Here is a 71709-nt window from a genome sequence, read left to right as displayed (position 1 = left end):
GAATGTGAGGGTGTAAGTCAAGAACAGAGTTGTTATAATAAGTCTTTTTGTTGTTCTTCTAAATCAGTCATTCTCAACGAGTGCTCCCAGACCAGCAGCATCACATCACCTAGGAACTTGTTAGAAATGTAAATTCTCAGGCCCCAACCCGACCTACTGAATAGAAACTCTGGGGGTAGTCTGTGTTTTAATAAGTCCTCCACGTGTTGCTTATTCTCTATTCTAATTCAATCCTAACGCATTTTTACATTAGGTACAAAAGTTGAGTACAAACTCAGCGCAGCCAGTTACACTCACTTCTAACTTTTAATTAATTGATAGTAGAAACCATCTGCCTTTGCTAGTCAATTCTCTTGAAGCCCAGCAATATTCAATATTCAATATTCAATATTCAATCTTGAAGCCCAGAGCATCATTTCTTCAGGTTATCAAAATGTCTAACTACAATGTCCCCTCCACCTTCCCCCCTTTATTGGTACAGCCAATTATATGCCCAAGCCTTCACTTTGTGGTTTTGCTTGTAACTATCCTCCACTCAACACCCCCATCACTACTTTATACTTTTTAAGGTTGCATGAAGCTGTTCTCTCAGCTACCCTCCTGGGTTATTAGCTTTGAGATACTATGTGTATTTTTATCTTTGCTCATGGAGAATTTCTCAGCTGTGCTTTCTGATTATTTCCTGCTCTGCTGGGTCCATGCCTAGTGGCTTTACTGCTGATCTTCTTCCTTCTCCCAAGGTCAGTTTTCAAGCACCCTTCAATAATAAATATAAGATTGGCAAAAGATAACATTCTTAAAATATTGTTCTAAGATGTCAAAGGCAATTTCAGAATTTTTCAGGAAGAAAATAGGAAATATCAACGTTGCTAACCAGGAATGCCATTAGGTGCACAGGAGGACTTCCAAAGGACAGGATGTTGATGGTGTCATAAGAAGTAATTCAGGTATGGTCCTAGTACTAGATATTCACAAAATACATTTAATCAATTTATCTGGAGTTGATCAGGCTCCCAAGAAGCTGGCCAATAAGAGTGTCCAACCACCAACACTATTTGAGACGTTCTCTAGGACCCTCCTTTTCCTGATGTATTTCATTGCTAATTATCCCCATCTATGAAGGCTTGTCTTAATTAGTCAACCATTCCTGCTATACTTAGCCTAAGCAGATGCCACTCTTCATAACTCAACTGACCTCTAGTCTGAGATGGATTCAGTGGAACAGGAACTGTATTCCTACCAGAGCCAGCACCAGCTCCATCACCTGATGCAGTGGAGAGGGCTTTAACCAAAGAGTGATACTGGGAACCAGCAAGTGCCTTCAGAATACCTCACAGTGCATCACAAGCATTGACTGGGAGAGCCTGGGGATGTTTCAAAACCTTGCCAGGCGGAGGGTGTTGAGAACGTTTAACCAGACTTGGATCCATAAGTGGGACAAGCACATCCATATTCCATGCCTCAGGCAACCAATGAAGTTAAGTTGTGAACATCTCAGTGCTTTTCAAAGCAATGGTCCAGGCTTCTCATCACTTTTCCCAACTTGCTGCTATTGTAATCCCCTCAAAGACAATGGCTCAGACTCTACCCCAGACTTTCCCATTCTACACCTCCGCAGGCGGAATTTCACGCTCATGTGGTCCCTTGGGATGCAGTGCACACAGGAAGAAGCCTTGGGTGTCTTCGCAGCAGAGTTCTGGGAGGTTGCAGATATTTATCACACATATCCATTCCAGAGCCACTCCTACATGGAAGCAGTAAAAGATTTAGGTGTGCTGCAGTCCCAGTACCTGATAAACAGGGTGCAGCAGAGAAAGCCAGCTCTGTGGGCAGACGCCACCATAACTAGATAATTAGTGGAAGTGAGGACCTGGCCTCTGCACTCACAGGTTCTGCTCGTCACATCATTTGTGGAAACTTCAGGGTAATCGTTACTCCCAAACCACTTTAAGATAGTTTAGAACAATTTCCTATCTTCCTCATACAGCTACAGATCATAATATGTGTAGCCAGGGTCTATGATTTTGGAGGGAAGTGAAGAAATGGGTTATTTCATGCTTGAGATACAGCAATGCCCTGTCTATGGGTTACTTAGGACTTCTGGACTTCATCTGGCCTGAGGGCCCCACATAGGAGAACTGTCACCCAGAAGCTCACTCAGGGATGGGACCAGGTAACCGGAGCCACCAATCTGAGGATGCTGCCTTAGAAGCTGTCCTGGAAATCTCACCTGCACAGTATAGTTCTGAGACAGACACAAGAGGATTCTGAGAGGTGAACAAGCTCAGAACCCTGTGCATGATAGCTCCCTTCCCCTTCTTAACTGGCACCTCAGGAAGGACTTTTCTGGCCCTCCCCGGAAAATGAGAGATTTAGGCATTCATACAATCTTTCTTATCTACCACGGAATACTGATTTATTAACTTACAGTGGTGGCTATACTTTTCTAGTGACTGAAAGTGACTAAATTCCAAGGAACCCATTCACAGTACTGAATACCTGGACACCCATATCAATGGTCAAAAGACTGCTCCGTGGGCAAATTAATCAGAGTTTACAGCTTGCATGGTCTTGAGGGATTTCATTCAGGCCACGAAGGCCTACTGAAGCCATTCCCACTCTGCAGGAAGAAGAGTGGTAGGCAAATTTGTGCCCACCAGGTATGGTCATTCTCCTTTGAAATGTACTACGTGAACACTAACACATTCTTACTATTCAGCTGCCTTTCTTATAAAAACTAACTACATTATTCTAATAATGATAGAACAATTCCAATAATGATGAAATATTAATTGATTGGATTAATCGTGCTTATATTATTAACAATTGCATTCCACTTATATTCATGCATCCATCCATTTAGCAAGTATTTATTGAGCCGCTTCTTTGTATCAGATACTATTCTAGGCACTGCTGATATGGTTTTGGAAAAGATAAGAAAGATTCCTGTACTCAAGGAGCTTATATTTTGTGTTCTATATTATTCAGGAAACATACTGTTGGCTCTCCTTGGATCTGGGTTTTTGTCAGGACATCTCAGAATGATGTTAGAGATCACTTTTTGAGGGTGATTTTCACCAGTTTGAGGCCACCTATACATGTGCCACATTTGTTGAAAAGAAATACAGTTTCCTTTGGTAATATCTGACAAGAGCATTTTCTAGTTAAACATTTTTTTCTTTGGCAGCAAACAGCAATCAATAAATGAGATTATCAACAACATATAAACAAATATGGCAGAATTCATGAGTAGGCTAGGGTTTTGTTTTGTTTTTTTGGTGACATGTAGGAAGCATAGTACTTAATTTCAAGAGAATATTTTGAGTTTTTAAATGCAATTTGACAGGGTTTGGAGAGTCTTCCTTGAAAATGCTTATTCTTGAAATAGCCATACATCTCACATGGTATATGTATTTTATGAACACACAGAAAGAAAGGAAGGAAGGAAGGAAGGAAAGAAAAAATAAAGAAAAGAATGATTCCATGATTTCATGGAAGATACAGCAAGAGTCTCCCTTCAATACCTGAGTGCTATTCACCTTTGTTAACACGTGCATTCCCTTTGTAATAATATCATATTTGCATCATTGTGGCAGCCATTGTTGGTTCCCTACTCAACAGCATCCCTTTCTTTCTTGATACCAGAATCGTTATTTCCTTTGGGCGGTTTCTTCTGAACCCAGAAGGTGAATCGTGATTAGTCTATGATCTCATCCTCCTTGCCGGAGATTGGCTTAGGCGTGAATATTTGATGTAATCTGGCCAATGAGAGTTGAGGAGAAATCTGCGTAGGGGCTTCTGGGTAGGGTTTTCTCATTCATAAATGAGGTAGACAAGGAGAAACCCGTTTTCTTCCTGCCTTTGAATATTATGGGATGAGGATGGGATGCTTCGAGTTTCTATACTGCAGACGTGAGAGGACAGATTAAGGACAAAAAATAAAACCATACAGAGGATGGCAGAGCCTTAAAATGAAAAGAACTTGAGTCTTTGTGATGTCCTTTGGCCATTGAATTAACCGTCTTGGAATCTCTCTAAACTTACTGGAGTTAATAAATCCCCTATAATTTGAGCTAGTCATCTCCAAAATGGAAGGAAAAAAATAATAGGACATCTATTTCTATTTACATTTTGGCACACACATTTTTAAAAACTTATTTAAAATAGAGTTTGAAATCAGTCGCTTTATTCAGTCCATCATTTGTCAGATGCTGTGTCTGCAGACCGACCCTGGAGACAGGAGTGGGAGTTAGACAAAACAGAACGGTGATTTCCCCATTTTTTCTTTGTTTGCTTGTTTACTTCCAGCATATTGTGACATACTATAATTTATACATGCCCTGTTAAGTGGATTCAAGGATTGTATTATTCTAAATAATAGAACTTTTACAAAATCTTGGGAGAGAATTTTCTAAAATTGATGTTTGGAAGTGTTTAAATTATTATGTATTTTGTTGATAAAAATTATGTCAGTGTGTTATCACCAATAAGAACATAGTTAACCATCTTTAAAAAAAAAAAAAAACTTCTTTAATGGAGCATTTCAATCGGTTTTGAACCCATTTGTTAAAAATTAAAACTAAAATTCCAGTTGGTGTAGAAGAACAATAGCTTTCATTAGGGAAGTTGGTAATGTATTGCCCAGTTCCACAGTTTGGGTCTGGGACTGGAATAGGGTATCATGCTTTAGAAAGCACAGCCAGTTATGAACGTCTATGACCATTTGTGAGGGATCTTTTTCTATACTGATAGCCACCAAAATCTAGTATAAAAACAAACAACTTGGGCTTCCCTGGTGGCTCAGTGGTTAAGAATCCTCCTGCTATTGCTGGGAACATGGGTTCGAGCTCTGGTCTGGGAAGATCCCACATGCCGCAGAGCAACTAAGCCCGTGCGCCACAACTACTGAGCCTGCGCTCTAGAGCCTGCGAGCCACAACTACTGTAGCCCTCGTGCCTAGAGCCTGTGCTCTGCAACAAAGAGAAGCCACCGCAATGAGAAGCCCGCACACCGCAACGAAAAGTAGCCCCCGCTCGCTGCAACTAGAGAAAGCCCACGCACAGCAACGAAGACCCAATGCAGCCAAAAAATAAATAAATTAAAAAAAAAAAGAATCCGCCTGCCAATGCAGGGGATATGGGTTCGAGCCCTGGTCTGGGAAGATCCCATGTGCCGTGGAGCAACTAAACTCGTGTGCCACAACTACTGAGCCCGCACTCCCTAGAGCCTGTGGTCCGCAGCAAGAGAAGCCACCGCAATGAGAAGCCCGCGCACCGCAACTAGAGAAAGTCTGCACGCAGCAACAAAGACCCAACGCAGCCAAAAATGAATAAATTAAATAAATAAATTTTTTAAAAATTATAAAAAAAAAACAACTTAAAATGAGACATCCAAATTGAGTTTTCACAAATTTCAAAATAATATTTTCAAGTTTCAAAAATAATAAAGCACAGTGTTCCTGCTAAAAATACTAGTAATAAAATATAATTATTTTTAAAAATTATTTATTATATCTTTTACTTATATTGTTAAAATTTCCACCTTTGCATACATTTATAAAATGTGTAGAATACGTTGGTATGGGTAATGTATATACTTCATATACAAATAAATACATATTCATTGTATAAATTGAGTGCATTCTCATACTTTTTTTACCGTTAGGAATGAACAATCAAAAGATATATAAACCACCACTGATTTAAGCTACTTTTAATTATGTCTTCTGTTACTTGCAGCCAAAATATCCTCATATAGTGCTTTACTTCAAAATGGCTTTCACATACACTTTTTAAAAATTAATAGACTTTACTTTTGACAGCAGTTCTACAATTACAAAAGATTGAACAGAAAGTACAGAGAGTTCCCATACAGCACCCTATGTCCCCCATTCCACACAGTTTTCCTTATTATTACATCTTGCATTATTGTGATATATTTGTTACAAGTGATGAGCCAATATTGATACACTATTGTTAACTAAAGTCCAAAGTTTACATTAAGGATCACTTTTTGTGTTGTACAGTCTATGGATTTTGACAAATGTATGGCATGTGTTCATTATAGTATCATACAGAATAGTTTCACTGCCCTAAAATTCTCCTGTGTTCTACCTATTCATCCCTCCCTCCTAATCACTGGCAACCACTGACCTTTGTACTGTCTCCATAGTTTTGCCTTAACCAGAATATCATGTAGTTGGAATCTCAAAGTATGTAGCCTTTTCAGACTGTCTTCTTTCACTTAGCAATACGCATTTAAGTCTCTCCCTGTCTTTTTGTGGCTTGATATCTCATTTCTTTTCATCACTGAATAATATTCTATTGTCTATATATAATATTCTATTGCCTAATAATATTAATAATAATATTCTATTATCTAATATTCTATTGTCTATTGATGTACAAATTTGTCTATCTATACACCTGTTGGAAGACATCTTGGTTGCCTCTAAGTTTTGGCAAGTATCAATAAAGTTGCTATAAACATTTGTGTGCTGGTTTTTATGTGGACGTATGTTTTCGACTCCTTTAGGTAAATACCAAGGAGCATGACTGTGGGATAATATGGTAAGAGTATGTTTAGTTTTGTAGAAAACTGCCAAACTGTCTTCCAAAGTGGCTGTACCATTTTGTACTCCCACCAGCAATGAATGAGAGTTCCTGTTGCTCCACTTCCGCTCCAGCATTTGTTGTCAGTGTTTTGGATTTCTGCCATTTTAATAAGTGTGTAGTGATATCTCATTGTTCTTTTTAATTTGCCATTTCCTAATAACATATGATGTTTAGCATCTTTTCATATGCCATTTGCCACTTGTATGTATTCTTTGGTGACATGTCTATTCAGATCTTTTGCACATTTTTAATTGAGTTGTTTTCTTATTGCTGTATTTTAAGAATTATTTGTATAATTTGGATAACAGTCTTTTATCAGATATGCATTTTGCAAATACTTTATCCTAGTTCGAGGCTTTCATTTTCTTAACAGTGTCTTTCACAGAGCAGAAGTTTTAGTTTTAATGAAGTCCAAATTATCCATTTTTTTTGTTTCATGGATCCTGCTTCTGTTGTTGTACCTAAAAAGTTGTTGCCAAACTCAAAGTCACTAAAGTTTTCTCCTATGTTGTTTTCTTTATTTTTTTCTTTTTGGCTAGGCCACACAGCATATGGGATCTTAGGTCCCTGACCAGGGATCGAACCCATGCCCCCTGCAGTGGAAGCGTGGAGCCTTAACCACTGGACCGCCAGGGAAATCCATCTCCTATGTTGTTTTCTAGTAGTTTCATAACTTTTCATTTTACTAAATGTAAAATGAAAAGTGGTCTATGGTCAAAATGGTCTATAATCCATTTTGAGTTAATTTTTGTGTAGGGTGTGAGGTCTGTGTTAGGATTCTTTTTTTTTTTTTTTTGACACCCATTTTGTCCCAGAGCCGTTTGTTGAAAAGGTATCCATTCTCCATGGCATTTACTTTGTTCCTTTGTCAAAGATCAGTTGCCTTTATTTGTGCGGGTCTATTTCTGGGCTGTCTATTCTGTTTCATTGACCTACTTGTCTATTCTTTCTCCAATACACGCTGTGTTAATTACTAACGTTTATAGTAAGCTGTGAAATTACATAGTGTCAGTCCTCTGTGCTCTTCTTCAGTGTTGTGTTGGCTATTCTGGGTTTTTTGCTTTTCCATATAAAATTTAGAATCTGTTTGTCAATATCACACATAGACTTCTTGAAATTCACAACAATTCTGCCACTGAGGTATGGAAAAGATCATTTAATTTACTCACTCCTAGATGAGCTGAGTGAGGCCCTGGGCAGTTAGGAATTTGCCCATTGTCATGCAGATGCTCAAATCCAGGTCTTCCACTGCCGAGCCCCCAGTGTTTTTCTCACCCCTGTATAGATACTGTTTATAGATACTGTCTAGATAGCAGGATCAAACATGTGTATGTACTGGCTTCAAAATGAGCTGATTGTCTAGAGTACACCTGGCCTGTGTGCAAAACAGTATCCAGTATTTATCAGGGGCACAGGTCTCATGCACAGCTTCCTGCTTACAAAGCTACCAACAGTGCAGAGCTACTGGGGAACTGTGTAGTGTTCAGAGGCCTGGGAGTGGGGAAGTTGGCAGCCCTACATGCCAGCAATGAGAGTGGTCAAGCTGTTAGGATGTGGCTACTTGAACCTTCCTTCAAAAACCAAACTTAGTTCATGGGAACTATCACCGAAATACTAAGAGACCAAGTAAGTTGTCTGTACTGAAACACAGCTATCCCTCGATCTTACATCCTTGGCTGTTTCACAAGTATATCTCGAAAGCCGAGTGGAAAATTATTCTCTTGTAGTATATATGACATGTGACACATGTCTCAAACCAAGTCTAAAAAAATCTATTTTAAAATATTTTCTCTTATTAGAAAAATAATATAGGTTTTAAAAAGGAATTTAAAAGTACAGAAAACTCTAAGAAGAAAAACAAATCACATATATTCTTCTTACTACACGGAGATAACCTCCATAACCAGTTTAGTAATTCCCTTCCAGCATTTATTCTACGCATATATCTGGTATCTGAGGGTTGTTCATTCGACTACTTTTAATTAATTATTTTTCATTGAGCCACCATATTTGAATGTATGTGTATCTGGATTATTTGGTTACATTTTGTTATGGGTGCTTCCTATAACATTGCATATACTTCAGGAATATGACTTTCAGTGGTTGCATTATATCCTATCATATGGCTCTACAATTATTTATTTAACAATTCTGCTACTGTTAGAAAATTTGCTATCACAACTGTATTCTCAAAGCCCAGCCTTGTACATATGTCTCTGTCCATATTTCTGATTTCAAAATTGCTCCTTTTAAGTAAGGACGAGGTTGCTTTTTGTCTTAGGAGGCAGACCTCTTCAAAGATTTTGTGTCAGTTTTGTCAAAATATATGTGTTTTTAACACATTAGTGCCATATTCTGCCCACTGCCTTCACATCTGAAAACAATGTGAGACACTTATCTTGTCTCTTTTCCATCAATTTGTTTTTATCCTTCTGATAGTTCTTAGTCAGATGTAAGTATCTTTTTTCCTCCCAGTTAAGACAGTGATGTGGGATAGTGGCCTTTAAAAGGAGGTCCTCAAATGAAAACTAAACCAAGAACTGTCAAAAAAACCCATCGAGAATTGTCACTAATAAGGACCTGCCAGCCAGAATTTGCCAATGGTTTAGATACTTCTCTGCATAAGGATTACTGAGATGACCCAAAAACTTTCTCTTCCCATCCCAATAAGTTGAATTTCCTCATTTTGACATTTAGAAATCTAAATGAAAGAAAATGATAATAAAATGGGGGGGTGGGTCATTTATCTATCTATCTATCTATCTATCTATCTATCCATCCATCTATCCATCTGTCTGAATCTTCTGTTTTGCCAATTTAGTGACATTTGTATGCCTGATTTATCAAACTGCTGTGCAGTCATTTGGGTTGAGTCACTGAAATCACCTAAGACACTTCACCAGCTATATTTTTATAGCAATGTTTAAGCAAATAAAATGTGTCTCAGAGTAGAGGGGCTGATTAATTGTCTACTGGTATAATTTGAGAATCACCAAAAAGTACACCAACCTCAATATATCTCCCCACAGACCCAGGCACTTCTGTATTACTTATTCACAAAAATGTTGCCCTTATTACAAGAAAAGAAAACTAAAGACTAAAATTCCTCATACAAAAATCCTCAAAAATATTAACAAATCAGATCTGGCAATGAACGTAAAAGATAATACATAATGACAAAGTGGGGTTCAGTCTAGGAATATTGATGTTAGTTTAACATTTGAAATCAATCAGTGTAATCCAATGTAATCTGTTAATATGATAACAGAATAAAGTAGACACACACTACGATCATCTCAGTAGATGGAGAAAAAGCAATTAGCAAAATTCAACATTCATTTATGATAAAAAAAAATTCCTAGAAAACTGGGAATGAAAGAAAATTCATCAATCTGATGAAAGGCATCTATGAAAAACTTACAGCTAACATCAAATTAGCTGAATTCTGAACTTTCCCACTAAGACTGGGAACAAGGCAAGGATGGCTGCTCTCACCACTTCCATTTGACGTTGTACCAGAGGTTCTAACCAGTGCAAAAAATCAAGAAGAAGAAAGAAATGACACAAACATTGGAAAAGAAGAAGTGAAACATTCTCTATTTGCAGACAACATGATTGTTTATGTAGGAAGTCCTAAGGATTCAAAATTTAAAAATTGCTAGACCTAAAACATTAAGTTGAACAAGGTCTCAAGATAACAAGGTCAACACATAAAATCAATTATATTTCTATGTACTAGCAGCGAATAATTGAGAAAATTTTTAATTCATTTACAATAGTGTCAAAAAGAAATAAAATATTCAGGGATAAATGTAGTAAAAGGCACACAAAATATCTCTGTTGAAAACTATATAACATGACTGAGAAATAAAAGAAGACACAAACAAATGGAGAGATATAGCATGTTCATGGAGCAGAAACTCAATAGTTTGAAGTCTTAATCCAGGTGCCCTAAGGTCTAACCATCTGTCTCAAAGTCCTCTTGATAATTTCTCCCAGTATAATGTAGATTTATAAGTTCCTACATTAGGTCCTTATGCAAACAGGCCTCTAAATTGTCTATCCTAGAATGTCAGAATTTCTTAACTGAGTATGTAGATAAGGCTTCCCAGATGACAGGATTATAGATCTGTAAGAAACCAAGTGGACTTCTCCTCAGCCAATAGTCTTTGGCAGAGAGGTTGGGTGACTTGCAATGATCTGCAACTGGAAGGAGAACTAGAATTAAGAGTGTCTTAACTCCCAGCCCAGAATTGAGGCTTATCTATAAAGATGTGTTGTTATTCAGGATTTTTTATTTGAAAGAAAGAAAAGAAACCCAATGAAAACTAGCTTAAGCCCAAAACGGATTATATTGGAAGGATACTGAGGTAGTTCACAGAATCAAGGAACAATCTTTGGATTCAAGGATATGCTAGACACCATAGGAACTAGAAATGTGGATTCAAATACTGTTGATAGGCTATGTCTTTCCTCTCATTTTTGTTCTTTTCTTTCAGTGAGAGTTCCCCAGAAATTTGACACTAATGGTAAAGTCTTTGAGACTGCAGATGTGTTTTAAAACTAAATTAGAGAGGATTACAGCCAGGGTGCTCTGAGGGGCTGGAGGGCAAGACTTGGCTCCCAAAGAGGGTGGTGATCAGGGGGCTCCCAGACAACGTGGCCCCTCCCCACTCAGCCCCGCTTCCTGCACATAGTTTCTCCTCTGGATCAAACACGTAATAAAGAGAATGTCTGGAATGTGAAAAAATAAATAAATACAAAAAATAAGAGAGGATTCATGGTTACTCTTTTAAACTCATCAAAATTACGTATATTTGTATTATAGTGCACAGATTTTTTCTCTTTTCTTTTCCCTGATGGGTATTATTGTTGGAAAATTTACTATTAAAAATCATTGTAAAAGGCATTCTTGATACTTAATTGTATATTTTTCCTGAGGCAGAATTTTCCTGCCCTGATATCAGTCTGTCTTCCATTGGTTTATTTATTAGATTCCTCCTCTAGATAGTATCTCTTCCAGCTTTGGATAAAACACTCCCCGCGAGTATCACTGCCTCTGTCCTCACCAGCTAGGAAGCCTACATTGAACTTCACTTTCTGTTGTTTATATTACGAAAAAAAATTAATATCTTTTTTACATATATCCTGCCCACCAACTTACCACTCATTGGTGTGGGGGAATGATGGGAAAGGCAGTCATGTTTAATTTGCTACACCCTCGCATGGCTGCATAAGAGTGTGCCTTTGGCCTGGAACATTTCCTTATGTGGAGATAAGGAGCCCTCATGGCCTCGCTTGGGAGAATCTTTCCCTGTTCTGGGCTTGATGTGTACTCCTTTGTTCTGCCTACGCATGTGTGTTATATGGCACCGGGCTAATCCCACTGCTATATCTTTTGCTAGTGGGAGGCAACGGGGTCCTTTGACTGCAGACAAGAGGGGTGCATGCAGACCATCTCCCTGCTATGGGATGAGATCTACCAGCCATGGGAGACTGACCCACACTCTTGAACCTGATCTTGCTCTGTCTGTTCTGTAGGTGAATAAAGCATCATTCCATCCAGTGCCTGTGTGAGTCATGTCTTTCTTGGTGACCCTGACACCTGCAAACCATGCAGTGGGTTGGCATCCGGGACTTAACGCTCCTAGTAGCAGGGATCATTATGCTTTTTACTAGCCTCCACTCAGTGGGACACCTCCCCTGGAGGCAGTAACAAGTGTCACTTGCTTAACAGGGGAGAATATTGAGTGACACTTGAGAAACACTATCTTAAAAACATGTTTATTGTTCTAATCTCTCCCCATTCCTAGCCCATAACAGATGCTCAATACGTGTGTTGAACTGAGTTGGCCGGTAACAAACATCACCCCAATGATCCCTCTGTGCAACCCTGGAGAGCAGCAGCTGCACCCCTAGAGCGGTTCCTGTGGCACCTTCTCTAGGGACAGAGGAGGTTGCTCCCTCACCAGGGCCCTGTGTCCCCAGGGACAAAGGGGGCTCGCCCGAGGCAGCCAGCCCACACTGACCACCGCCGCTGTTCCTGGAAACGGAGCCATTGACCTAAAGAGGACAAGAGTGAGGTGTGTAAGCCCCTCACCACCACTGCATTTTCTGTGACAAACAGGACTGGATTTTTGTTTGATTCTAGCCAAGTTCTGATCCAGTAGCACATCCAGAAACTTGGCCCAGGCGAAGCATCTGTACTGAGGATGATAATGAAATCAATCAGTGATCCGCTTTTCAGCACAATCCTTACTTGCTTTTCCAGTAGATTAGAATGAAGAGGGCTGAAACACCAACACTTGACAATTCTAGATCATCTTGTACGTGGAGTGCAAACAGAGAGAGGAGGTGCATGCCTCCCCCTTCTTAACTCTTTAGATTTTGTTACGTGGATACGGCTCTGTTTATGCCTGTATAGCCCTCATTTTCTAACTCAAAACTATCTTTCTTCTTCCTACCACAGATGCATGACTTACTTGCTAGAACAAATCATGGAGCCCATATACAAATGCCTTGCTAGAAGTTTGCACAGGAAGACAAAAAAAGCTCTTTCCCTGCTCAACGCAGATGTCAGCCAGCGCAGCACCCGAGCATTCAGAGAATGTGATGGAAATTGCATATACAGAAAAGTACGCTCTTAGTGTATTAGCTAGGGTGACCTGTCCTTTTAGGTTATTCAGAGAAATAACGGTCATTTGCAGTGGTTTTTGTCAACTGCTCTCTCTATCATTTTGTGTAATTAGGGACAGCCTTTTTTTTGAGAGTGGCAAAACATGCAGAGATTCAGGTTTTCCTTTTTTTTCTCCCTAACCCCCAGCCCCGGCCCCATAGAACAGCTCCATTTCTGGAGCCCGCAGAACTGTAATGGTCTTTGGGCAGAATAAGTCACTGAGGCAGCAGCATCAACATGGAACATGCGGGTAGCTAAGCAGAGAGACAGGCACAGATGACGTATACAGTCAGCTCCACGGAAGGAGGAAAGATGAATGACAGAGCTGTTTCCTGAATGTCCTACCTCTCCATCACTTGGTACCAAAATGCCCTCTTGGCTATCCAGCTTCTTATTTTTTTCCACCGGAGAACAGAGGCCCTAAGGACGCAAAAGCTTATATATTTTGACATGTCAGAGGAGAAAGCGATAAAATAAAATTTTCCTGCCACACAGGGTGAAGGGAATTTAAATATGTAATTGTTTTCAGCTGCTTTGCTCTAGCCCTGCCCTTTTATCTACTGCTCTTAGAAATGACTTCATTTAGCCAAACTCTCCCTCTCCCCCCTCCACCACAGGCATTTTCAAAGCACGAGCCACATGCCTCCGCTTCATTAGCGCCTTTGTGTCCCAGCATCCTTGATGATATCAGTTATAGCTCTGGGAGTTTGGTTTGTTCATACATTAACCATCCTTAGGAACAAACAGCAAACAGTTTCTCTCAGGAGCAAAGCCCATTCCCTGCGCTGACACTTAGAGCCTAAGAAACAGTGCCCTTCTAGAATACTGTTTATGCCTGATATGTAAGTTTTCTCTTACACTAGCTCTGGTGTATTCTCCTGAGTTTACACAACGAGTCCCCTAGACCAGTGCAAAAAGAGTTGTTGATTTTTTGTAAGATGCACAAACAGTATCCTTGTCATGGCCAGTACCCAGGAAGTCCCAGAGTTTTTACTTTTCATGCTTTTAGCTGAATTGGGTTGTCATTATGTCATGGACAATCTTTTCTGTGACATCCTGAGACTAAGTGAAGTCTTGGTTCTCAATATTTCAATTTATACAGCTAAATTTAAAATAAAGAACATATACATTAAAAAAAACTGATCTCTTGTTGTAGATCTGTGATCTAATAAATGACGGATTTTGACAATATAAATGAAACCACTCTATTACTAACATTTGAGAGATGTGATTAAGAACAATTCCAATGGTGGTTACTTTTCAAGTGAATTTCCTTTGGTTTTATCTACCTGAGTGCTGAAGGACCAACTTCTCAGGAGTCCCAGACTATGGATATGGCACCACTGAATTAAGTCCTTCAGCTGGTTCACTTTCCCAATCACCCAAAAGTCACACCGCCTGGCAATCCATCAGTTACTGAATCATCAATCCTTTTTGGCAATGAACTCATATTTGCTTTCTGTTTGATTGATTTCTTAGGCCAAGGCCATTGAGGGAAAAAAAAGACTCTAAAACAGTAGATTCCCTGAAACACGCACAGGTGTGGCCAAAAGCCTCACTTCCTCTCTTTCCAGTTTATCTTTGATCATCTGTAAACAGTGGTGGAACACTTTATCTGTGATCTGAACTGTCCTATTAATAAATGACCCAGAGAAAGGCTGAGGCATGTTTTTTCTAGTCTGATACCTCAGGTACCATAATAATGACAGGAGCAAACCTTCCTTCTGCCAAAAGTCCATTTCTGCTCCAACTCTTCCTTACATGTGGTCCAAGCAGAAGATCACTGTCCTGTGACTGATAGCCTGCAGGCTGAATATGAAAGAGGTCCTTAGGGAGAACCTTCCCAGACTCAGGGAAAAACCTGGGTTGGTGCAGAACTCTCTCTGCAATTTATCAGTTGCTGGAGTAGCTCTCCTCCCAAGGAGAAGCCAGTGGCTGGGGACAACCGATGTTTGTGTTCCCTGCCACACTGTCACAGCCTTAACCTTTGGTGGTGTGCTGTCTGCCTCAAGTTTGCAGGTTTGTCCTCACAAGGCTTGATTTTCTGAGGTTACCTGATTCATCCTAGATTTGATGTCTACAATTCAGCCAAGTTATTGGCAGGCAAGGAGCGGTCTAGACCAGGAGTTAGCAAACTTTTTCTGTAAAAGACCTAATAGTAAATATTTTCAGCTTTGTGGAGCATTTAGCTTCCGTCACAACTATTCAGTTCTGCCGTTGTAGTGTGTAAGTAGATACACACATCGAATGAGTGTAGCTGTGTTGCAATTAATTTTATTTACAAAAATAGGCAGTGGGCTGGATTGGGCCCATGGGAGATGGTTTGCCAACCCCTGCTCTATAGGAGTTGTCTCTAATGTTCTTGATTATGTACGCTATCAGTTCAAACAAAGCAAAACACACATTAAAACCCGAAACACTTTAAAATATATACCCACAGTAAATGTTTATTTATGTATAAATTATATACAAAGACAAATGTGCTAATCTATTTTATATATTATAAAACATATACAGGGGGTTTCCCTGGTGGCGCAGTGGTTAAGAATCCGCCTGCCAATGCAGGGGACACGGGTTCGAGCCCTGGTCTGGGAAGATCCCACATGCCGTGGGGCAACTAAGCCCGTGTGCCACAACTACTGAGCCTGTACTCTAGAGCTCACGAGCCACAACTACTGAAGCCTGCGTGCCTAGAGCCTGGGCTCCACAACAAGAGAAGCCACCACAATGAGAAGCCCCCGCACTGCAACAAAGAGTAGACCCCTCTCGCCACAACTAGAGAAAGCCTGCACGCAGCAACGAAGACCCAACACAGCCAAAAACAAATAAATAAAATAAATAAATTTATAAAACAAAACAAACAAACAAAAACATACACAGGGACTTCCCTGGTGGTCTAGTGGGTAAGACTCTGTGCTCCCAATGTAGGGGGCCCGGGTTCAATCCCTGGTTGGGGAACTAGATCCCGCATGCATGCCGCAACTGAGAGTCCGCATGCTGCAGCTATAGAGCCTGCATGCCAGCACAGTGATCCCAGGTACCGCAACTAAGACCTGGCACGGCCAAAATAAATAAATAAATGAATAATAAGTAAATAAATAAATATATTTTTTAAATAAATAAAAATAAAATAAAACATATACAAAAATAGAACTTTAAAAAATGAGATTAGATACAACAGTGATTTCAAGTATAATTTTAATTGTGAGGACTTCATACTACCATTAGCTAAGATCTAAAAGTACACTATATACTGAGGGCTAGGTTCACAGTTAATGACAGTGGATTTAAATCCATAATTTAAATGGTCTTCCTGGTAATTTCAAGATTGTTTGGCTAACTTTTTATTAGACCCAAATAGATCTTTATTTCTGTCTTGTAATGTTACTGGCAAAGAATTCAAACTATTTTTCATTTTAACAAGCTCATATTGTTTGCACTGTGCTGAGCACTCTCCTAAGTGTTCCAAAAATGTTCTTTAATTCTCATAAAAGCCCTGTGGGGTGAGTACTATCATTACCCATTTTTACACAGAGAGTTTAGGTAAATTGCCTAAAGTCACACTTTTGCTAGGTGGCTGGCTCCAGAATCCTTGTTCTTACCCACTGAACTAGGCTGCCTCTCCCACTTTTTTGCTCTTCCCTTAAACTTTCACTATTATAATTAAACTTCAGTCCACACTTTCTTTTTAGGAATATTTGAAAGATACTTGTCTATTTAGGGTATGGTGACCTTAGGTAAAACTAAGTAATATGGTCCAAAAATCCACTTAACCAGACACATGCAATATACTAGAGTATATTGCCGTCTAATGAATGGGACAGAGTGAATGAGGGCTCCACTGTTAAACCCCTCACCTTATGGAATTCCCACTTTCCTTCTAGGAAACCAGAGAAATGTGTCCATTGACAGATGGACTAACCAAAGATGCCAGGGTCCATTTGCATATTAAGGATTAATTCTTTTTTTTTTTTTTTAGATATGTAAGTCCTAACATATTCTTTCAGTCCCCGAATGGAAGAGCTTGTACACCTCCAGGAATATGCCACCTCTGCTTGTCTAAAAGAATGACTTTATGTCCTAATTACATTATACTATGTCCCTAATAAATTGACCTTGTTTATACTAATAAACGTGATAAAGGCTAATTTATAATAACTATGATTGCCATTATATTACAATAAGTTGATATACAAAGATACAGTTAGATGCGATTGCACTAATCTTCAGCTGTTATTAATCATTCTGTTAACTTAAAACTCTGCTTCTTTGTTCTGACTTTAAGAGAAAATAATCTTCAAAGCTCTGAACTTCACTTCTGGTCAAAAGTTTGTTGTGAAATGCCCCACTCAGCAATATTCCTCTTGCCTTTAATTTCTCAGTTTGTGAACTGATGCTTAGCCCTCTCTACATCAGTGGTTCCCAAACTTTCATGCACATCAGGATCACCTGGAGGGCTTATTATAGCACAGATTGCTGGGCTTTGGCCTCAAATTTCTCATTCAGTTGGTCTGGGGTGAGGCCTGAGAATTTGCATTTCTAATACCTGGGACCAGCTGTTGCTGGTCCAGGAAACGACTGCTCTGGATAACTATTGGTCTTGCTCTTTCCAGGAAGCAGAAATTGGCTTTCTGTTGTGCATGTGGTTTCCTATGCCATGTGACTTTGCTATTACCCAGAAATCTTGATGCTGCCATCCAACCCCATATCCCTAGCTAGACCACTTAGGGCTTATCCCTGCTGTCAGCTTTTATCCCACGCCAGTTCTGCTTCAGTCCTTACTAACAACTACGTACCACCAAACCCACCCTCAATAATTCTTGGCCTGTCCTGGAACAGAGGCTGGCATTAATTATGAGAAGAATTATACAAGGTTGTATCCTTTTCCTTCTTTTTACTCTATGTTCTTTCTCTGACCAATTTCATATGGTCACTCCCATGTTTCAACTGTCACCTTAAGATGATGATTTTTCAACCATACGTCTATAGCTCTGACCTCTCCTGAGCTGCAGACCAGCACACCTCGACTGCCCGTTGGACATCTCTACCTTGATGGGACATAGGTATCTGAAACTCACTGTTATAAGTTGAACTGAGTTCCCTAAAAAGATATGTTGAAGTCCTAACCTCCAGTATGTGTAAACGTGACCTTATTTGGAAATAGGGTCCTTATAGATATAATTAGTTCAGATGAGGTCATACTGGAGTAGGTTGGGGCCTCAATCCAATTGTCTGGTGTCCTTATAAGAGGAGAAGAGACATAGACACACAGGAAGAAGACAACTTTGTGATAATGGAAGTGAATATTGGAGTGATGAGGTTACAAGACCAGGTATGCCAAGGATTGCCAGCAAATGCCAAAAGCTAGAAGAATCAAGGAAGGGTTATCCCCAACATGTGTCAGAGGGAGCACAGATCTGCTGACATTTGACTTCAAACTTCTAGTCTCCAGAACTATGAGATAATAAATTTCTGTTGTTTTTAAGCCACCTAATTTGTGGTAGTTTGTTTCAGCAGCCCTAGGAAACGGATACACTCATCATGTCCAAAACTGAACTGAATGCCCCCTTTCCTCCCCAGTAACCCAAACTTGCTTCTTCTCCTAACTTCTTTTTTCAAATAATAGCATTACAGTCTACAGTCTTGCTCATCCAAACTAGAAAGTTGGATTCATTTTATACTCTTCTTCACCCTTAACATCCTATAAGCCACCATGTTTTGTTAACTCTAGCCCTTATCCAACCTTTCCTTTAACATCTTGGCCATTGCAACAACTTCCAAAAAAATTCTTTTTGTTTCCTTTACCTTTCTTGTATTTCCAATTAATATCTGCTATAATGATCTATCATATTAAAGTACTTATAATAATAATAGCTACCCTTTATTGAGAGCTTATATTATGTCTAGAAATGTACTGAGTTCTTTCACATGCATTGATCTTCACAACTTTAGCTAGTAACTACTGTTATTATCTTCATTTTATGGATCAAAAAACTGTTGCTCAAGTGCACGAAGCTATCAAATATCAGAGTTGGGGTTTGAAGTCTTACCCACTCTGCTAGTCTCCTTGTAGCCCGCCATGGCACCTCCTTAAAATAGAAAGTACTGGAATGGCACTCAGGCCCCAAAGCTATGTCTCCAGTCTTGTTTCCCTATGCATTCCTCTACAACCCTCTGCTCCAGGCTACTCATCATTCCCTGGCTTTACTTTCCTGCCCTTATGGCTTTGATCATGCAGTTCCCTCAATCTAAAAATCCAACAAATTTTCACCACCAAAAACCTTTCACATCGGACTGTCCTGGTGGTGCAGTGGTTAAGAATCTGCCTGCCAATGAAGGGAACATGGGTTCTAGCCCCAGTCTGGGAAGATCCCACATGCCACGGAGCAACTAAGCCCGTGAGCCACAACTACTGAGCCTGCACTCTAGAGCTCGGGAGCAAAAACTACTGAGCCCGTGCGCCACAACTACTGAAGCCCGTGCGCCTAGAGCCTGTGCTCCACAGCAAGAGAAGCCGTCTCAATGAGAAGCCCGCGCACTGCAACGAAGAGTAGCCCCCGCTCGCCCCAACTAGAGAAAGCCTGCGCGTAGCAACGAAGACCCAACACAGCCAAAAATAAAAATAAATAAAATATAAATTTAAAAAAAACCTTTCACATACCTCAGTGCCAAGCTTAAGTATGGCCTCTTTCACCAGTACCCCAAGTTGGAATGACCTGTTCCTTCCTCTATGTGGCCTACTTAGAACTTAGGCCATTCCACCCTGCTTTCTTGCTAGCCATTTATATGTTTATTTCCACATGGTCATGCTGGACTCCTAATTCAAGGGCCGGCCATGCCATTTAATTTTTCCTTTATTTTCCTCCCATCTTTTCTAACAGTGCTTCAATGATTTGAATTGCTAATAGTAGCAATAGTAATCATGGTAGGAATGTCAGCAAACCTTTGCTATCATTAACACTCAACAGTTTCAGTACTATTTGAAAACTAAAGTCATATTTAAAAACATCGTATCAATTTTTCTTTTCCACAACTGAAATTTCTTAATCTATTGACCTATTTTGATATAATATGAGAACTTCCTTTGAAATACCTACTTCTATTCACTTTGATGTTTCATGTGATAGACTCGTTTATTGTGTGGTAACATCAAAATCTGTCCATTATCCTTTAGAAATAAAATGCTTCCAAAGGAGGCCAGGGGTGGGGTCGGAGGGCGACCACTTTGTTTTCTACTGTCCAGAAGATATTCTCTTTGCTCCTTGATCTTGAAGCAGGTCTGCTTTGTTAGTGATTTTAGGTTATGTCCCGGCCAGTTCAGAGCTAACCTAGCACTCAATTACATTTCATGAGAGGGAATCAGTATGTGCGTCTCACTGCCCTCACCATTTATGCAGCTTAAACCCAGCCCTCATTTATTCTGGAGTCTCAGCGAACTGGCATAAGATCAAATTCCACACTTCTGGGCAAGCAGAAGGAACCCCAAAGAAGAAAACAGAGAAGAAACTAACTGAGCTCCATGGGAAATCAAGCCAGGGTGGACATTCAGTCCAAGTGGCAGAATAACTTTCTGCTTAAATGAAAAACTATTTAGAAGTCAGTCACGTGTGAATGATGAACCAAAGTGGTTATAAATGGAGGTGCTTTGATAAGGAACTGAAGAAAATTTAATAAGGACTTAAGAACACAATGAGGATGGAAGAAAATGATTAGGAAATGATTAAAAGGAAAACAATATATTCTACAAAGCAGAGAAATGTGATGAAAAATAAAGTGATCACGCTTCCCCCTTGGGCTTTTTTATTTTTTTCCAAGCTGGAAAAATATTCCTGTTTCTGCCCATATTTTGAAATATCTAGAACATTGAATTTATTGATGGAAAGTGTACTTACCATCTAATCAGAGAAATTCTGAAGGGAAAAGAGTACTCTACACATCAGAGGTACCCTAGAGACTCAACTGTTCATAACTCTGCATGAACAGGGGGGAAAGTGCTATATTCCCATTAAAGAGCCACACAGTTGGTTAAAGAATGAACAAAAAGCAACATTTCTTCATTAGTGTCATTGCAGGAAGCTGTTGCTCTGAAAGCTGGAGGCCATCAAATGGGATATTGCAACAATAAAACAGAATGAAAAAATGAAATGCTCCATTCTCTTGTCAACCTCATATGTTTGTCTCTTTCTTTTTAATATACTTGGCACTACCCTGGTAAGCTAATGCATATTTGCAGTTTCGTTTTGTGCTTGGTAATTGTGCTATGGGCACTTATTCGTTGGACAGACTTTGCTTTAAATGAAGGAAACTGGCAGGTTGGAAGAAAAAACCCAATGTTGCCAAATCACCAATTAAGGAAACTGCCGGAGGGAAAACTGGTCCTGAGACTGGTATCTGTAAAAATGATACAGTGATGCTGCACTTCAAAAGACATTTTGAAGAGACACTTAATGAAGGACATAACAGAGGGGATTATAGGCTGGCTAACGTATATGACTGCCAAATTTAGACCATGAAGATCGATACAATGGGGTACAATCATTTTTACAAACATCTGGACATCGAAACAACAAATATATCAAATTGTGATGCAGTTGACAGGTAGGCTGATTCTCCCTCCGTAACTGGAGGAAGTCAGCCTCATGATCAATTCTGTTCAAAACCCCCTGTGAAGAGATGTCACCTTGGGAGGCAGTAGACATGAGAATGAAGAGGCCATAGTCCTGGCCCTCCTTCTTGGATCTCATAATCTAGCAAAGGAATAGGCAGACACACGGGCTAGCTGGCTGTAGCTCCAAAGGCTGAAGCAGAACATTCCTTTGCTTTTACCACTGAGTCACCTGCCAGGATCAGGATGACCGTTCTTCCTCCAGTCTCCCTCACTGTTCTTCCCTCCAGCATCCTCAATTTTGTTCGATTTCTCCAATTTCCCCCAATACTCAGCTCCACCTGGAGAGGCAGCATCAAATCCCGCATGTCTTGGAATTGCTGAAGAGGCTTTTATTCATTCCTTCCTTCACATTCTTAAATAAATACACCTTTCCTCTCTTGCTAATATGATTGCTTCTTATGGATGAATTTCAATGAACTATTACGACCCACATCCTTGTCTCTGCACTCTATTTTACCAAAGACCCTCTCCCAAGAAAGTGTGAAGGAGAAAAAGATGTGGGAAGAAAGCCCCATCTTGCCCCAGATAACAGGCACCAAAATCATGGTATGAACACAGTCCTGTGAAATGACTGAGAACCTGGAGGTGGCATCATGGGAGACTTCATGGAAGAGGTGATGCTTGTTGAGTGGGATACTTGTGCTCAACATTGTGCTATATACAGTCAAGTTACCTAATGTAAGCTATGGCTGCTGTCCTGAAAACGTTCTGAATCTAGCCAAGGAGATAAGATAAACATGCATGAAATAAAAAAGACAAGACAACCTATAATTACGTGTGTGATACAAATGCATTGACATTTTTGGAACAGAAATTTATTTTCCTGTTTCTGTGCTACATAGGCCTGGGACTAGACAAAAGAAACTTAGCTATTTGTTCCAGGAGAGACTTGTTTCTGGAAGTTAGCACTGAACAACTAAAATAGCTCACTTGGTGGATGGACTTAGAGACTGTCATACAGAGTGAAGTCAGTCAGAAAGAGAAAAACAAATACCATATGCTAACACATATATATGGAATCTAAAAAAAAAAAAAAAAAAAAGGTTCTGAAGAACCTAGGGGCAGGACAGGAATAAAGACACAGACATAGAGAATGGACTTGAAGACACGGGGAGGGGGAAGGGTAAGCTGGGACGAAGTGAGAGAGTGACATGGGCATATATATACACTACCAAATGTAAAATAGATGGCTAGTGGGAAGCAGCCACATAGCACAGGGAGATCAGCTCGGTGCTTTGTGACCACCCAGAGGGGTGGGATAGGGAGGGTGGGAGGGAGACGCCAGAGGGAGGGGATATGGGGATATATGTATATGTATAGCTGATTCACTTTGTTATACAGCAGAACTAACACACCACTGTAAAGCAATTATACTCCAATAAAGATGTTTAAAAATAAATTAACTAACTAACTAAATAAATAAAATAGCTCACTTGTCAAGATTAACAGCTTGCCTGTTGATACTCTAAGACCCTTGACTTGTGGGGTCATCAGTCCAAAGCTCTCACGTCATTAACTCTGCTCAATCCGAACTAGTTCTCTGCCTTGCAAGACCTGCCTCAAATCATCCAGCCCTGGCCCTGAAACACTAAAAATATCCTTCCCCTATTTCCCCCCTCTGAGATACGACTAAGACACTCAAGGTGGTACTCTCCTTTATTGCAGTGAGTTCAATAAACTTAGTTTTGCTTGATGGGAAGTTTTTTCCAGTCGTTTTTTTGGGGGATTGACAGAACAATTTAACAATTTTCCATAAAGACAGGTGTCTGGGCTACCTGGTAATTTCTGTGGCCACACAAATTTGTGTATAAATACTTCCTTTATCTCAGTGTGTCTGAGGATGAGACCTAGAAATAAAGCAATAGCCGTGACTAAAACACTAATAAAGCATTGGATTGCAGGAAAGCATTCATCTCAGCGGTGGCCAGAGACTGGTGGGGGTGGTACTTTTGCTTCCTGGTGGCACTGAAGATGTGATGACCTGGACCTGAGATTTGGATTACAGTTTTGGGTGAGGTTTAATTTGCTTATTTATTTATATTTTTAAATTTATGGTTGAGGTTTCCTCATTCCCTAGGCTCTAGTAGCCAAGGTTCCTCCTGGAAAAAAAAGAGCTTAAGTCATGTCAATGCCTGGGAATCAGATACACACTGAATTGTCTGACAAACTAGGGATGGAAGGACTCTCTAAGGGATCCAACTCCCAGATAAAGGTAGGGCACAGAATTCATTGTGAAGGCTTGCACACATACATAGCCCTTGGTTCTTGGACTTACCCAGGCCCTGTCATCCTAGGAGTGCTCGTACACTCTTGGAAGTGCTTGTAACTACAAGCCATCTTACTGGACTCAGCAACACCTTGGGGCCCAAGCAACTCTGCTGTGGTGAAACAGATGGAGGGGATGTTTCTCCAGCCCAGCTCTAGGTGGATCAGGGGGCTTGATGCTCAGAGGACTGGGAGCAATGGGGGCTGAGCATCTTTACCTCAGCAGGGCAGAGGCCCACAGAGAGGGCGCATGTCAGAGCAAGAGAGGCTAGAGAGGCTGGCCCTAAAACATGAACACATGTAATACACCCCCTCGCCAACCCCAAGTCTTTCAGGAGGGCTTTGGGACTGGGATCTGACAAAGAACCAGAATTACAGAGCTTCCCAGGTGGCGCAGTGGTTAAGAATCTGCCTGCCAGTGCAGGGGACACAGGTTCGAGCCCTGGTCCGGGAAGATCCCACATGCCGCGGAGCAACTAAGCCCGTGTGCTACAACTACTGAGCCTGTGCTCTAGAGCCCATGAGCTACAACTACTGAGCCCTCACACCACAACTACTGAAGCCCGCACGCCTAGAACCCATGCTCCACAACAAGAGAAGCCACCACAATGAGAAGCCCGTGCATCGCAATGAAGAGTAGCCCCCGCTCGCCACAACTAGAGAAAGCCTGCGCACAGCAACAAAGACCCAACACAGCCAAAAACAAATAAATAAATAAATTTATAAAAAAACCCACCAGAATTACTTTTATGAGTCATCAAAGCCAAGAATTACAAGATTTATGTAGCTTTTGGGGGCAGCGCTAATTTCAAACGATCTGTCCCACTGTCCTGGGAGGGCGGTAGGGATAAAGAAAAGAACTGAGGAGCCCAAAACTACCAATGCTATTGCTCCAGTGCTGCCCTTAACCAGTTGTGTGCCTTTGAGGAAGTTCATCTCTCTCAATCTGTTTCCTCGTCTGTAGAAAAAGGAACTAATACCGATCCTATGGAAGGATGACAGAGCCTTCTGTCTTTCATTTCTCCCTTTTTCCAGAGTAATGGAAGTGTAGCAAGGCACAAGGTTGAGCGGATAGTTGACCTTTCACCACCTTCTGTGCAGATGTGACTACGTTCTCTCCAGTAACGTGTGACAGGAGTGACGTGTCTCATTCCCAGGCACCATGGTGCCTTGAGACCAGACCAGGCGAGGTCGTATGCTTTCCCCTTTCCATTGGCTGCACCCCAAATAAGGCGCCCACTCAAACCTGGACAAAGAAACAAGATGGAGAGGACCCAGGGTCCAGAATAATTGCAGGGAGGCAAGCAGCCTGCTGAGCTAGTCTGTTTACGTGAGGAAGAAACAGGTGTCTTGCTTGAGCTCTTGCATTTTGGGGATCCCTAAAGTTTAACCTTATCCAAGTTGTGTAGATCTCACAGAACTGTCAAAAGCCAAAGAAAATAGAGGATGTGACATCCCCTTGTGAACTCAAGTGATTAACAAACAGATTACGATGGCCACATAATTGAATGAGCCATCAAAAGAAGTTCTGAAAAACTGAAAGTACTCCAAACTCAGAAAAACTGCCAAATTGGATTATCCAGTCCAATCGTCCTACACCGAGCAAATTAAACAAGGGTAACAGACACAATGTTGCTGCCGGGGTGCTGCATATCGATCCTGTCTTCCTGTTAACACCAGATCTCTCTTTGGGGAGTCTTGGAGGCAGTGGCCGCAAAGCCTGAGGGGCCACATCCCCTCTTTCTGCTTCTGTGCATACTCAGCCTCGTATGAGGACGGCCGGAGTTCACGTCCATCACTCTGCAAAGTGGCCGCAGCAAACCAGACCTCACCTGGGCCTGCCCTTTACTGCCAAGAACCTGGGCTGATGCCCCGGGCAGTTGTCAGCTCTCCACACCTGAGCTTACTCACAGACACAATTTAAGCAATTTAACAATATCTATCTTGAGACTCTACCAGTTCCCTTCATTACAGCCCTTCACGAACCCTCCCAACATCCCTGAGAAAGTGGAAAGCAGGTGCAGCTTTCCTAACATGACAGCAAGCAGATGTTTGAGGACGGAATGAGCCAACCCACAGGGGGACCTACGGGAACAAAACAGAACTTGCACAGCTGCCCCGGGCAACTGCATCTGACCAAGGCTGCGGGGCCCACTGTCTACTTAAAAAGAGTGTCTTTTCTGCCCCATCTTGGGCCAAGGTACTTGGCATTTCAACTGTCAGAGATTAAAGACTCATTTCTTTGTATTTTCTAGGAATTACCTTTTTGGAATATGCAACAAGCCCTGGGGGAGGGGCCCCACGTGTTTCATTATCACCTGAGCTGATGAATCACAATGGAGGCTTTGAGCCCTTGGGGGAGGGGCACACAGAACTCCCAGCTACAAATGACGGAAATGGGAGTGGAACCCACTTCTCTCCCACCCTAAAGCCCAGGCAGGCTCTTGCCATCTTACCACACTTGGTCCCCAGAGCTGAGGAGGACACAAGTCAAGAACATTAATTGGGTCCAATTTCTGAAACCCCCTTTGCTAACTGCAATTTAACCTCCCGAGAAACAGAGTTTTGCTTCAGGGGCTTCTCTGTCTTATTTTCCCTGTTTCATTGTCTCTTCGTCAGGTCTTCCTGTTTGTCACTGAGCTGTACAGATGACAGACTCTTTTCCAGTAGCCCCAGCAATGTGAAAGAGCTAAAGAGAAAAAAGAATGCAGACCTCTGAATGCAGTAAAAGACCAGCATGTTTCTGATCTGGGCACTGCGCCATTGTGCTCCCTCTAAAAAACTTCACCTTTGATTCACATGCCATCTACCTACTGACGAATTTATACCAAACAAGGCACAGTCTGAATGCTTTAGACTGGTTTTGGAAGCAGAAATCTTTTTCTTTCCCTCCAACTTTCAATTTGACACACTCATGTTGGCTTCTGATCTTTCTTTAAATTCTCCCCCTGCTGTAGGCCTTGATTCTCCTAAAGACCAGTTTCTCCTCCTAGCCTATGATCACTCGACCTTTCTTTGAGGCAAATGTTATTTACTTCTTTAGAGGGGAAAGGAAGATCTAAAAGCCTATTTCTAACTCATACTTTCACCTTATTCTGTATCAAGATAGAAACTTCCTTATCAAAAGACCACACTAATCAGACAGGATCCTGCCTTGACTTTAGGTAGGTGCCTTGAAGGAGAAATTCTGGGAAAGCAGAACTTGAAACAAGATCCACAGTAGATAGACCTGGATCCAGAGCCCAGCTTGGCTACTCACTAGCTGTGACAGCATGGGCTAATTACTTCATGATTCAGTTTCCTGCTCTGTAAAATGGAGATAAAACCCCTTTTCTCAGGGGCTTGGTGTCATAATTAAAAGATATAACACATGTTAAGTGTCCAGCACTCAATAATTATTAATTTCCCTCATTTTCCAACATCCTGTAGGTAAAGAATTTGGAGGGAGTAGTACCATTCAGACAAACAACACTGTGGTTTCTTGAATTATGGTCCAGGACTGCTTCCATTATAAAATATAAAGCGGCATTACAGACAATTCCCTGGCGGTCCAGTGGTTAGGACTCCACGCTTTCACTGCTGAGGGCCTGCGTTCGATCCCTATTGGGGAACTAAGATCCCACAAGCAGTGTGGCGTGGGAAAAAAAAAAAAGGTGGCATTACAGAAGAGATCACACTCTCTCCCACTTTCCCCTTCAGCACTTGGCTTCATGCAGTGAAATGTTGCAGTCTCAGTGGGATCTGATCACATGAAAACAACATAGTGATAACAGGAGAATAGATTCAAAGCATAGATGAGGTAGACTTGGTATTGACTGAAGGTGGTAGAGAGAGGAGGTATCAAAGATGACTCTCAGGTTTCTGATATGAGCAGTGGATTAGACTGTGGTGGTAACCTGCCTCGAAGATGGCCCTATTGATCCTTGTCTCCTGGTATTCACACCCTTGTGTAGTACCCTTCCACACTGAATCGTGGCTAGCATGGGTGACCAGTAGAATACTGAGAACCTGATGGTGTTTGCCTTATGAGGCTAAGTCATGATGGATATAACAGCTTTCTCCTTGCTCTCTTTTGGATCACCTTGCTCTGGAGGAAGCCAGCCTCTCTATGGAGCCCAGAGAAAGGCCTGTGTGGGGAGGAACTGATGTCTCCCACCAACAGACAGCATCAACTTGCCAGTCATATGAGTGAGCCATCTTGGAAGGGGATCTTCCATCCCCATTCAAGCCCTCAGATGACTGCTTCCCTGGCCAACATCTTGACTGCAAATTCATGAGAGACTTTGAGCCAGGATCACCCAGCTAAGCTAACCCCAAATCCTTGACCCATTGCAACTGTGAGATCATCAGTGTTTATTGTTGTTTTAAGCCATTAGATTTTGCGGTAATCTTTTTCACAGCAGTAGATAACTAATTCAACATTAGTGCCCAGCTGGGGTTTTTTGAAGGAAGGGTGATAAGTTTGGTTTGGGCATGTTTTGTTTAAGATGCCATCTAAGTGGAGATATTGAGTAAACAATTATACATAAATGTCTGAAACTCAGAAGAGAGCTGGGCTGGAGATTTAAATTTGGGAGTCCTTAGCATAGGGATGGTATTTGAAACCAAGAAAGAGTGTGAAGAAGACAAGAGAACAAGAAAGGCTTCTGGGAGGAAGTGATAGCTGAACTAAATGTTGCTATGGGACTAGGAGTTAGTCTGGAAAAGGAGCTGGGGATGTGAACTGAACTGGGCAGGGGGAGGAGGGAGGAATTCCAGGGACTTCAGGAATTTAGGGTGTAAATAAACTACTTGTGGAAACTGGTATCTGTTTGAATTGAGGCCATGTGTATTTCTAACTATCTCCTGAGTGAATGATAAAGTTCTCCGTCCATACAGGCACCCCCTCCAAAGGCCATTCCTGGTATAGTATTAAAGGATAAATGAAATTGAAACATAAATATAAATAAAATATGTGCGGTTAATAAAAGACACACATGCAACAAAGGAGTCTGCTTTACAGAGGGAAAAATTAGAATTATCAATAACAGAGGAATTGGTAATGTATTCTGTACCTCCTCAAGCCCTTTTTCACAAGCCAAGTGGTTTGAGAAATAGGTAGTCTACCCAGCTAACTCATTCATTTCTATGTGTTCTGGTTGCTACACTGAGTCTATATTAAAATAAAGTTTTGACATTTATATATGGAATGATATATAAAAAGTGGCATAGAAAATATCTAGAAAGATTTTAGATATGGGTTAGATTATAAGACTCAAGTAAGAAGTACAGAAGTAATAATCAGAAAAAAATGTATAGATATTTACAGGTACTCTATACTATTAGATTAGCCCCAATGACAAGGGTCTATGTACACAATCCCTGTGTTCAGTAGAGAAGAGGGACATGTTTTCTTCTCTGGCCATAAACATGTGAGAAAGTATTAACTCAGCTACCTGACTTTTGAAATTTAATGGATGTATTTATGGAAGAATATTAGAGGTGACTGGTCTTGGTTCAAAAACGCTAAATTTCCTGAACCTGGACTATGTTTTCTAAAATTCAAGATGCATTTAGCAAAGCAAGGAAAAATAAATTCAGGCTGCTAGCTTGGCAGCTGGTCTGGATACAGTATTTTGCTCTGTTTACTCTGTCAGGAAGCCAGTTACATTTGATTAAATTCTGAAATTAGAATGCATGCATTCTGGAAGATACCAAGCAGTTTCATGCTTTTATCCGTATGGAAAATGTGATTAAGGAAATGAACTCAACGGCTGTAGCATCCGAAGAGATCAATGCAACAGCTGTATTCAACTAGGCTCAATGGGCTAGACCTTTACTTTATTAAAATGGATGGCGTTAGCATAGAAACTGTGTCCACATCACATAACTGCTGTATTGCTCTGAACTCAGGCTGAGAAAGGAGCCAAGTGGAACTGCTATCCAATATTATGGCAGCAGTGCAAAATGCAGAGCCACTCTCACACCACGAAGCTAAAATTAAGCCAAAAGGAGAGATAATTAAAGAATTTATATGCACAGTCTTCCCACATCAACATATTGGATTATTTTCAAAATTGCTGGTATGCCCTAATTTGGCAAGTTTTACAGAATTCCCCCACAACAATCTGAAAATTCTTTGTGCTATGGCAACATCTTTTGCTTTGCCCGAAAGGAAGTAGGCTATGAATAATAATTTATATGTGAAATACTGTCAGAGGTCAGATATAACCAGATAACCCAGGCAAAAAAATACCTCGTTGTGTTCATTTACTCAGTTAATAAGAGGTAAATGGTAGGATTTTATTGGAATATACTTAAATTGGCACCTGTGATTGCCAAGTCTTCACTTTGGCCATATAGGCTTGTTAATAATTTGAAAAATGGAGATAGAATTGAGTATTATCATCAAATTGAACCTGTGAAACACAGAAGGGAGTGTGAAGGGACTGTCATCTAAGAGATGCTGACCCAGAGGACTGTCTAGATAAGACTTCCTAGAAACAGCAGTACATTGATATGGGCCTCACGTTCTAGGATCTAATCTTCAGGTTCATAATCAAGGAAATCTGTGTAAGGGCCCTCCAAATGTAATCAGATTCTCTGGGCTGTTTCATGCTAACCAAACCCACAAAAAGTAAACGCGTAAAGCAGAGTGCCAATAATCACAGGACCTTGTAAAGCTCAGGTGAGCTGATGAATACATTCTCTTCCTAAAGACATGCTACATAGATGTTTGCTTGGTCAGCTTGGAGCCAGAGCAAGAAGAGCTGATAGATCTCACTTGTCAGTTTTATCTGGCTCCGTATTCTTGTCTACAGATCAGATATTCATGTTCTTACATTGGGGGACACTCTTCCTTTCACAGGAGAAAGCGAGGCAAGTTCTTACCTATTGAACTGCTTTTTTAGAAATACCATGTAGGCTATCCTTTCTGTTAATGCAATCTTTGTTTGATATGGTTTAAGACAAATGATTCAGCAGAGCTAATACTGTTGTTCATTACCCTAGACTATCCCTTGTACCTCGTTATCATCCATGATTATTTTGAAATGATCTACCAGGAGAAAAATGCAGCAATTGATTGATTGATGTCTTGTAGTTAAAAATATGAACATAACCTAATTGAAGTTAACATGATTAAAGAATAAAGAGACTAATAATGTCTTTATTAAACTACTTTACAGAGTATTTAAATTTAAACAATTTTTTGATAAAAATTAACAATTATTTTGTAAATTCAGAAAAACATAATCAGCATATATTATACAAAATGCCATCACCCAAAAATCACATTTTGGCAAAATTATTCCTAGTCTTTTCTCTATATATTTTGTTTATATAGATTAGAGCATATCATATATACAATTTTATATCCAGCTTTTGTCATATATAACATAAATGTCATTACACAAATAAATTCCTATGTTATCTAAAACTTCATATTTGAACGGCTAAATGGAATGCCATCTTAAATCAGAGGTTGCAAGCTCAAACGGCATAAGGGGCCAGGTAGGTAACTAAAATATGTGAAATGTAAGGGTATAAGACATAGGGGGTAACTGAAAACATATATCCCACCAAAGGCATTCAAATTTAGTTTTATTTTTAAATATATGATGGCAAAATCAAGTGGAGAAAATAAGCAAGCCACAGAAGAATATGTACAGTATAATACCATTTATATTGTTTTAAAACAGGTAAAACAATTCTGTGTTACACTTAGAGATACACTAGGCATGCACATGTAATGAAAGTAGTTTTAAAAAGTAAAGCAGGGAATGCAAAACACCAAATTCAGGACAGTGGTTATGTCAGGTGGGAGGAAGAGATGTGAGCACAGGATTATCAAAGTGAGATAAACAGAAGAGATTTTTAAGAGTGGGGTAATATTTAAAGTTGGATAGTAAGCACCCAGGTGTTGACTGAAAAAAATGCACATCCTAAAAGTTGAGAATTGTTTCATTTGGCAGACTTTCTGAGGACTTCAAGCCCCAGAGGCAGCCTCTCAGATAGCTCTGAGGGACTGCTCTGAAGAGGTAAGGGAGGAGCGAGGATATATAGGAGTTTTGCAATAAAGACCAGGTAGTCAGAACATCAAAAGATTATTGTTAATTAAAGAAAACCAGATATCTCAAGTTAGTGAATTTAGCGCTTTTCTATGTATGGGAAGATGTAAGAGTCTGGGCTCACTGAAATCATTCCTTTGATATGCACCTTGGCTATCTAGGGCAGTATCCCGTGCTTTCCCATCCTGAGGCTCCTCTGGGTGCACCGCTAGGGGGCTGCAATGGCTAAAGTCTTGGCAGTAGGCAGCTGGGTTGTTCCCATCCTGAGTTCCCTCAGGGCTCACTGTTCAGTGTGGCTGCAGTGACCTGATGGCCGCAGCATCCTTTGTTTACTGATATGATAGGCAACATTTTTCATTCACATGGGTATTGGTTGCATTTTACTTACACCGTCTTGTACATATTATTGTATATTTTAAAGGGGAAAAAACGCCCAAACTGCTAGCTAAAGAAAACTTCCCTCTGGATTTGGCCACCAGCTAGCTGCTAGCTGGCTACCTTAGCACAAGTAGTATAGCATAGTCACCAAGAGTATGGGCTCTGAGGCCAGGCTGCCTGGTCAAACTTGAATCTCCACTCTACCACTAAATAGTTTTGTGCCCTTGGGCGGTTACTAAAATTCTCTGCAAACTAAGGCTCAAAGATCAAACCCAGCCCTTTGCCAATTTTTATAGAACCTTCCAGCTAAGAATGGTTTGTACATTTTTAAGTGGTTAGAAGAACTGCCCTAGACCACTGTTATCGAACTGTAAATGGCTTTGGAAATTAGCTTTTGTTGCAGGCTTGATAATGTTTCTCAATGAATTAAACCTAAAGCTGTAAAGCAAAACAGCACTTCTACACCATACCTATACTGTGGTAGAGTCATTTCAACAACTAACCTTGTTTGAATCACAAGCAATCTCAAGCTGGTTTATATACTTTACTATGCTGTTCATAAGTTAAGAAGTAAGATCTCCATATCCAAACAAATTTGCAGTAGATATATTCTCTGAGTTCAAACTACTGTTCAACAGTCTTTTGGACCTAGATCTAAGTGCAAAGAAAATTCCCATATTTCAAAATCCATTTAACTGTGCAATTGAGGAGCTTCCACCTAAACTTCAATTGAAAGCAATTAATCTACAATGTAATGACATGCTAAAAGGCAAATATCAGAAGAAGAATTTAATAGAATTGTATAAATGCCTTCCAAGCAATGAATATGCTCAGTTAAAACCATATGTTCATGGACCGGTATCAGTATTTGGCAGTACCCATGAAAAGAAAATTTCAAAGATATTTTCAAAGATAAAATACATAAAATTCATGAAAAATCAGCATTTTCAGATGAGCATTTGCTATTGATTTTGATGAAAGGGAATACCAACTTTGAATTTCAGTTAAGCAAAAAGAATTCCATCTTCTCCTCAATAGTACTAGTGTTACTGAACCAAACTTGGGTCCACTCGCCTGCGCGCAGTAAAGCCAATCTACTGACACTGGATTGTGGTGAAGGAAAGTGCAGCGTTTATCCTAAATACGCTAATACAAGGAGGACGGTGGCTTGTGCTCTAAAACCCCAAACTCCCCAAAGGGTTTCAGCAAAGCATTTTTAAAGGCCAGGTGAGGGGGGGGGGTCACAGGGTATGTGGTCAGCTCATGCACAATGCTCTGATTGGTTTATGATGAGGTAACAGGGCTGTGTCACAGGGGTTAATGTTATCAATCCTTAGGTGCCAGTAGGTCTGGGTGGGGCTCATGATCATCAAGTAGTTAATTTCTTCCATTTGTTGGTGGTTTTAGCATCTGTAAAACAACTCAGGAAGTGTGAATCAGATACTATTATCTGGGTACTTCAGAGAGGATCTAAAGCAGAGGATATGGGGGAGGGGTCTGTCCTGGGAAGGCCCCATAGGGTCCTGCCCGGTTACATTAGCATTACAAAAAATTGTATCAATTATTATATTTTGAAATTCATCAATACAAATTTTGCAGAAATTTTTCTTGTTACATAAATACCTACATAATAGCCTCAATTTTGCCTCTTGGATTACAAAGTCTAAAATATTTACTACCTGGCTTTTTATAGAAAGTTTGCCAATCCCTGTCATAGAATGATTGTGAGGATTAAATAAAATAATCCTTGTGGAAATAATTAGTAGCGACCTGGCATGTAGTAAGCACTCTTTTTTTTTTTTTTTTTTTTTTTCCTTTACCTGTCATCTATTTTGGACACATAGTTTCCCTGTTTTTAAAATTATAGGTAGGGGGGTTTCCCTGGTGGCGCAGTGGTTGAGAATCTGCCTGCCAATGCAGGGGACACAGGTTCAAGCCCTGGTCTGGGAAGATCTCACATGCCACGGAGCAACTAGGCCCGTGAGCCACAATTACTGAGCCTGCGCGTCTGGAGCCTGTGCTCCGCAACAAGAGAGGCCCGCGCACCGCGATGAAGAGTGGCCCCCACTTGCCACAACTAGAGAAAGCCCTCGCACAGAAACGAAGACCCAACACAGCCATAAATAAATAAATAAATAAATAAAAATTAAAAAAAAGAATCTGCCTGCCAATGCAGGGGAACATGGGTTCGAGCCCTGGTCCAGGAAGATCCCACATGCCACGGAGCAACTAAGCCCGTGCACTACAACTACTGAGCCTGTGCTCTAGAGCCCGCGTGCCACAACTACTGAAGCCCGTGCGCCTACAGCCTGTGCTCCACAACAATAGAAGCCACTGCAATGAGAAGCCCGCATGGCAACGAAGAGTAGGCCCCCGCTCGTAGCAACTAGAGAAAGCCCGCATGCAGCAACGAAGACACAACTCAGCCAAAAATAAATAAATTTTTAAATTAATTAATTAATTAAAACAATTATAGGTAGGGAAAAATTTTAATACATTAAATATTTATGTGCATAAATATTTGTCCACATCTTGGATTAGGTTATGTTCCTAGAGGCAGGTTGATTTCAAATCGAAGCAAACCTTTAAACAAAACTTATTACTTTTTTACTTATAAACTGAGATGTTTATTTATTTAATATAGTGAAAAATTAGAACAATTCTAAATACTCAGCTCTTGGAGAATGGTTAAATAAATGGTATAGTTATAGGTCAGAATAATATTCACATTTGGCCTCCAATTAAAATACAGAAAGTAAAAAGAGTGTAGTTCTCACTCTAACAAGAACCAGGTAAGCTACAAAGGCATGGCTTTTTTTTTTTTTTTAATTGAAGAAAACTTATTTTGCCTTACCATAATTACTCTTATTCTTGCACTTGCCTTCCTGGAATGTTCCATTTTGCGATTTTGATTCCAAGGAGAAATAGCCTATCTGTGAAGTTCATTCATTCATTTAACAGGCATTTATGAAATATCTACTTTTTGGGCACTTAATAGGTACAAATAAATACAAAGATAAATTTAGACAAGTTGTCTGCCCTCAGACAATGTAGTAGGGGAGATAAGAAATAGATTATACCTCTATCCCTGGAGCTAGGTGTGAAGCCTCACCCCAAATGCATGAACAGAGGATGAGGGAGAAGGTTCCAAGGAAAGGAAAAACCAAGGTGCTCCTATAGATGAAGGATAACTAGTTGTTAGGTAGACAGAATATCAGAAGTCACCACACTTTTCCAGTTCTGTGAGTCAATACAGTCCATTTTTTGCTTAATCTGGTTAAAAAGGGTGTGTCCTTTGCAACAGTAAAAACTTTAACTAATCTGGATGGATAAAAATTTAACTCGCAGAAAATGAGAAGGACAAGCAATTTAGTTAAAAGGTCTAGGATAAGCAGAGACACAGAGGCAGAAAAGAGTAGCAACCCCCCGGGGGAATTAAGAACATGAAAGAAGGCTGGCAATATAGCTTGGTCAGATTATGGAAAGTCTTAAAAGTCTGTTTATAGAATGTACAGTTTTTAAAGCTGCACTGCTTCAGTTACTTTCAGGTCTCTGGGAAGATGAAGACAATTATTTTTCTCCTCTGATTCAGAAGAAGTGTATTTTGAAGGAGGGCTGCCTTCAGATATTCCAGTGAAATAAAAGCCAAGTAAACAATTATTTTTTTAACATTACACTATTAGCATACTTAATAACTGTACCTACCTGTATTCATCAGGGGAAGTTCCTAACGCCTTTCCTTAGTAACAAAGGCAGTCTTGATCCTCAGTGGCGGGGAATCTGCAGCTGCATGCTTGCCTCCATCCTCCCACCCACTCACCAAAGATGTAGACAGGTACCAGAAACCATGTGGAATAAAGATGGGGTTGAACTTTGTCAAATCATGAGTGAGGAAACCAACCCACTTGCATAACTCATAACATTCTGGAAACTTATTAAATTCTGCCACACCATATAAAAATCCATTTCTAATACCTGACGTGGGGAGCCAATGGAGCTTCTTAGGTAGGCAGCATTTCTAATTGTTTCTGTAGAACTGAGGCTCCTCAGGAAGATAGGTAGTATGCAAAAATTTTTAATTTATGGACAAATACATTTGTGAAACATTGGTTAAAATGAAGTTACACAGGTTTCCTTTTCTAAAGGAATTATCAGACCCTTTAACATGTTATTACACATTATGACACCCTAAGAAGGTGATAAAACATGCATTTGTCAATTTTATTGACCTCTTGTCTTTTTTCTAAAGTGTATCTTGTATTTCTAGTAGAGGTTCTGTGGAATATACTATGGGAAACACTGGAAGAATTTATGGTACTGTAAAGTTATAGTTTAACTATGCGATCAGAGAGATATGCTTTGGGCTTATTGATCTGGAGCTATATATATTTAGGATGCAGAGAGACAGAAGCAAACAAAACAGGATAGATGTCCAGGTAAATACAATCCAGGTGATGCAAGTATATATGGAAACATAACATAAATACACTGTGAAGATAAAATGAGCAGGACTTTGCAATTGAATGGACATAGGCGATAAAGATAGGAAATAGGTGGTATGAAGTCGTAGATACTCAAACTTACACATTTGGTTGGCTAGGAAAATGAGAGTACTTTTCATGGCAATTGGGAAGACAGAAGCTGCACCTAAGTGGGATCTAGATAGGTTCATCAAAGGAATAAAAGACACAATTTTGTTCGAAATACAGTTGAGTCTCACCATTAAGTCTACCTACTCTTCCCTCCCATAGGACTTTCCTCCTTTTCTTTCTTTTCTTCCTGCTGAGTTACCCCTCTTAGAATTAGGCTTAGCACCAAATCTGGCTATTAAGGGAAAATCTCCTTAGCCTCCTTTTTTTCTATACCCCAAATGGGCATTCTTTTTAAGAGTTTTAGAGCTGATGAATAGAGGAAGTAAATATATTAATAGGACTTCCCTTCGACACATACTAGTCAGTTGCTTAGTATGATATAAAAAACAATGGCCAATAAGAACAAAAAGGAAGTTACCATGGCTTTTTAAAAACTTATGGAAGTATTAATTTGGGGGACTATTTTTTGTCTTAGAAAATTCATCTATTTTAGAATGACAACATGCTATACTTAAGCAGTGATATTAAATTAAAAGTAATTTTGTACACGAACATATGGATTTTTAATAACATGGACTACTCTTGGGAAAACTTCGTTGTTTCATTTAAAGAGGTTTATGTTGGTCCTTGCTTCCACAATACAGTCTTTGTGACTCTAGGCAGATGCTGTAACTTGGACACCAGTGCAGATGTTAAGAACAAGGAGAATTTAGACATCCATTGGCTCAGATTTAAAATTATGGAGCATCGGGACTTCCCTGGCGGCCCAGTGGTTAAGATTCCGTACTCTCACTGTAGGGGGCGAGGGCTCGATCCCAGTCCGGGGCACTAAGATCCCACATGCTGCGTGGTACAGCCAAAAAAAAAAAAATGATGGAGCATTAATGTGAACAAGGTTCTCCTCTTATCAATTTTTTTTCATATCATTTTCTTTCTGGCACATATACACTATTTATTATGCAATCAAAGCCCTACTCCTGATGACCCTATGTGAGTACAAACAGAAATCAAGTCACTCCCACTGGGTCCTCTTCCTCTTGTGTGCTTTTGTGCACGTTTATGCCAAACTTTTCCTCCTTTGTTTACAAATCTCAGCCTTCTTTCCCTGAAGCTAAGGAATATGCCTCAAAGGTATATTTAATGTTGTACCATCTCCTAGGGTGATATGATCCAACGTGGCTGCCTAGGGCAGCCCCTATTTATGCCTATTGCCTAAGCATAATTAATTGATAGTCCCCCTTCCCCTCTCAAGTGCCCTGGTTTGCACAGTAAATATGGTCATCCTATGTATTGGATGTATACATCCTATATAAAAATGTATACCTCATTTTTCACTTCTCACCCCCCCAATTCTCCATTTTCAATTTTAATCAAGTTTATGATTTAAAGAATAGAATTAAAGGCTAAATGGAAAAGAACTGAAGAAGTCATCTATGACTTTTCATCTTATAAAATAAGAAGTCTTATTTCATACTTGACAGAATTTAGCCTCTATGTGAACTTTGGAGAGTTAATTTATTACTCTGTGACGTGGTATTTTCCACCATCAGGCATCTCTAAGTTTTATGAAAATCCTTCTTACCTTCAGCCTTAATTTTATTATTCTTTCCCAATCTAAAACTCTTAGCATGTAGGTTTGGGATTCTTTCTCAACCACACCCAGCCTAAGGAATCCATGTATTATGAATTAACTTTTCAGGTATCTATTGATAGAATAGCATTAGTTAGCTACTATCTTTGTGAGAATTGAGAAAATAGTCACTCAATTCATTTTTGGTGTTACGTGATTCAAATGAGGAACCTGGGTTGAATGGCTACAAGGCTCTATCTAGCTGTATTACCTTGAAAAGTTTACTTCATCTCTTTGTGCCTTGGTTTCTTGGCAAAAAAATGAAAGTATAATACTTTTGTTATGGGCTGTTGTGAGAATTAAATGACATACATAAAGCTCCATAAGAGCAAAGACCTTATCTATCTTATTCACCACTTTATTCTAAGTGCCTAACATAGTTACTAGCAGGCACAGAATAAGTGCTCAATAAATATCTGAATAAACAATGAATAATCGCCTCTAGCACATTGCCTTGCACATATTACACATAGCTACTATCCTTTCAAACGATTTTCTGTGACCTGGTTTCCAGACCTCTCACTGTATTGGTCACTCTTACAGAAGCTCTCTGGTTTGTCAATATTCTTCTTAAAATGTAGTTCTCACAATTCAATTGTTTGGTGTGAGGTAATTTTGCTTTATCTGAACGTAATTACAGACCAGAGTCCGCTGGGAAAAAGCTACACTGCCTGCTTACATAGAGTTGCCACTTTCAAAACCCACTAATTTTCTCCCAATACCACCCTTTAAACCTTGAGGTATGTATGGTTAAGACAAAATTATTAGCAGATAAGGAGCGCTCAGCCAGATAAGGGAAGAAGCAGGACAGTGCAGTATTACGGAAAGCCATGGCAACCAAGGTTTATTTTCATCACTGCACCTAATGAACAGTCCAGTGTGGTGATTTATTAGCCTCTCCATCTTGAGTACACTCCTTGATCTCCTTGATAGCAGGGCTATGTAAAGTTCATCCACAGTGCTTAGCACTGGGAAGATCTTCAAATACTATTTAAAAGTGGAATGGGAAAAGACAAACGAGAAAGCTTAAGGAAGATGCTAGAGTGAACAGATGAGCAGCTTCCTAAGAGGAGACTGTAAGATGAAGGTTTCCAATTTTTGTGTAGTTTGCGACAAGATTCAGATTAAGGAAGCTGGGACTGAATGTGAGCAATAAAGTGACAAATATAAGTGTAAAAGTTCATTTGGAACTTTTGGCAAACAAAGAAATGTAAATTGGTTTAATAATTTGAAAGAGTAGCAAGGTTTAGGTTTTGCTTTTGTTGTTTTAGTGTAGTTGCCACTTATGTCTGTAGATATTCCTTAAGAAAAAGTGGAGGAGGGGAATGGAACAAGTTTTAAGGACAAGATGATAGAAGTGTTGGGCCATGGGTGGGAGGATACGCTACAGTAATAAACCAACAGAAGTAAAGGTAAAGGGAATAGGCTGAGGTAGAAAGGTAGGCATGTAAGGAAACTCGGAATTGTAAGTCTCAAAGTAGGAGAATCTGCCAGGGAGGAGGTGTAAGACTTGGTGGAAAGCAAGACAAATTTGGATCCAGTGTTGGGAGGATAAAAGGATTATTGACCTCTGGGAAGGATGATCCCATCCTTTGTGACTACCTCAAAAAAATCTCTACTGCTCCTCCCTTCCGATCTAATCATCATGGCTGTTTAAGACCATCTGAATCAAGTAACTGTAAACATTTTACTTTGCGCTAGGCTAGAATTAACAGGACTCCCACGCATTTTTATATTAAACTGAAAAGACGTCCCTCGAAAAATAAGACTTCGGTTGCGCCAAGAAAGTATTTTAGAGAAGCCTTGTTCACAAGCTAACTGAGGGGCGGAGAAAGGTATTCATTTTAAGCTGAAAGACGGGCTGCGCTAACACCTCCAAGTGCCACCAGACGCTGTTGCAGGACACTTCTTAGGAGGTCGAGTTTAACCGCAGGGCCCGGGTAAGGTGAGAATCTGGCTCGGCGGCTTTGGCTCCGCGCCTCCTGTTCCCTTCCCTCTATAAAGCGGGTCGGGCTCCGGCCGCCACAAGGCGCCCGACGGCTCTCGGTCCGGAAGTTCAGCCGCACAGTGGACCGAAGAATAGGTTCTGGAAGAATCTCCTCGGGACTGGTAACGAGGACGCTGTCTCCAGAGACCATCGCCAACGCTAAGGCCGACGAGCTGAGGTCGCCGTGGGAAGAGCGGTAGGCCACCAGGCCTCTTCGATCGCCGGCAGACAGGCACACATAGTTCAGGGCCATCTTCAAACACTGCCCGCAGTATCTGTGTTACGTCCCACGGTCAAGGCAGGCTCTTCGCGGCTCCACTGATCAGTCCAGCCGGTCTCGAACACTGGGACCGACTTCATCGGAAGCCATCACCTGAGCGGCTGCGGATCAACAAGCCACCTTAACCCAGCGCTCTCCTCAAGCGCATGCGCAGTCCGTCAGCGCACGTCGACGCCGCTGAGAAACGACGTGATTGACGTTTACGTCTGTGACGCCTGGGAGCGCGAGGACGTGGGGTTTCTGAGAGTGCGCAGTGGATGCGTCGGCGGCGACCCTTCGGTGTTTTTCGGGAGGGGGCGATGCTGAGATGGGGGCGGCGGCAGCCGAAGCGGATCGTACTCTCTTTGTGGGCAACCTTGAAACGAAAGTGACAGAGGAGCTCCTTTTCGAGCTTTTCCACCAGGTAAGCGGCTGGGATCAGCCTTTCCCTTTCGTTTTCCGGCCCGGCTAGGGCCCGGCCCAATGGCCATCCCCGCTTTCCTGGCGCAAGCGGGACGGTTCGTCCCGGCACCCGACAGGTGGGCGGGCTGGAGGTGGGAGTCGCGCTTAGAAAGGGAGGCGCTCGCTACTTGTCGCTTTATTAGAAGGATCCTGGTTAGTTCAGTCCGAAGTAACGACTAAAGGTGGTGGAGGGTCCTCTATCGGGCACTCACGTGGTAAAGAGTCAGTGCTCTTAAGCGACCTCGTACGCGTGGGTCTTTCGTTGAGCTGTGCTTTTCCTCTTCCTGCTTTTCTCATCTTCCGCTTGTAAATTTTATTTCAATTTCTTTCTTAGTATCCGTTTTCCACTTAAGCTTCTTACGAAGTTGCAGCAAAGACAGACTCAAATACTCTGTAGGAGAGCGGCACTGTAGTGTTTATGTATTAAAATCTGTATCAAGACGCGTTAAACCTGTTCCCTCCAGTTGTCTTTCACCAACTGGTAATGTTTGATTAGTCGATACAAAAGTGAATTTTTAGTCCAAGAAAACTACTTTCTCTTACTCTTGATAAAGGTTAATTTCCACGCAGTGGGATAATGATGGATGTTGGTCGCCTTGTTAAAGTCATAAAGTGCTGTGAAATGTAAATTCAGTCGGTGATTGGGTTTCCGGTTCCTTATGGGCTCCCTCCCTCCAAGTAAGTTAATCTAATTTTCAGTCATATCTATAGGATCTTTAACCGAGATGGAAATCCGAGTGTATCCATTTTTAAAATTAGAGTCCCTGGTTACATTTTTGAATTTTTTAAACTTTGTAAAAGTCGAGTATTTTCCTGAAACTGCCTTACTGAAATTCTGAAAACTTTTTTTGTCTGTAGGCTGGGCCAGTAATAAAAGTGAAAATTCCAAAAGATAAGGATGGTAAACCAAAGCAGTTTGCGTTTGTGAATTTCAAACATGAAGTATCTGTTCCTTATGCCATGAATCTGCTTAACGGAATCAAACTTTTTGGAAGGCCCATCAAAATTCAGTTTAGATCAGGTAACTATTCACTGATGATGTTTAGGAGACAGGTTGCCGCTTTGTTTTTTGTTTTTAATTTTGTTATTTAAAGAACCTATATTTGGATGAAAATGCTTTAAGCTTTATGAATAGTAAACTTTATATATCCCTGAAAATGGGTAACATTGACAGTATGGATTTTGAAAGCTGTAATTTTAAAATGAGAGTTAAAATTTCAGTTTGGGTTTGTGAAAAGAACATAAACTTTATTATTAAAATGACTGAGTTTGGGTTCATGCTCTAAAAGCACAAGGATTATTTCCTGAAAATACTTTTCCTGACTGCTTTGTAATTTACTTTTACAAATTTTGATGCGTGATCATGTGAGGAAACTTTCCTTGTGGTGAGTCTTACAATTTAGTGTGGGGATCAGAATATTATGGCCAGATTGGGTATTTATACATTGGAAAGTACCTTATTTGGAACCCTTTGTTTTGGGTATATTTGGTATTAAACACTTAACAATTTTCACTCTGATGAACTATAAAGCAATCTACTGAAATTTGAGGTTTTCACTTTTAGCCTATGTCTACCTTTTTTGGAGTGACTGGGCTGAGGGATACAAAATTTCAAATTAAGTTTTTTATCAATAAGAATTTCTCAAATTGTTTCATTTTAGGAAGTAGCCATGCCTCACAGGAGGTCAGTTTGTCATATCCCCAGCATCATGTTGGAAGTTCAAGCCCTACTTCCACATCTCCTAGCAGGTAATATTTCTCACCTATTTTTAAAATCATTTATCAGGAATTTTTTTAGGCAGTGACCTCAAAATGCATAATGAGTGATTGGTTTGTTTCTTTATGCTCCTACCTCTTAATTCTTTTGCTATATTTGCTATGTTGGATTATAGTTATATATGTATCTATTTTAAGGGGACTATAAGCCCATTATATATAGTTCCCTTAAAATAGATACGTACATAACTATATTTATGTTCATTTGTAAAGACATACGCACACCCACATACATGTATACAACCGAGACAAAATTTCTCAAAACATTACTTAACCTTACTACTTGTAGTACCCTCTATTTTCTATTTTATTTTATTTTTTAAAAAGTCACATTAGTTTTATGACCACTAAATGGTTGTTGCTTGCAGTTTAAAAATACCTGTTAGTAAACAGACTACTGGACTAAGAGTTCATAGAATTGGATTCTAGATCTGTCTCTACCAATTGTGTAATCTTGAGCTAGTCTGTGTCCCTGTCTTTCCATTTGTAAGGAAAAGAAGTTGATTTGAATGATCTCTAAAATCCCTCTTAGCTACTGAGGATTAGAAGAGGTACCATATTTATATTTACTAATAATTTTCTTTGGGGAGGCTGATACTTTACCAGGGACAGTTTCTTCCCGGTATGTCCATAGAGCTATTTATCAATTTATGGCTTCATTCAAGAAAGAGTTAACAAATACCTGTCACCTGTCAGGTTCTTCACCAAGTCCTTTGCACCTATGATCTCATTTATTCCTCACAGTAGTTTTATGAGGCAAGGATTATTATTATCTCTACCTTATGTATGAAGAAAATGAAGGTTGGAGGTTAACTTGCTCAAGCGTGAACTGCTCATAAGCAGTGGGCTTGTTTTCAAACCCAGGCAGTGTGATTGAGCACACCCACCATGATATGAGTAGAAAGTGTCTAGAGAGATAAGTGAATGAGGACTTGAAAGAGGGCAGTGTACCTAGATCATAATGAATAAAAAATGGAGAGTAGTAGATGATACTGTTGAAGTAGATAGAGGCAGATGATACAGGGTCTTTCTTATAGGCCATAATTAGGATTTTGGAATTTCATCCTAAGAACAGTAGGAAGACATTGAAACATTTTCAGTAGGGTAGTAAGAGGAACAGGTTTGTATTTTAATGAGTTAGTTGGTTGTACTGGTAGAGAATGGATTAAAGGGGACAAGGGTCACTAGGAAGCTGTTGGTAGCAAGGTATTGGTGTTAGTAGCAAGGAAGCTATGGGAGTGAGGTTGCTGCTTTGGATTAAGGTGGTGCCAAGAGCTGGAGAGAAGTGGGTGGATATGAAAAGAGTTTGGAAGGTGAAATTGTAAGAGAGCAATAATGTGGAAAGGGTACCCTCTTAGAGTCTTTTCTTGCCAGCTGAAGTTAATTGTGTTTAAATGCTTTTCAGTATGGTTGGAATTCGAAGCATCTCTAACCACTTTTATGGACTCTTGAAAGGTATCTTAGGTGGAGGGAAAAAAAAGAGTTTTTAACCCTTCTTAGAAATTCTTGGGGAAAAAAATATACAAACAAATACTGTAGTTTTAATCAAACACTAGAGTGTACCTGATTTTTATACTCTCTGTAAGTAAAATTACACTTTTTACCCCCTTAGCATACAGGTACGTAATCCGATTTAAGAAAACCCAAAATATGGCACTTCCCTGGCGGTCCAGTGGTTAAGACTCCGCACTTCTACTGCAGGGGGCACGGGTTTATTTTTATATATATATATTTTATATATATATAGATATAAAGAAATAAAAGCTCTTTTTTAAAAAAAGTAGCTTTCTTTACAGCGTACAAATAAAATCAGTTCTGCTTAAAAAAAAGAAGAAAAAAAGAAAACCCAAAATAAAAAGATCTAAACTGTAAGATAAATCAATTGGTGATTTGATTCCAAAGGCATATTTTGAAATAAAATTAAAACCTTTGAGTTTTTCTGTAGAGCAAGTTACCTCTATAGGAAGTGAGGAATAAGGTTTAAGTCCTTAAGATTAATATTCTGTTTATGTTACAGAACTCCTTACTCCCCAAAACCTATTATTATTTTTTCTTATCTCAGTAAAGGTCTACCTAATTGCTCAAGCCAAAAATCTAGATTTTTATCCTTTATTTCTTCTGTTTCCCTCACCTGTTATGTCTAATTGATCAAATCCTTTTCATTTTAGTTCTCAGTCTAGGCCTTTGCATTACTGGCACAGGTATTGACGATTTTTTTTCTATAAATTGACAAAATTTTTTTTTTTCTATAAAGAACTCATTTCTTCTGCCATTGTAGCACCGCACAGATAATACCAAAACAAAAGAGCCTGGCTAAGTTCTTGTAAAACTGTTTACACAAAGTGAGTTTGGCGCACAGGCTGTAGTTTGCTTACCCCTGCGCTAGTCCTTCCCTCAGCTGGAGTGCGTTGCCTCCAGGTAATCTTGTTCAGCTCAAACTTCAAATGTCTCCTTTTTCGAAAGGCCATTCCTGACCAGTCAAGCTGAAGTAGAACCCCCTATCTCTCTCACCTCAAGTTGCTCTTTAGTCATTTATTACTATATCTTTGTAACCATGTGAAATTGTCTTGTCTGAATCCTTACCCCAGCTCCATGAGAGCAGACACCTTGTTGGTCTTGTTCATTCCTATCTTTGAAGACTGTGTCTTGCCCAGGATGGGTATGTAGTAAACATTTACTGAATGAATGATTCTATGTTGGTTTTCTTAACTTTTCACAGGTACGAAAGGACAGTGGATAACATGACTCCATCAACACCGATAATTCAAAGATCTTTTTCTTCTTCAGAAAATCTTCAGAGACAAGCAGTGGTAAGCTGATTTTTCAACTCGAGTTGCTAAAAAACTCGTACTTAGTTCAAACATTCATTCTTAATTCTTAAGTTCATTTCTTAAATTTTAGTTAGACTAGCATGATCTTTGTAGATCACTCATTTTAGTTTTCACTGGGCTGAAATATATATTTAAAAGATTGAAGATAAAAAGAACTGCTTGTCACATTTGTATTTTTCTTTAACCGTTGTTGGTGTGATATGTGTGTGTGTTGCAAATATTGGATACTCATTCTCTGATGTTCTTGCAACCTGTGCCGAGTAACTTCTTATCATGTACTGTCTTTAATACTTAATACGTTAATATACTACAGTCTTCTAGACCACCTCCCTTGTGAACATGCCATTTTTTTCTGTAATAATATCACCAGTGATAAAATCTTAGGTATCTTTTTTTGTTGCATCTTTGTCTTTGATCAGTCTCCAGATCCTTCATTTTTTTCTTTTTCTTACATTTGTTTCTTCCTTTTTATTTTCTTTGCCCAAATCACAATCTTGAATTGTGGTCCCTAGGCTTTTGTATTGCACAGGTCTGCAGAATAAAAATATAAGTGAAATAAAATAAAATTGGGAGGCCAATATAAAGAGATATCAACTCTTATAAACATGTTATATATTTTCCTTATTTTGCTGTAGACCATTAAAAAAAACCCATCATTTGCTAATGTCTGTCCACAGGCAGAATTTGGGAACCACTTGTCTAGTCACTTAGTACTTATATCTATTTTCTTCTCACTAGTCCATCTCACACACCATTTCAAAATTACTATTATAACTCTGTTTTGCTTATCTTCCTGGTGATTTTTTAATATAAATTTATTATTTTATTTATTTATTTTTGGCCGCATTGGGTCTTCGTTGCTGCGTGCGGGCTTTCTCTAGTTGCGGCTAGTGGGCTTCTCATTGCGGTGGCTTCTCTTGTTGTGGAGCATGGGCTCTAGAGTGAAGGCTCAGTAGTTATGGCGGCGCATGGGCTCAGTTGCTCTGTGGCATGTGGGATCTTCCCAGACCAGGGCTCGAACCCGTGTCCCCTGCATTGGCAGGCGGATTCTTAACCACTGCGCCACCAGGGAAGCCCTAGCCTTGTGTTTTTTTTTTTTAATTATTAGCACCTTTAATTATTATTAATTAATTAATTAATTTATTTTAGCTATGTTGGGTCTTCGTTTCTGTGCGAGGGCTTCCTCTAGTTGCGGCAAGCGGGGGCCACTTTTCATCGCGGTGCGCGGGCCTCTCACTATCGTGGCCTCTCCTGTTGCGGAGCACAGGCTCCAAACGCGCAGGCTCAGTAGTTGTGGCTCACGGGCCTAGTTGCTCCGCGGCATGTGGGATCTTCCCAGACCAGGGCTCGAACCTGTGTCCCCTGCGTTAGCAGGCAGACTCTCAACCACTGCACCACCAGGGAAGCCCCTAGCCTTGTGTTTTTGCTCCCACTATCTGATTCCAATAAACCTTTCTAGCCTACCGTCCATTAGTCATGGCTCATGAGATCTATAACCTGTCTTAGCCAGAATTACTTGCTATTCTATGAACCTATTCTGTGTTTCCCTGTTATTTTTGTTTGTGCAATTTTCTTTCCTTGACATACCTCCCCCTTAAAATAGTTTCTTTAAAAAACTCCATCTAGGGAATTCCCTGGTGATCCAGTAGTTAGGACTCCACGCTTTCATTGCCGAGGGTGTGAGTTCAATCCCTGGTTGGGGAACTAAGATCCTGCAAGCCGTGCGGCATGGCCAAAAAAAATAATTCCATCCATACTTTTAATACTCAGATCATATGTCGCCTTCATTAAATCCTTCCTAAAGATACTGAGCTTTTGCTTTTAATGTGTTCATCATACAGTGATTTACATTATAGTCATTTTGTATTACTTCTTCCTTTCTAAATTGTATTCTGGAGGATGAAGAGTAGTAGTTATGTACAGATATCTTGTAGGTATACATTGGAATGAACGAAGCTATTGTACTACTTTAGTTGTGTTTACCTTAAGATTCAGCTAGGCAAGAATGATTTTGCTTTTCCATTATTGTGTTCGTTTAACCATGGCTTGATATCTGTTGCCTTTGCTATCTAGAAATATTTGTGGTTAACACATTTCCTTCTTTTTCTCTTCACTCAGATGAACAATGTTTTGAGACAGATGTCATATGGAGGGAAATTTGGTTCTCCACATCTGGATCAATCAGGATTTTCCCCATCAGTTCAGTCACATAATCACACTTTTAACCAGTCTTCAACCTCCCAGTGGCGCCAAGATACACCATTATCACAGCGAAAAGTCAGACAGAATTCTCATCCCTATGTAGTGGATAGACATTATAGCCGTGAACAGCGTTACACTGATCATGGGTCCGACCATCATTACAGAGGAAGCAGAGATGATTTCTTCTATGAAGAGAGAAATCACGATGGCTGGAGCCATGACTATGATAACAGAAGAGACAGTGGTAGAGATGGAAAATGGCGCTCATCTCGACACTAACAAGTGTTAAAAGGATGTTTTCATAGGGTCATTCTAGGCCCTTTTTGTTAAGTTGTTTCTGGGAATGTTTTCTTAAACTCTATAGTGCAGCTTTACAAGTTGCCACGTTTCTTTATAAAATTTTTAAAACCTAATTGCAGTCCAATACAGAAATGAGAATTGTGGTTCTAGTTTTATTACATTAATAACCTTTCACCTCAGGGTTTTAAGAAGAGGAAAGGGTTTTATGCTAAAGAAAGTGCCACAATTCCTAATCATTTTAGACAATTGAGGAAGGGATGTATTATATGGATTAGTTGTATTATGAAGCAAATATTTTAATTATCTGTTATCTTTTTGTATTGCAAGAAATTTCTTGTTAGGGAATCAGATTTTTGGTGTATATAATGGAAAACATTCAAGTTGATAGTCTGAAATGACTCAGTATTTTGTTACTAAATGAGAAAACGTAAATTCAGTGATTCATTTTACTAACATTTGAGAAAACCTTTTGGTCAAGTTTGGGGATAAATCATATTATTTAACTTAGAGAACTTAAGTGTAAGTTCTGTGACATGATCTTGAGTTTTACTGTAAGTGAGCATACAAGTATACATCTACACATGCTGGTTCATTATAAAATTTTAGAATTTGCTCATTAAATCATGTTCGATGTATGACTGAAGTCACTCAGGAAGTTAAATATCTCTAAATGTATTTTTTTTACAGTAAAAATACAGTGTTAATGTAAATCTTTTTCTGGAAGAACAAAAATGTAAATGCATAGTCAGATAAAATAGTAAAATGTTTTACTGAAAGTATTCTTTTTTGGGAAAAAAAGGTTCACGAAACCTTTAAGTGCTGCCTCTATCACTCAAATTTCTGAAATTTTAACATGTTCAAAGTGCAAGGGCACATTTTATTATGGAGATTGTACAGGGTTTTTTTTGTTTTTGTTTGAACATTTGAAAGAATTTAGTCTAAAACACTTTGATTTAAAATTTTTAAAATCTTGTTTAACAAAACTTTTATGTATCAATATGCCATTTCCCTTTCATTGTAGAACTTGTTTATAAAAATTCATTCCTTGAAAAATTTGGATCCTTTTTAATATTAACCACAACATTTGTACTATGTTGCTTTTTAATATATTGAAAACAAAAAGGAGGGGTGTGTCTTTTTTTTTGACGTCACTAACATTGTACACAAAAAGCTAGCAGCATACTTTTATTCAGTGATTGCATGGTGTTAATTAGAGTATCCTGAAATATACCTTTTGAACATATCAAACATATTTTAGAATCAGATTTTCAGTAACAAATGGTTTATGTTTCTGAGCACTGTAAACTAATTTAGTTACTCTCCCTAGTCTCTAGGAGTTTGTACATTTGGTTTTCTCTGTTTCTAAATGCATGTAGCTTTTCTGAGTCCACGTAAATGGAGCTAGCTATCCAATTACTCAGCACAGAACGTTAAAATCAAGTTTCTGTTTGCTTAAGCAGTTTCATAGTAGAAGGATTTGTTCCCAATGAGCCTGTTACTTTCAGGTGTCTTACCTATATGAAAATTTACTCAGTAGCATTTGTAGATATTAACAAAGATTAATACTGCTTTATTGCAACTTATCTGTGGCTCAGATCTGTTCGTATTGATTCACAGGTGACCCTGGTCCAGAATAATTTTTTTCTTTTTTAATGGTTTTTGGGACACCCCTTGTGAGGTTCCAATGAATCTTTTTCACTTCATCCTCATCTAGTTGAAGGTAACCAAACTAAATATATGTACTGTGTAAAGAGATAGAACAAGACAGCCACAAAGAATTGAATATAGCTGGTGAGACAATTCACCGAGGTATTGAGAGCTGCAGGAGTAGAAAGGAAGAGTGTTTTTATGGAAAGCAGCTTCTCCCAGAGTGTTCCCTGAAACAGTACTCTCACAAGGTGTTCTGCAAAAATAACACGGTTCTGTAGTCAAATGTATGGTAAACATGTACTATCTAACACTGTGACTTTCTCTTAATGAGAAAGTGCCATAAAGCTGACAAGTGCTGCAGTAATGTTTATACCTAACAGTACTTTTTGAACTTGACCCTTATTTTACCCTTTTATACATAATACATTAAGATCTCCCCAAAGAATCTCTGACTCCACCCTTCTCCATCCAATCAGTCATCAGAAAATTTTATACCACTTTCTGATTATGTTGTGTAGGCCCATCTTATCTGTATCCACTGCCACCATCCTAGAATGGGCAATCATCATCGCAACAGGGTTATTCCAACAGCACCCTAATGTTTACGTACCAATTTATGTATTCCTATAGTATTCCCTGTATTTCTCTTACAGCCTTTTTATTGTATTAAAATTTTATTTTTATTTGTATCTCTCTAGATGTCTCCATGAAGTCCAGGACCTCATCTTTTTCACCACTGAATTCCTAGTATTCAGTGCCTGGCATATATATAATACACGGTAAATTTTTGATGAATAAATGAAGGAACATTTGTCAAATAATTGAATGAAGAAAGGAGGCTTCAACACTGAAAACTTCTTTGGTATGGATTTCCGAACCCCGAACCATCATTGCATCCTATTATAAAAATTGTATCACAACATACTGTGCCTTTAATACACTCTAGAATTCTATTTGTTTTTCAAATTTTTAAGAAGTTACTGGATCTGTATTCATGAGGTTTTCTTAAAATAATTGTTTACCTTAGTTGGGTTTTGGAATTGTGGTTCTGTTAGTTTTGTAGAATGAATTTATATCTTTTTTTGTTTGTTTGTTTTTGTTACAATGGCATTTAGTTTATTCTCCTCATCAGTATCACTGATATTCTCATGGTTCACATTTCCCCGTGCGGCTCCTCTTACAGTAGTTAATGTGCAATCTCACTTATGGGCCCGGGGAGGAGGGGCTTGGTCCAGGGCAGGGAGGGTGTTGGCACTCCAGGCAGACAGGGCGGGTGGTCTGTGCTGCGTGAAAGATGTGGGTGAATGGGCGGCCGGGGGAGGTGGAGGGGGGCCCCCAGAGTCTTTTTTGCGTTGGTCGGTGATTCTCCATTCATGTTCCTTCCTGGCTGCCCGGGGGGTGGGGGTCCATGCAGCTCAGGGCAGGGCAGGGCCAGGGGAAGGGAAAGCAGGAAAAGCAGCAGGCCACCCAAGAGCGGGGAGGGCAGGCCGGGAGGGTGCAGGGGTGGCTCCTGGGGTAAGGCACAACCCTGTCTTTGGCTCTCCTGGTGAGGAGTTTCCTCCCCTGCGCCCCTGCCCAGCCCCTCTTCCCCGCCCCCTCCCCAGACCTCTACACACAGTCCAGGGAGCCAGGGGCACCTCCTGGAGTCCCTGAAACAAGAGGGCTCTGCCACCCAACCCCGTGCTGCAGGGGCTCAGAGGAGGGACGGGGCAAGCCCCACCCGAGGGCAAGGCGAGGAGGGACTGGACAGGGGCCTGCCCAGGACAAGGGGGTGGGGAGGGAGAAGACCCCAGTCCCAGAGAGCTGGCCCCCGCTAAGGCCTGGAAGGAGGGGAGCGCCTGGGGACTCCTGCTTCCTTTGGGGGTCTGGCTGGAGCCCCAGCCCACCCCTCGGCCTTGGTCGGCCCGGCAGCTTGCCAAGTGACCAGGATATTGTGCTTTGGGATCTACGCTGGGGTGGGGTGTCAAGGCCAGGATGAGGGGGCAGGGGAGGTGCGACTAAGGTGCTCGTGCTTTAGCTGGGGCTGTCGACCCTCCCACGCACTCGGGCCGGCTGAGGGCTAAGGTACTGGGGCTGGGCCAGGAAAGCAGAGCGCCAGGGCCCCGCTGGACTGACCCACCCCCTCGCAGCAAGCAGATGTCAGGAAGGACCCGCTCCCCGCAGGCTGGCAGGGGCCCCTTGGGGGGGGGGGGCAGGCCTCCAGGTCAGATCCCAGTGGTCCAGCTGGCCCCCACCCCACCTCCTGTAATCCCCTTGCCTTTGGAGAGAGAGGCTGCTGGGAGCAATGGGCTAGTCAGACTGCGCGGAGACAGAGGCCGTGAGAACCAGGGCTAGAGACAAAAATGTGAAATTGCAAAGAAATGGACACCCAGCGTGTGTGGGGAGGGGTGCGGGGGGGGGGGAGTTAAAAAAACAAAAAGAACCCTCCAAGTTTACACGTAGAACTCAAAAAATCCACAAAACCACTCGCGGAGCTAGGCAAGGATAGAAAGCGACGAATGGTAAAAGAAGATTCGGCAAACAATCTTTAACCATGAATCGGACCCGGCCCTGCCGGGAGCTGGACTCAGCCAACTGGACAAACCAGGGACACGCTTGCAATGTAGCCCTTGGGGGGAGGCCCTGGGGTTGAGTGGGAGCCGGCCAGACCCACGGGAGCCCAGGTAGAGCGGAGCCTGGGGGGACCCCCTCGGCAACGCGCGCTCTCACTCCACACACACGCGCACATTCAGCCTGCCCCCGTCTCCCCACTCCGTCCTGCCTTCCACAGCCCCGAGGACCGAAGGGGGCATCAGACACGGTCCCACTGGTTTGAAAAACAAAAGGAATCTTATACTTCAATATTTCATTAGCTAAAAACATGTTTTAAAAAGTATGTACAGGGGCTGGGGGCTCTGCCTTGGGGGTGGGGAAGGGAGGGAAAAGCAGCAGCACCCCCCAGCCTGCTCCCCTGGGCTCCACCCCTGGTCCTACTGCCTCTCACGTCTTCATCTGTTTAAAAGCAAAACTTCTACACACGCACGCGCGCACACACACACACACATGCACACCCACACGCTTCTGCGAGCCCCGGAAACCTCTCCTTCTATCCTCAGAGACCCTCGGTCTGTCCCCAAGGGCCCCCCTCTCAGGACCTGCCCCTCTCAGGCCCCAGGGGGCTGGTGGCGGCAAGAGAGGATGAGCACAGGTGGCGGAAGAGAAGGGCGCTGGGCCTGCCACCGCCCGCCACCTTAGGTTGGTCATGGAGTTTCCCTGAGCCTCAGTTTCCTCAGCTGTAAAACGGGCAGTCCTCACGGCCTCGCCTACCCCAGCCCCCAGGCGCAGGGACAGACGAGGGAGACAGGAAGGCGCTTTTGGAAACGTGGAAGCACTGGGAGGTGGTGGCCGGAGGGGTCCTGAGAACCCGGGGCCCCTGTGAGTCCCAAGGGGCTGCAGTCGGGGGCGGAGGCTGAGGAATGCTCGGGCTAGGTGGCCCAGGGCCTGGGAAGGGGGTCTCTCCAGGCCCCCCAGGCCAGCCCCTCCCTGTGCCTGGCCTGGTGAGTGGGGAGACAGTTGCTAGGGGTTAGGAGAGGGAGAGCAAGAGCCCCCTCGACTGTGCACGAGTGCGTGCTAAAGAAGGCAACGCAGACATCGCACCACCTGCCGTCCTCTCCCAGCCCGGATCCCCGATCGGATTGGGGTCAGGGGGTGGGACGGGGGGGGGGCGGGCAGAGGGGCCAGGAGCATGCAGTGCCCCTCGCGGGTCCTGGGGAAGGACAGACAGTAGCTCGTGCCCAAAATGGCGGGCGGGTGTGACAGGAGGGGGAGTGTGACGCCCCGCGGGAGGGTCCGGTGGAGGGTACTGGAGGGCTTCCTCGGCCGAGGGGCCGGCCTCGCCGTCATGGCTGGCCGTCTCGAAGCCGTACTCCACACCCGTCATGTCCGGCTCTATCTTGCCCGTGTAGCTGACGAAGGTGGTGTAGGCGTCACCCTCGGCCTAAGCGGCTTGACCTTGGGGGTCCAGCTTGCCGCACTCGGATGCGATTCCGGGACTCGGGGGCCACCTGCTCAGGGAGGGCCTCCACCTTCTTGGCGGTCTGGACGACATTCATCATGCGGTACATGGCAGACATATTGCACATCTGCCGGTACTGCTCGTCTGTGCCCTCCTCGCCCGCGTCCTCCTCCTCCTCGTGGTAAGAGCCGCGGCTGTCGCTGGTGTAAGCGCTTGAGATGCCCGGGCTGGTCCGCTCCGACGTGCTGGGCCCACTCACCGCTCCGCCTGCCGCTGCCGCCATGCCCCTCGCCGGCTGCCCCGGCCCCCCAACCCCACCCCCCCGCCAGCCACTCCGGCGCGCTGTGCCGCCGCCACCCCCTGGGCCTGCTGGGGCAGCCGGTTGGCGGCCAGGTCCGGCGCGGAGAACTTGGCCATCTTGCGGCTGCCGTTGCCACTGCTGCCACCGCCGGCCTCCTTCTGGCTGCTGTCGCACAGCCGCTTGGCCACGGGCGTGCACTGCACGGAGTCCGACTCCTGCTGCTCCGTCTTGACGCGAGACGCCAGGGGCAGCGGGGTGCAGCGGGGTGCCGCAGGCCGGCCAGCTCGACGTCTGCGCCACAGGGCTCTGGGGCTCGGACGAGGGGGCCTCCTCGGCGTGCAGGCCCTGGGAGTCACAGCGGGGGGAGCCCACCTTGAGGAAGAACTCTGTGCCCTGCTCCATGATCTCCTGGATCTGCAGGAAGCCCGCTGTGTACACGAGCAGGAACTGGTAGCCCATGTTCATGCTCAGCCGGCCCGTGTAGCAGAAGCTGAGGCTCTGCTGGAAGGACTGGGGCTGCGCAGCCGCCGGCATCTCCACCGCCGCACTCCGGCTGCTGTTGGACAGGCCCCGGAAGTAGGAGCTGCTGGCGGCCAGCAGCAGGGCCCTTGACCACCACCGAGACATCACAGTACGGGCCCTGCAGCCTCTGCTCCTTGAGGCACTCCAGAATGCTGTGGCTGAAGTTTGGGATCTGCATCTGCAGGGTCTGGGCCATGGCGGCGGCGGCTAAGCCGTGGCCGCGCTCCGGGGGCTCCCGGCCAGCTCCGCAGCGGCGGCTGGGGCCGGGCCTGGGCCCGGGGCGCGCCCCCCTGCCCGGGAGCTACGGACTCCGCGGCCCCCGCGGCCTCTGCTTCAGCAGCAGCGGCAGCCGTGGCGGCCATTCATTGTGGGCCAGCTGAATTTATATCTTTATTAAAAATCAACATTTCCTTTGTCTTTCCAGGTTAATGGATATAGAGTTGTACCTAGTATTTCTCATAATTTTTGTAAACCTCTCTCTCGAGTTATATATAGTCCAGTTTTAGTTCCTGATATATTTTATCTTCCCTCCCACACCCTGTTCAAGCTTGCTAGAGACTGTGCTGTTACACACTTTACATTTATGTGTGTGTGTGTGTGTGTGTGTATGCACATACCCCACACAGAATTTTGTTTGTTTGTTCTTTGGGGGTTTTTTTGTTGTTACTGTCGGTATTAAAACATAGATTTTCTTTTAAGAAGATTTAAATAAGAAAAAAATCTTAACATATTTTTCCAAAGTTACCATTTCTGGAGCTCTTCATCCTTTTGTGTAGCTCCATTTATCCATTTGGTATTCGCCTGCTTGAAGAACCTGTTTTGATAGTTCTTATAGCGCAGTCTTGCTGGTGATGAACTCTTTTAGCTTGTCTATGTCTGAAAAAGCCTCTTTCACATTTGTTTTTGAAATATAATTTGTCTGGGTATAGAATTCTAAGTTGACAGTTTTTTCTTTTCCCCTTTCAATACAGGCATACCTTGGAGATATTGTGGGTTCGGTTCGAGGCCACCACTAGAAACTGAATATCACAGTAAGTGAGTGACAAATTTTTTGGTTTCCCAGTGCATACAAAAGTTATGTTTATGTTATACTGTATTCTATTGTGTACAATAGCATTATGTCTAAAAAACCCCAGTGTGCGTACCTTAATTTAAAAATCCTTTATTGCTAAAAAATGCTAATCATCTGAGCCTTCAGCGATTTATAATTTTTTGCAGGTGGAGGGTCTTGCTTCGATGCTGATGGCTGCTGACTGATCAGGGTGGTGGTTGCTGAAGGTTGGAATGGCTGTGACAGTTTCTAAAAATAAGACAACAATGAAGTTTTGCTGCACTGATTGACTCTTCCTTTCACGAATGATTTTTCTGCAGCGTGCAATGCTGTTTGATAGCATTTTTACCCACGGTGGAATTTCTTTCAGAATTGGAGCCAATCCTTTGAAACCCTGCTCCTGCTTTATCAAATAATTTTATGTAATATTCTAAATCCTTTGTTGTCATTTCAGCAATCTTCACAGCATCTTCACCTGGAGTAGATTCCATCTCAAGAAACCACTTTCTTTGCTCATCCATAAGAAGCAACTCCTGATCTGTGGAAGTTTTATCATGAGATTACAGCAATTTCGTCACATCTTCAGGCTCCACTTCTAATTCTAGTTCTCTTCCTATTTCCACCACATCTGCAGTTACTTCCTCCACTGAAGTCTTGAACCCCTCATTCATTCAGGTTGGAATCAACTTCTTCCAAACTCCTGTTAATGTTGATATTTTGACCTCTTCCTCTGAATCATGAATGTTCTTAATGGCATCTAGAATGATGAAGCTTTTCCAGGTTTTCAGTTTACTTTGCCCAGATCCATCTGAGGCATCACGGTGTCTATGGCAGCTATAACCTTATGAAATGTATTTCTTTTTTGTTTGTTTTTGTTTTTGTTTTTTTGGCCGCGCCCCATGGGTTGCGGGATCTTAGTTCCCCCACCAGGGATCGAAGTGGTGCCCCCTGCAGTGGAAGCGTGGAGTCTTAACCACTGGACTGCCAGGGAAGTCCTGAAATGTATTTCTTAAATAATAAGGCTTGAAAGTCATAATTACTCCTTGATCCATGGGCTGCAGAATGGATATTGTGTTAAATGGATGTTGTGTTAGCAGGCATGAAAACAACATTAATCTTGTCCATCTCCATCAGAGCTCTTGGGTGACCAGTTGCGTTGTCAATGAGCAGTAACATTTTGAAAGAAATCGTTTTTTCCTGAACAGTAGGTCTCAACAGCGGGCTTAAAATATTCAGTAAGCCGTGTTGTAAATAGGTGAGCTGTCATCCAGGCTTTGTTGTTCCACTTATAGAGCACAGGCAGAGGAGATTTAGCATAATTCTTAAGGCGCTTAGGATTTTCAGAATGGTGAATAAGCATTGGCTTCAATTTCAGGTCACCAACTGCATTATTCCCTAACAAGAGAGTCAGCCTGTGTTTTGAAGTTTCAAAGCCAGGCATTGACATCTCTCTAGTTATGAAAGTCCTAGATGGCATCTTCTTCCAATATAAGGCTGTTTCATCTACATTGAAAATCTGTTGTTTCATGTAGACACCTTTATTAATTAACTTAGCTAGATCCTCTGGATAACTTGCTGTAGCTTCCACATCAGCACTTGCTGCTTCACCTTGTAAATTTATATTATGGAGACGGCTTCTTTCCTTAAACCTCATGAACCAACCTCTACTGGCTTCAGACTTTTCTTCTGTAGCTTCCTCACCTCTCTCAGCCTTCATAGACTTGAAGAGAGTTAGGGCCTTGCTCTGGATTAGGCTTTGACTTAAGGGAATGTTGTGGCTGGTTTGAATCTTCTATCCAGACCACTAAAACTTTCTCCATATCAGCAATAAGGCTGTTTTGCTTTCTTGTCATTCATGTTTTCAGTGGAGGAGCACTTTTAATTTCCTTCAAGAACTTTTCCTTTGTATTCACAACTTGTTTAACTGTTTGGCGCAAGAGGCCTTGCTTTCAGCCTATCTCAGCTCTAGACATGCCTTCCTCACTAAGCTTAATCATTTCTAGCTTTTGATTTAAAGTGAGAGATGTTTGACTCTTCCTTTCACTTGAACACTTAGAGGCCATCGTAAGGTTATAAATGGACCTAATTTCAATATTGTTATGTCTTGGGGAATAGGGAAGCCTGAGGGGGGAGAGAGAGAGAGGTTAGGGGACATTTGGAATACACACACTTATCGGTTAAGTTTGCCATTTTATATAGGCACAATTTGTGGCACCCCAAAACAATGACAATAGTAACATCAAAGATCGCTAATTACAGATCATGATAACAAATACAATAATAATTTAAAAGTTTGAAGTATTGCGAGAATTACCAAAATTTGACACAGAGTCATATGAAGTGAGCAACTGTTGGAAAAATGGTGCCAATAGACTTGCTTGACACAGGGTTGCCAGAAACCTTCTGTTTGTAAAAAAAAAAAAAAGCAATATCTGTAAAGGGCAATAAAGTGAAGTGCAATAAAATGAAGTATGCCTATATTTTTAAAATGTCCCCTTGCATTTTTTCCTATAAGAAATCTGCTATCATATATGAAAGAGGGACTCTTTCATAAGGGACTACTATGAACAACTGCATGCCAACAAATTAGATAACTTAGATGATGGGACAAGTTTTTAGAAAGTTGCAAACTACTGAAACTGACTCAAGAGGAAACAGAAAATCTGAATAGACATAACAAAGAAGTTGAATTAGTACTCAAAAACTACCCAAAAAAGAAAACCCAGACCCAGCTGGCTTCACTGATAAATTCTACCAAATATTTAATAAATAATACCAATTTTTCTCAAACTCTTCCAAAAAATAGAAGAGTAGGAAACACTTCACAACTCATTCTATGAGGCCAGTATTACTCTCATCACAAGAACCAGAAAAACATATAATAAGAAGATCAAACCACAGAGCAATATATCTTGTAAATATAGACACAAAAATCCTTAATAAAATAGCAAACAAAACAACCAGAGGTATATAAATGGATTATATAACATGGCCTAGAAGGATTTATCTTAGCAATGTAAGATTGGATTAGCATCCTAAAATCAATTAATATACCACACCCTATCAACAGAATAAAAGATAAATAAAAACCTCAGAATCATCTCAATAGACACAAAAAAAGCATTTAACGAAATTCAGCACACTTCATGATAAAACAGTTAAGGTAATAATGAAAAGGAACTTTCTCAAACTGATAAATGTCATCTATAAAACACTCAAAAAAGGATTTGCCTATTCTGGACATCTAAGCAGATTCATATCTGTCCTTTTGTGTCTGGCTTTTCATATTTATCATGTTTTCAAGATTCATCCATGTTGTAGCATGAGACAGCATTTCAATCCTTTTTATGGCCAAATGATATTCCATTGTATTGATATACACTAGATCTTCATTACTTGCGGCTTTCTTATTTGTGAATTCCCCTACTCACTGAATTTTATTTGTAACCCCAAAATCAAAAGACTGGTGGTGCTTTTGGAGTCATTTGTGAACTTGCACACGTTATATATACATAATGTGTCAATTTTCTCTAGCTGGTTTTGAGCCATTTGATTATAATGTGCCTTGACATAGTTTTTTTTCATGTTTCTTTTGCTTTGGGGTTCATTGAACTGCATAGATCTGTGGGTTTACAGTTTTCATTAAATTTGGAAAAATTTTGGCCATTATTTAAAAATATTTTTTTTTGTCCCCATTTTTTTCTTCTTTGGAAACTCTAATTAGGCTGCTTGACGTAGTCCCATAGCTCACTCATACGCTGCTTCTTTTTTAGATTATTTTTTCTCTGTGTGTTTCATTTTGGCTAGTTTCTATTGCTATGTCTTCAAGTCCACTAATCTTTTTTTCTGCAGTGTCTAATCAGCAATTAGTTCCAATATAATCTTCATCTTAGACACTGTAGTTTTTCTCTCTAGAAGTTTGATTTGGATCTCTATTTTTCTCATTTTTTTTGGTAAGCTTTATTGAGGTACAATTGATAAAACTATAAGATATTTAAAATGTACAATGTGATTATACACACACACACACACACACACACATTGTGAAAGGATTCCCCCCATGGAGTTAGTTAACACATGATTTGGATCTTTTTTTTTTATATCTTCACTGCCTTTACTTAAAATTTTCAACATATGGAATAAAGTTACAGCAATTTTTAATATTCTTGTCTGCTAATTCTAATATCTTTTGATTCACTCTCTCCTTATTGGATGTATTTTCCTGCTTCTTTGCTTGCCTTGTAATTTTGATTGAATGCTAGGCGTTGGTGAAATTTACCATATTGCATGCTTGGTATGTCGTATTTCTATAAATATTCTTGAGTTTTATTCTGGGACACAGTTACTTGTTAACAGTTGCATCACTTCAGGACTTGCTTTTAAGATTTGTTAGGCAGGATTTGAGAAATATTATGTCTAGGGTTAATTCACCCCATTACTGAGGCAAGACGCTTTTTAATGCTCTACTAGGTACCTCATGAATTATGAAGTTTTTCAGTCTGGCCAGTGATAGCAGATACCGTTCCTGGTCTTATGTGAGTGTTGGGTAGTATTACTTATAATTCTGTGGGACAATTCTTTCCCCAGGCTTGGGTACTTTCTTCAAACCTGTATTTTGATCAGTACTCTCATGAATACTGGAGGAAATTTCTGCAGATCTCTAGTTTTCTCTCAGTACAACTTAATCCTCTTCAGTACTGTGTAATGGACATTCTAGTGACCTTAGTTTCCCTGAACACTCAGCTTTACCTCCTCAACTCGGAGTTTGCCAAGCTCTGCCTGTCTGCCCCCCTACCACACTGCAGCCTGAAAGTTTTCTCAAGGCAGCAAGCTGCAGCCATCATAGAACTCACCCCACTCGTCTCCTGTTTCTCAGAGATCACTATCCTTTGTACCTGATGGCCATTGTCTTTGTGTATTGATTGTTTCAGGCAGAAAGGTAATTCTAATCTTTGTTACTCCCTCTTGACTGGAAGTGTAAGTTAATCCATGGGATTTGATATATAGTGCACTGACCATTCTTCATTTTAAATGGTCTGTATTTTTAGGTTTGATTTTTTTTTCCCCTCTAACTTGAATTACTTAGATTCTATTTAGTTATTTCTAAATGACTTTTTTCTCCATGCTTCTTTTGTGACCTCTAATTTTATAGCCTTGTGAACAGAAAACTGCGGCCTGTGTGGTAAAAACTTGTAGAGAGACAAACCAGTTCACTAGCTGGATGATCACAGGATTTTTCTAGGTTGCCTGGCAGTGAGCTAGCGGGACTGAACCCACAGCCCAGGCACAGCTCTCCAGGGGCTGCTGAGGGAATCTGAAACCACATCTATCATTCGTGGCTGACTCTCCTGCCTGTGAGTTTCATCCTGCTCAAAGTGATGCCTGCTTGATGTTTCTTTTCCCAACTCTCATAACGGTTCCATAGATGTTTGAAAAACACTTGTGAAGTATTCAAGTTTTCTAGAATTCACATCCTTTTTTTTTTTTTTTTTTACAGTTGTCTTGCACACACTTAATCTGACAGCAAATTTTTATAATGATATATCCTTACTGGATCTTTTCAAAGTATTCAACTTAGTTTTCTAGAAACAACTACTATTTTTCACATTCATATTTTATTGGTTTATATAATATTTAAATTAAGAACATATATTAATAAGAACTAGCATAGGACTTCCCTGGTGGCACAGTGGTTAAGAATCCGCCTGCCAATGCAGGGGACGTGGGTTCGAGCCCTGGCCCTGGAAGATCCCACATGCCACGGAGCAACTAAGTCCGTGTGCCACAACTACTGAGCCTGAGCTCTAGAGCCCGTGAGCCACAACTACTGAGCCCGCGAGCCACAACTACTGAAGCTTACATGTCTAGAGCCCGTGCTCCGCAACAAGAGAAGCTACTGCAATGAGGAGCCCGCCACTGCAACGAAGAATAGCCCACGCTCGCCGCAACCAGAGAAAGCCCATGCACAGCAACGAAGACCCAACACAGCCAAAAAAAAAAACTAGCATAAGCAGGATTGGAACAACTCAATGCTGGAGAGGGTGTGGAGAAAAGGGAAGCCTCTTGCACTGTTGGTGGGAATGTAAGTTGATACAGCCACTATGGAGAACAGTATGGAGGTTCCTTAAAAAACTAAAAATAGAACTACCATATGATCCAGCAATCCCACTACTGGGCATATACCCAGAGAAAACCATAATTCAAAAAGACACATGCACCCCAATGTTCATTGCAGCACTATTTACAATAGCCAGGTTATGGAAGCAACCTAAATGCCCATTGACAGACGAATGGATAAAGAAGATGTGGTACATATATACAATGGAATATTACTCGGCCCTAAAAAGGAACGAAATTGGGTCATTTGTTGAGACGTGGATGGATCTAGAGACTGCCATACAGAGTGAAGTAAGTTAGAAAGAGAAAAACAAATACCATATATTAACACATATATATGGAATCTAGAAAAATGCTACAGATGAACTGGTTTGCAGGGCAGAAATTGAGACACAGATGTAGAGAACAAAAGTATGTACACCAAGTGGGGAAAGCGGCGGGGTGGTGGTGGTGGTGGTGGTGGTGGTGGTGGTGTGATGAATTGGGCGATTGGGATTGACATGTATACACTGATGTGTATAAAATTGATGACTGATAAGAACCTGCTGTATAAAAAAATAAATAAAATAAAATTCAAAAATTCAAAAAAAAAAAAAAAGAATACCAGACGGTGATGAAGTACCAGAGAGCAGGGAGGTAACACGATCTGATAAAAAAAAGAACAAGCATGGGTGGACATACAGGAGTAGCTTACTAGCCTCCAGCCTTCAGCATGTCAGGGACTTTGATGTTTATTACAGGAAGAATAGAGAACATCAGTTGTGTGGAGTTAAAGTTAAACATGCTTCTAATATGGTAGGTAAGTCCTGTTAATTATGTTTTTCAAACCTTGTATGTTTTTTTTCTTCTTGATCTTTAAATTCTAAAAGAGATGATTTTAATTTGTTATTTTCTCTGAGTATGTCTCCCAGTTTTTGTTTTATGTATCCTGAAGCTATGCCAGATAGAAAGAGAAACATGACATTTCTTCACACATACTATAACTTTTATCAACGTAAATATCCTTGATCCATTTTCATGCTATTAACTATGAATTCTATTTTTTATATTACTATATCACATCTTTATTTTTATTAATATTTGCCTGCTATGTCTGCCTATTAGTTAATTTTTAATACATCTTGATTTTAGGAGTGACTCTCGTATTAAGATATGTTTTGATTTATTTCTGTTATACTTCCTTGTGTGTGTGTAAGATTGATTACCTTTTCTTTGCTTTTTTTCTTCCTTCTAGTGCAGCATTTCATAACCCTGGATGCATACTAGGATCACCTAGGAACCTTTCAAAAAACAATTTAACATCTAAACTTTACCCCAGAATCTCCGGGGAGGAGAGTGGTATCAGCATTGTTTTTAAAGCTTGTAGCATGAAGTCAGGATTGACAACCCTAGTGTTTCTATTCCTGTAGTGCTTCTTCTTAAGTTCTCAACAATCACATTTAAATTTATAATTTTCTATCAGTGGATAGACTGAAACAGCTGTGGCAGTCAAGGTAAAATCAGAGAGGCAGAAGTAAGAGCATTAATGAATAAGGAACTTATTATAGGGATTCAAGTTGATGCAATTGTGATTGCTGGAGGAACAATTTGTTGCCTGCCTCTGGTATTGGCCTGAAGTCATTATAAGTTAGCCAGCCCAGCAGTTGGGAAGGAAAGCTGAACAAGAACAGGAGCAGGGACAAACTGGAAACTGCTGGGGGGAAAAATAATGGAGCCTGTATCTGTCTGTCATTCTCTACCTTAGGTGACTTGTATGACCTCAAGCCTGCAGGCTGGGTGCTGCCCCACACCAACAAGGTGAGCCAGGAGATCAGCAACAACATGCATGAGGTACCACAGTGCCTGGCACCCTCCACCAAGCTTCCACAGTGTGGAATATATGGCTGCTGCTTCCCTTATGACTTCTGGATCTCAAGCAAATTTCTCTTGTTGTGAACTGCATTGTAATTCTGAGACTAACTTCTTGGAGTTAGGCTAACCTTCACAGGTTAAGGGCTTAGTCCTCTGTGAGACTGCCCTCACTTCAGACACGAACTGCAGCTCCTGGATTCCCAGGCCACCTGCACTTCTGAACAACTGGCTACAAATTTGAGGGTTCCCACTACCCCCTCAGGTTTGATAATTCACTAGAATGACTCACAGAACTCCAGAAAGAGCTATACTTATGGTCACAGTCTTATTATAGCAAAAGGATACAAATCAAAACCAGACAAAAAAGGAGAGACACATAGGGTGGGCCTTGGGAGGGTCTCAAATGGGAAGTTTCTGTGTCCTCTCCCCAGGCAGTCAGGAAGCATCACACTCCTGGCATATCAATGTGTATTACCAGCCAGGAGGCTTATCCAAGCTTCGAGTCCAGAGTTTTATTGGGATTATATTACCCGAGCATGATTGCTTGAATTCTTGGCCATGTGATTGAAGTCAATCTCCAGCCCCCAATCTTTGCCCCCCACCCCGTGGAGGTTGAATTGGTATTACTTGGCTCAGAGCCCTAACCCTCTAACCACATGGTTGATCTTTCCAGTATGGCCAGCCCCATCTGGGAACTATCTAGGGGCTCGACAGCCATGAATAACAAAGATACACCTATCACTTGGGAAATTCCGAGAATCTAGAGATTCCCTCCCAGAAACCAGGACCAAAGGCCAGTCAAATTCTTGACTATACAGTTCGAAAGCTAAATGGAAACTAGACATGGACTGGAATTCTGGGGACCATAGTTCTAGCTTAGATGACACAGTGCAACACCACCACAACAGTATTATCTCTGACTCCCTGCACCCCACCAAGAAAACACCTTTAATATCCTGTCACTTTCCTTGGTGCTTCTCTCTCACCACCAGCATACAGACCAACTCCAATGCTTTATCACAATCACTTGGATTTTAGTTTCAGATTGCCATTAATATTTTAAAGTATTATCCCTTCTCTTTCTAAGGAGTTACTTCTTTTTTTTTAAAAAATAAATTTATTTATTTTATTTATTTATTTTTGGCTGTGTTGGGTCTTTGTTGCTGCACATGGGCTTTCTCTAATTGCAGTGAGAGGGGGCTATTCTTCACTGTGGTGCGTGGGCTTCTCATTGTGGTGGCTTCTCTTGTTGTGCAGCATGGGCTCTAGGTATGCGGGTTCAGTAGTTGCAGCACACGGGCTCAGTAGTTGCAGCTCGTGGGCTCTAGAGCACAGGCTCAGTAGTTGTGGCGCACGGGCTTAGTTGCTCCGCAGCATGTGGGATCTTCCCAGACCAGGGCTCGAACCTGTGTCCCCTGCATTGGCAGGCGGATTCTCAACGAAAAGCAAAGGTTAAAGTCAAAGAAACAGATTGAACATGGAGTCCGATTTAGCTCTTCCCTGTTCCAGAAACAACAGTTTAGATGTGGCCAATACAAGTGAAAATAATATATTAATTTTTTAGTCTATTTCTTTTCCCTTTAGAATGGAATGCAAAGGCTAGTTTAAGGTCAGTGCAAAATTAGATGCTAGGAAATGGAAGATGTCTTTCTGTTTAGGATATTTGGGATTAGTAAAGTGTTCTCTAATGTGAAGTACATACAGTACATATGTCTTATTGTTTTTATAGGAAGCAAAATAGATACAATAAATGCCAAGAACAAGATAGTACTGAGGAATTTGTAGAGTTTGCAGTTAAAGTGTTTCAGAAAGAGGGATCCCTTCCACAGCCCAAGAGTGGGCTTTTGTCTAACACTCAGAAGTGAATTGTCCAAGGAGACACATGTGCTGACAAAGCAAGAGGCTTTATTGGAAAGGGGCGCCCGGGCGGAGAGCGGCAGGGTAAGGGAACCCAGGAGAACTGCTCTGCCACGTGGCTCACAGTCTCGGGTTTTATGGTAATGGGATTAGTTTCCAGGTTGTCTCTGGCCAATCATTCCACCTCAGGGTCCTTCCTGGTGGTGTGCACATGGCTCAACCAAGATGGATTCCAGTGAGAAGGATTCTGGGAAGTTGGTAGAACATACGGACTGGCGTCTCCTCTCTCCTTTTGACCTTTCCTGAATTCTTCTGTTTGGTGGTAGCTTGTTAGTTCCTCATTCCTTACCAGGACCTCCTGTTGTAAGATAACTCATGCAAGTGGTTACTATGGTGCCTGGCCAGGGCGGGCGGTTTCGGTCAGTGGTTCCCCTAACAAAAGCAATGCTTAAATTTAGCAGTATCACTTTGATAATTTTTGTAAAAGAAAATCAAATGTGTGCAATTAGATGAAACAAATAGGTCATTAAAATTTTTAGTTGTGGCACAAGATGACTAAAATTCAAAGGTAAATGATAAGCTCTGAAGAGGGTCTGATTTCATGAACATACTTCTGATATATTAGTTTATTTGTTGTTAATGACAATTTTTAAAAATGGAAGGGCCATTTGATTTAAGCTAATGATACAGTATTCCCAACAATTATGTTTCCACATGAAGTTTTGTTGTTGTTGCTATTGTTGTTGCAAGATTTCTCCCCTTTCAAAATTAAATACTGTTTTGTTATGGGTATTTAAAATTCAATGCAAGGGTTTGAAGATGGTACTTAATTTACCATGTAGAAATAAAATTACTGTTGTCAGAACTTATGTTTGAAAAATCTCGTCAGGACAATTGAATTATTTTGAAAAACAGTGTTCATTCAAAGGAGAGGATTTCATTTGTTAAAATGATCATTCTAAGGCTCATCTCAACAGCTGTGCTTTTATGTTTTGTTCTCCCAGAATCTTTTGCGTGTATCCTCTTCGCAGCTTCACGCCTTTCTCCACCTCTTTCCCTTTAACTTCTTGAGCTTTTTCCTGTCAGCTTGTACTCTTTAAACAAACCCATTTACTACTTCTCTTCCATTCTCTACAAGATATCAAGAAAGGGCCTTTATTACCTACTTTCTCAGCTTGCAGATTCTCTTATTTGTTTCTCAAGTTTGCATCAGGATTTTGTGCTCTAATGACCAAATACAATGACATCTTGCAGACCTCATCCTGAGATTGATACCAACGACTTCACACCTTCATTCAAACTTTTTCTTCCTTTATTTTCTGTGTCAATGAAAAAATATTAATCAATAGTCATTCTAAGAAAGAAATAGTTTTATTTGAGCCAACCTGAGGATTATAACCCAGGAGACAGTCTTTCAGAAAGCTCTGAGGACTGTTCCACCTGTTAGAGGTCAAAGCACAGTCATATAAGTTTTTGAGACAAATGGATATACATCAAAGGGCTATACATCAAAGTAATATATCAACAGTTTACATAGTCCAAAAAGGTGAGTAGTGATCATTGTGATCCCTTATAGGATTAAGGAAGGAATGTTATCACCTAAGGAGTTACTGTAACAGGGAAGAACAAAATCTGACTCCGTGTTGGATCTGTTTCTTTTACTTTGACCTTTGCTTTCCATTGCTTTTATTCTGTCTATATCTATAGGCATACATAATGGCCTTCCTCAGGGAACCCTGACCCTCTGCCTGAATGTTAAACTAAAGTGCCTTTGTTCAGCTCACAGAGAAACACCCTGGCCCTGCTCACCTGTAAATGGCTGCAGAAAAGAAGAAATAACACATCCTCTCCCTGAGGCTGGCCAAAACCAGGAGATATTTTGCAAGACTTATGGCCTTTTTACTTTACTTCCTCACCTCCTCCCCATCTCTGTTCTATAAAAGAAACTAACATCCAGACCCTGATAAAATGGTACTCTAGGACACTAGTCCACCATCTTCTTGGATGCCCGACTTTCCGAATAAAGTCGCTATTCCTTGCCTCAACACCTTGTCTCCTGATTACTGGCCTGTCATGCAGTGAGCAGACCAAGCTTCGATTTGGTAACATTACCTTGCTGGCACTAATGAAACAGGAGGGAAGGGAGCAGGGCACAACCTTTGAAAGAATGACATAGTCTGAGGACATGACATAAACTGCTTGGAACCAAATGGGTCCAAGATGGCAGACAAGTCAACTTCCACTAGACCTTGAGCCTCAGTACATGCTCATTGTAACACATCAGCAAGCTAAATGACACACCCACAGGTCCCATGACAGTTTTAAGGCCGACCATAAGGATCAAAAAGTGGGCGGTGTCTCAATTCCTGGAATTCCCCGCCCCTTCCTGAAATAGCTGGAATACTCCTCCCACTCATTAGTCTATGAAATTACCCACCCCTATGAAAACTGACAACCCCATACCCTGGTGCCACTCTTGCCTTCTGAGATGGCCTACACTCTGTCTGTGGAGTGTTTCTCTCTAAATAAATCCACTTCTTACCTATCACTTTGTCTCTCACTGAATTCCTTCTGTGATGAGACATCAAGAACCTGAGCTTCATTAAGTCCTGAAACTAAGTGTATGATCTCAGTTGGAAGACCATGGGGTTTTGGCCGGGTTCAGGTCCTGGCCGCATCGGTTCAAGTCCCAGTCTGAGATGCATGGTTTCACTAGGAGAAAATTGCTTCTTTCTTTCTTTTTTTTTGGCTAGTAGGCATTCCTGTGTCTTCTAAGGAGATCTGGTTAATGTATAATGCAGATGCATAACGCACACTAAAGGGGCAGGGGTAATGGCTCAAATGGCAGAGAAAATTTTACATTCATTTTTTTTTTGGTCCTGCCTTAAAATAATTTTATTTCATCATCTGTAATGCTGCATTTTCTTGAACCTCTTCCTATCATTTTGACCAACAGTTATCTGTCTTTCTAAATTCCTTTCTTTTTTTTTTTTTTTAAAATGTGACCATTAGGGGAAAGAGATGGAGGACCTCTTTAATTAATTAATTAATTAATTAATTAATTTATTTATGGCTGTGTTGGGTCTTCGTTTCTGCGCGAGGGCTTTCTCCAGTTGCGGCAAGCGGGGGCCACTCTTCATCGCGGTGCGCGGGCCTCTCACTATTGCGGCCTCCCTCGTTGCGGAGCACAGGCTCCAGACGCGCAGGCTCAGTAATTGTGGCTCACGGGCCTAGTTGCTCCACAGCATGTGGGATCTTCCCAGACCAGGGCTCGAACCCGTGTCCCCTGCATTAGCAGGCAGATTCTCAACCACTGCGCCACCAGGGAAGCCCTAAATTCCTTTCTTTACCCACCACTTCTTCTGTAAGAGTTGGGGATTACATTAGGTTATTAAAAAACAAAGGTTCAAAAATAGTGGCTTAACATAATAGGGGTTTTTCTTTCACCTATATCAAGTTTCCAGTTAGTATGGAAGTTCCCTTAAGTCACCATTCATGGAGAGACCAAGGTGGCTCCCATCTTTCTATTTCACCATCCTCACCACTAGTTCCATGCTCAAGATCACATCATGTTCCAAGAGAGAACCTGGGGCTTCACCACCACCTCAAAATTCCAGGTAACCAGGAAGGGTAAAATAACACCTCCAACTTATATCAATTCCCTTAAGAAATCTTTTGGAAATTCCATAATATCATTTGCCAGAACTTAGTCACATGTCTATACCCAGCCACAAGGATGGCAAAGTGCCCTGTTAAATCCCAGAAACATGTTATTAATGAAGATGCTTCTAAAGATAGATGCATATTTGCTAGATAACGATCAGTCTCTGCCACAATCTGTTTTCTCCAACACTGCCTACATGATCAGAAATGATCCATGTTTATAAATGGTGAGTGGAGTGGGCTTATTAAGTAATAATAACAATGATTTATTTATATTATTTATTAAGCACCCACGATGGGCAAGGCATTGTGCTGCCTTTATGCATATTACCTCAAACTTTTGTAGTAATTCTTCAAATGAAGTCCTGCTATTACTATTTTAAGGAGGAAAATGAATCTCAGAGAGATTAGAGTCAACTTGTTTAAGGATGTATGGATAGAAATGAGCTGAGGTTGGGTTTGAATTCAGCTAGTATGGTTCCAAAGCCTATTGTCTTTTTCATTATACATGGCCCACACTGAATATTCATATTCATAGTCTTTTGTCCAATAATGTGGCATTGACATTGGACTATTCAAAATTATAGAATTGTTTGTTTGGCTGCAATGACAATTACTACTTGATTTAAGCTTTTTATCAAGACAGAGATCACCAGGTAAACTGGTACCACAGGGAGGTGGTTAAATCTCAACAGTTGTATGGGTGCAAATGAGGTCACACTGACAGAAGGAAACAACTTTCTGTTGCTCTCTGCCTGAAAAACACAGGACCTCAGCTCTCTGCAAAATCTCCTACCCAGGTATTTCAAGGCTTCCTAAACAGGTCCACCCACTCCCAAAATACTGCCTTTGTTGTGCTGGGTTGTGCATGTCTAACATCTGTCCTAAATCTTGAAATTTTACCCCACTTTTTATGGAGAAATAAGAGAGGCCGGGTACAAGAGGCCAGGACTGTTATGCCAGTGGTACTTCCTCCACGTGGAAGGAAATATCAGGAGTGAGAAAAACATTCCTCTCTGCTCCCCATCTCTATAACTGTCTTGCTTCAGTTTTGCTTTTTGTGTGTGCGTGTGCTAGCAGAGAACTCAAGTAGGGTTGTGTGATACCATTATTAAATGTGCTTTTCATTGAAAAAGCTATTTTAGAATATCTCTCTGTTCTTCAGACATGAGTCAAGTAGGGAATAAGCCAGGAGACAAATCTACTAGTGATAGTTGCTGTTCTGTCAGAATTCTCCTTTTTCTTCCTCTTACTTTGTCAGCTTTTGTGCTGCACTGTGCTCTTTGTTTCTGGTTGCTTTTTCTGTTAGCTGATTTCTCTCCCAGGATACTCCTTACCCTTCCAAGAAACAAACTTCTGGTAGGTTTGCTTCGCCAGTTTATTCAATAGGTGCCAACATATACAAATCAGGCTGAGGATCCTCTTTACATGCTAATTAGATTTTTAAATTTGCAAAAACTTAAAATTCTCAAGGTTGGCATGGGCCTAAGGTATTTTGCAGACAACTTGCAATCTCCTCTCCCCTAGCCTTCAGCTACACCCTCTATGTAGATAACCTCCAAGTGCATGTCTCTATCCCTGCCCTTGTCCCAGCAGCCTGCCAGATATCTCTACTTAGTTGTCCCCCTTGAATCGCAACTTGAACCTGTCCAAAGTGAAACTTCAACCTTTCCAAAATGGAACTCATCAACTCTTACTTGTTCTTTCTGTAATTTGTTCTCTTCAACTGGTTTCTCTCTCACTATAAAGGCTAACCATTCTAGTTGCTTAGATCCAAGATGTTTTATCTCTCTGGGATTTTCTTACCCATAATATGTGTTGTCAAAGTTCTCTTCTTTCAGGATCTAATCCAATTTCCATCCTGCACCTCTTTGGTCAAAATGAATCCTTTTCCCCTATATTCCAGTATGACTCTCTAATTCTTTAAAGCATTTTCATGATCTCCCTTGTATTAAATTTTGTATCTCCTGATTTTTGTACAAAAATACATTAAATGAGCACCTACTATATAATGT

The 71709-nt window shown here is 41.1% G+C and overlaps 3 protein-coding genes and 1 pseudogene across 6 annotated transcripts; 1 reads left to right on the top strand and 3 right to left on the bottom strand.

The window, feature by feature from the left end:
• Positions 1-40677: 40677 nt before the first annotated feature.
• C10H11orf71 (chromosome 10 C11orf71 homolog) lies at positions 40678-41220 on the bottom strand. Its single transcript, XM_061202752.1, has one exon. It carries the CDS (start codon positions 41109-41111, stop codon positions 40716-40718), a length of 396 nt encoding a protein of 131 aa, XP_061058735.1. The 5' UTR covers positions 41112-41220; the 3' UTR covers positions 40678-40715.
• Positions 41221-41377: 157 nt separating this feature from the next.
• On the top strand, positions 41378-49761 carry RBM7 (RNA binding motif protein 7). 4 transcript variants are annotated; one of them, XM_061202520.1, is made up of 6 exons: positions 41456-41541; positions 42134-42257; positions 42438-42600; positions 43241-43328; positions 46075-46165; positions 48305-49761. In XM_061202520.1, the coding sequence occupies exons 3-6, from the start codon at positions 42540-42542 to the stop codon at positions 48665-48667; spliced, it is 603 nt and encodes a 200-aa protein (XP_061058503.1). In that variant the 5' UTR covers positions 41456-41541; positions 42134-42257; positions 42438-42539; the 3' UTR covers positions 48668-49761. The 4 variants fall into 4 exon arrangements, with proteins under 4 accessions (XP_061058501.1, XP_061058503.1, XP_061058505.1 ...); XM_061202521.1 differs by lacking the exon at positions 41456-41541 and adding an exon at positions 41679-41801; XM_061202518.1 differs by lacking the exon at positions 42134-42257 and having other exon boundaries at positions 41378-41541.
• Positions 49762-52335: 2574 nt separating this feature from the next.
• On the bottom strand, positions 52336-54257 carry LOC133099792 (proline-rich protein HaeIII subfamily 1-like). The gene is made up of 3 exons (XM_061203671.1): positions 53975-54257; positions 53393-53871; positions 52336-52515 (listed from the first exon to the last, which is right to left on the bottom strand). The coding sequence occupies exons 1-3, from the start codon at positions 54255-54257 to the stop codon at positions 52336-52338; spliced, it is 942 nt and encodes a 313-aa protein (XP_061059654.1).
• A 46-nt stretch (positions 54258-54303) lies between these two features.
• On the bottom strand, positions 54304-55351 carry LOC133099791 (nucleus accumbens-associated protein 1-like; annotated as a pseudogene).
• Positions 55352-71709: the final 16358 nt, after the last annotated feature.

This window comes from Eubalaena glacialis, chromosome 10 (assembly GCF_028564815.1).
Source record: "Eubalaena glacialis isolate mEubGla1 chromosome 10, mEubGla1.1.hap2.+ XY, whole genome shotgun sequence".
NCBI classification, from domain to species: domain Eukaryota; kingdom Metazoa; phylum Chordata; class Mammalia; order Artiodactyla; family Balaenidae; genus Eubalaena; species Eubalaena glacialis.
Note: the sequence above shows the minus strand (reverse complement) of the source record. Positions and strands in the feature narration are given on the sequence as shown.

Excerpts from the sequence above, each read along its gene's own strand:
- LOC133099792 (XM_061203671.1), bottom strand. The coding sequence starts at position 54,257 with ATGACGGGTGTGGAGTACGGCTTCGAGACGGCCAGCCATGACGGCGAG. Across the intron at positions 53,872-53,974 it reads CTGGGAGAGGACGGCAGGTG|GCCAGGCACAGGGAGGGGCT; the intron begins GTGCGATGTCTG and ends CCCACTCACCAG. Across the intron at positions 52,516-53,392 it reads TCCGGGGCTCGCAGAAGCGT|GGGCCCCTGCCAGCCTGCGG; the intron begins GTGGGTGTGCAT and ends CCCCCCCCCAAG.
- RBM7 (XM_061202518.1), top strand. The coding sequence starts at position 41,446 with ATGGGGGCGGCGGCAGCCGAAGCGGATCGTACTCTCTTTGTGGGCAAC. Across the intron at positions 41,542-42,437 it reads TTTTCGAGCTTTTCCACCAG|GCTGGGCCAGTAATAAAAGT; the intron begins GTAAGCGGCTGG and ends TTTTGTCTGTAG. Across the intron at positions 42,601-43,240 it reads CAAAATTCAGTTTAGATCAG|GAAGTAGCCATGCCTCACAG; the intron begins GTAACTATTCAC and ends GTTTCATTTTAG.
- C10H11orf71 (XM_061202752.1), bottom strand. The coding sequence starts at position 41,111 with ATGGCCCTGAACTATGTGTGCCTGTCTGCCGGCGATCGAAGAGGCCTG.